Source organism: Piliocolobus tephrosceles, chromosome X, assembly GCF_002776525.5.
Source record: "Piliocolobus tephrosceles isolate RC106 chromosome X, ASM277652v3, whole genome shotgun sequence".
In the NCBI taxonomy this organism is placed as follows: domain Eukaryota; kingdom Metazoa; phylum Chordata; class Mammalia; order Primates; family Cercopithecidae; genus Piliocolobus; species Piliocolobus tephrosceles.
In genome coordinates this window covers 71591105-71646721 of record NC_045455.1, presented here as the reverse complement: position 1 = coordinate 71646721, position 55617 = coordinate 71591105, and the positions used below count along the sequence as shown (strand labels likewise).

The 55617-nt window shown below is 44.4% G+C and overlaps 1 protein-coding gene across 4 annotated transcripts; it reads left to right on the top strand.

Moving 5' to 3' along the window:
- Window positions 1–21105: 21105 nt before the first annotated feature.
- On the top strand, window positions 21106–49548 carry SLC25A30 (solute carrier family 25 member 30). 4 transcript variants are annotated; one of them, XR_002725421.1, is made up of 12 exons: window positions 21106–21224; window positions 28305–28423; window positions 30549–30696; window positions 33786–33880; window positions 35327–35412; window positions 37695–37790; window positions 38843–38967; window positions 40968–41106; window positions 42719–42799; window positions 44048–44505; window positions 46764–46871; window positions 49202–49548. XR_002725421.1 is itself a non-coding variant. In XM_023187336.3 (11 exons), exons 2-10 carry the CDS (start codon window positions 28360–28362, stop codon window positions 44087–44089), a joined length of 876 nt encoding a protein of 291 aa, XP_023043104.1. In that variant the 5' UTR covers window positions 21106–21224; window positions 28305–28359; the 3' UTR covers window positions 44090–44125; window positions 46764–47377. The 4 variants fall into 4 exon arrangements, 2 of the variants coding, with proteins under 2 accessions (XP_023043104.1, XP_023043105.1); XR_002725420.3 differs by lacking the exon at window positions 49202–49548 and having other exon boundaries at window positions 46764–47377; XM_023187336.3 differs by lacking the exon at window positions 49202–49548 and having other exon boundaries at window positions 44048–44125; window positions 46764–47377.
- The last annotated feature ends 6069 nt before the right edge of the window (window positions 49549–55617 follow it).

Sequence of the window (55617 nt, the reverse complement as noted above, 5' to 3'; positions counted from 1 at the left end):
TTTTGAGACGGAGTCTTGCTCTGTCGCCCAGGCTAGAGTACAGTGGCCGGATCTCAGCTCACCGCAACCTCTGCCTCCTGGGTTCACGCCATTCTCCTGCCTCAGCCTCCCGAGTGGCTGGGACCACAGGCGCCCACCACCTCGCCCGGCTAATTTTTTGTATTTTTAGTAGAGACGGGGTTTCACCGTGTTAGCCAGGAGGGTCTCGATCTCCTGACCTCGTGATCCGCCCGTCTCGGCCTCCCAAAGTGCTGGGATTACAGGCTTGAGCCACCGCGCCCGGCTGCAAAAATTGTAACTGAGGGAATTATGACAGTGAAAGAGACCTGAGCGAACCGACTCCATCTTGCTTCTAACCTCCAAGCTATCCTTGCTCATTACTGGTCAAACTAACTTTGGGAGGAAGTTAGTTTATACTTTAACTTTGAAGCAAAGATGATAACAGCCCTTTTCCAAAACAGACTCCCTTCTTGCCTGGGGAATAGTCTACTTTTGTAGGACTAACAAATTAGCTACAAGATTAGAAATTATGGTTTAGGGCCAGGTGCGGTGGCTCACGTCTGTAATCCCAGCACTTTGGGAGGCCAAGGCGGGTGGATCACCTGAGTCAAGAGTTCGAGACCAGCCTGGCCAACATGGTGAAACCCTGTCTCTACTAAAAATACAAAAATTAGTCAGGTGTGGTGGCAGGTGCCAGTAATCCCAGCTACTCGGGAGGTTGAGGCAGGAGAATCGCTTGAACCCAAGAGGTGAAGTTTTCAGCGAGCTGAGATCGCGCCACTGAACTCCAGCCTGGGCGACAAGCGAGACTCTGTCTCAAAAAACAAACAAACAAAAAACAATTATGGTTTAACAGTCATGCATCCTGAGGCTCCAAGATTCTCAACCTCCCCAAATTGCTTCTAGGAATAACATCACTGTTGTAAAACATAAGATCAGGGCTTGAGCTCTTTTGCAGACCCTTCATTCCCATGTATCAGCTGACACCACCCAGACCCATAATCCGGCTCATTTGGTCTTGTGGCCCCCACCCAGGAACTGAGTCAGTGCAAAAGGACAGCTTCGACTCCCTCCCTGTGATTTCATCTCCCACCCGACCAATCAGGACTCCCCACTCCCTTGTCCCCTACCTGCCAAGTTATCCTTAAAAACCCCAACCCCAGAGTTTTCGGGGAGAATGATATGAGTAATAATAAAACTCAGGTCTCCCATACAGCCAGCTCTGCGTGAATTAAGCTCTTTCTCCATTGTAATTCCCCTGTCTCAATAAATCAGCGTTATCTAAGCAGCGGGTAAGGAGAACCTACTGGGCAGTTACACCAGCCACCACTGCACCTGATAGGATTCGGTTCCCTGGGGCTCAGTAGGACTTACCTTGGCTTTGAGAAGGGTGGTGGAGAGAGGGCCAGTGAAATCACCTTTGCAAAAATTGTAACAGTGAGAGAATTATAGCAGTGGGGGAGATCTGATCTAACCAACTCCCTCTTGCCTATATAGCCTTCAAGCTGCCTTAGTTTTAATGGGCCAAGCTAACTGTGGGAGATACTCAGTAATAGACCTTCCCTAAAACTCAACTGCCTGTGTAAAGACCTGAGAGACCACCAGGCTAGGCAGAGGAGCCTGAATTCTGCTAAGGTGTAGACATAAACCACTGGTACCCATCATTCTGGAAGTCATAAGATATGCAACTTCCCCAATGCCTCCTGCAGATAACATCACTACTGTAAAACCTAAGAATGCTTTTTGAGATGCCTTTTCAGGTTTTTTGCATGTCTAATGCTGAGGATGGTTCCACTTGGACCCACCAACCACTCCTGTGGCCCCACCCAAAGCAAATCGGCACACAGGAGGACCATTTCCTACACCCCTGCGATGGCACCCCCAACCAATCAGCAGCAAGCACCCGCTTCCTCCCCCAAACTACCTTTGAAAAACTCCTAACCTCCAGGCCTTGGACAAGATTGATTTGCGTGATAATGTGTCTCCCACGTGGTGCGGCTGGCCTCAGGTAAATTAAATGCTTTCTTTACTGCAGTGCTGTGGTCTCCGTGAGTTGATTTTGTTTGTACGGCAGGCAGGAAGAACCTATCAGGTATTCAGCACAAGTGGGAAGGGAGTCCCCCGTCTTAAAGGAAGAAGGAAACGTAGAGGTCACCCAGGCTCACCAGGATCGCCTGGCTTGTTGGTGACAGAGCTAACCCTCATCTCTACCATGCTTTCTTGTCTTTTGCGGAAATATGTTATCGCTCAACTCCTGACCAACTGTGTGCCAGGAACGATCCTCAGTAGTCTCCTCTTCAATGTGTCTCTGATGCTATCATTTGCCTTTTTCTTCCTCTGCAAATCAACTCTTTATCCCCCTTTCCCCTTCACTTCGTTCTCAGAAGAAAAGGCAGTATCCTTCATTTCACAGTTTATCCTGTTTGTCCTGTCTTAGTTCAGGTTACTGTGGCAAATTACCACAGACTGGGTGGCTTAAACAGCAAACATTTGTTTCTCCCAGTTCTGGAGGCTGGAAGTTTGAGATCAGAGTGCTAGCGCCGCCGGGTTCTTTCTTTCTTTTGGTTTGTTTTAGATTCAGGGGGTACATGTGCATGTTTCTTACACGGACATACTGCATACTGGTGGGGATTGGGCTTTAATGTATCCATTACTCAAACAGTGAACATGGTTCCTGATAGGTAATTTTTCTTTCTTTTTTTTTTTTGAGATGGAGTCTCGCTCTGTCGCCCAGGCTGGAGTGCAGTGGCGCAATCTAGGCTCACTGCAAGCTCTGCCTCCCGGGTTCACACCATTCTCCTGCCTCAGCCTCCCGAGTAGCTGGGACTACAGGCGCCCACCACCATGCCCGGCTGATTTTTTTGTATTTTTAGTAGAGACGGGGTTTCACCATGTTAGCCAGGATGGTCTCGATCTCCTGACCTCATGATCTGCCCATCTCGGTCTCCCAAAGTGCTGAGATTACGGGCGTGAGCCACCGCGCCCGGCCTAGGTAATTTTTCAACTTCACTCCCCTCCCAACCTCCACCCTTTTGGAGTTGCCAGTGTCTATTATTTCTGCTTATGCCAAGGCTGGTTGTTGGTGAAGGCGCTTTTCCCGGTTCACAGATAGCTACTTCCTCCTTGTATTCTCATCTGGCAGAGAGTAGAGAGAGGAAGCAAGCTCTCTCCTGTCTCTTTTTTTTTTTTGGTGGAGTCTCACTCTGTTGCCCAGGCTGGAGTGCAGTGGTGTGATCTTGGCTCACTGCAACCTCCGCCTCCTGGGTTCAAGCCATTCTCCTGCCCCAGCCCCCCAAGTAGCTGGGATTACAGGTGCGTGCCACCATGCCCAGCTAATTTTTGTATTTTTAGTAGAGACGGGGTTTTACCACGTTGGCCAGGCTGGTCTCAAACTCCTAACCTCAGGTGATCTGCCCGCCTTGGCCTCCAAAGTGCTGGGATTATAAGTATGAGCCACCACACCTGGCCCTATTATTATTATTATTATTAAAGTGTCATCTCTCCCAGGAAGAGTTCTTTTTTCTTGCTTTGCCACCCAGGCTGGAGTGCAGTGGTGCAATATCTGCTCATTGTAACCTCCACCTCCTGGGTTCAAGTGATTCTCCTGCCTCAGCTTCCCGAGTAGCTGGGATTACAGGTGCCTGCCACCATGCCTGGCTAATTTTTTTGTATTTTTAGTAGAGGAGGGGTTTCACCACTTTGGCCAGGCTGGTCTTGAACTCCTGACCTAGTGATCCACCTGCCTCGGCCTCCCAAAGTGCTGGAATTACAGGCGTGAGCCACCACGCCTGGCCTTTCCCAAGAAGACTTCTACGAACCTGTCCAGGCCATTATATAATTTTGTTTTTATCTTTTTTCCTCTTCCATCAGACTGTAAATCTCTAAATGCAAAGGCATTTCCCTACCTTTTGTACACAGCCTGACAATCAATCGGTGGTTGTTAAATGCATGCATTTAAATAAAAAAAAAATTCATTTATTTTCCACAGCAACATGTAAGATTTTTGGTGAAACGTGAAATGTTTCCATTTTTACCAAGCACTCTCCACAGATTTAATCAGGTTTTTTTTTCTAGGCATATTTCCTCTTGTGGTTCTGTTTCATTTTCTACTTTACTAAACCCAAGAGAAAACAAATATTCAGGATACACATTGGTAGCTAGACATTCTGTTCTAGTTTGCTGGGCCAGATAATTAAGTGAATGCAGATCTTCAAAGGAAGTTGAATTTGTAAACCACAGTCAGACAAAATTAGCAATCAGAAATGCCATTGTCCCAGGCAAGATAATCTCTTTACAACCCCTCCTGTGGCTGGCTGTGGAAGTACAACAGCTAGACAGTTCACCTCCTGTCGTGTTCTTGCTGGATAACTTGCTGTTATGATTCATTTTAAGGTGAAGCACTAGTGCGTGAGAGCAAGTAATAAGGTGTAAAGTTGAAGACATTCATCCTGGACAAGCCCTGGTAGGGTTCCCCTGGTATCCTCACAGAAACCGAGGACAGGAAACAATTCTCAGTTGAATCTTGTAAATTTCCAGATTGGCTTTACTGATAACTTACCTAACATTTATTTAGCACTCATATCACGCTGTGTATGATAGAGTTACACTGAAAAAGCCATCTGACCATTCTATCAAGTTTCTCCTTCCTTCCTTCCTTCCTTCCTTCCTTCCTTCCTTCCTTCCTTCCTTCCTTCCTTTCTTTTTTTTAGACAGAGTTTTGCTTTTGTTGCCCAAGCAGGAGTGCGATGGCGTGATCTTGGCTCACTGCAACCTCCGCCTCCTGGGTTCAAGCGATTCTCCTGCCTCAGCCGCCAGAGTAGCTGGGACTACAGGTGCCCGCCACTACACCCAGCTAATTTCTGTATTTTTAGTAGAGACGGGGTTTCACCATGTTGGCCAGGCTGGTCTCAAACTTCTGACCTCTGGTGATCTACCTGCCTCAGCTCCCCAAAGTGCTGGGATTACAAGCGTGAGCCACTGCACGCAGCCTTCTTTGCTTTTTAGTATAAATGGAAAGAGGACAATGAACACCACATACAAACTACTTTGTTAAATCATCCCTAGTTTTTGTTTTCCAGTGAACTTTGATTAAAGGAAACATATTTGGGGAAAGAGTCATTCTGTTTATTTATGTGGACATTGCATTACATCTGCGAAATAGACAGAGTGTCAAAGTACAGAGGGCACTCTGTTGCCTAGATCAATAAGCCCCAGCCAAGGTCTAGTTATCCCTTTTTAGGTAAGTAGGTGAAAGGGTGATGGTGGTAATGTCAGTACTTGTATCTCTGGATGTAGAACTTTTCCTAGACTATTGGAAAGTCAAAATTAAGGCTAGGAGTTCTGGGTCATATAGAGACGTCTAGCCATTGAAAACCCTTGTGTGGTGTTCACAGAGCAAGTTTGGCATCTGTCCACTCTGAGAGGAATGCATGTCCTTGTGACTCGAATCATCAACTGAGATCTGGCCTTGACCTGTGGGGAAGGACATGATGAGGAGAGAAACCCAGCAGGACATTGCTATCAGCTCCAACACAAGCACGAGGGTGAAATGCATCTGCTTCTAGAGCTGCCCTTCTGCAGAGGAATTTGTTAGTGAACCGGCATTGGTTGAGTGTCTATTCTATTTAGAGCTCCTGTTATGTGGGCTAGCTAAGTATCAGCTCTTTAGGTCATAAACACATTGAGCATTTTAGGAAGATAGTTAATATGTGTGTGGCTATGTATTTCTCTAACAACTATCCCCTAATTTTTTTTTTACATGATGCATTATGTCCATATTAGATTCTGTACAGGGTTCCTTCCCTTCCCTTCCCTTTCCTTTCTTCCTCCTTTCTTTCTCTCTTTCTCCCTTCCTTCCTTCCTTCCTTCCTTCCTTCCTTCCTTCCTTCCTTCCTTCCTTCCTTCCTTTCTCCCTCTCTCTCTCTCTCTCTTTCTTTCTTTCTTTCTTTCTCTTTTATTTTATTTTTTTTGAGACGGGGGAGTACAGTGGTGTGATCTCAGCTCACTGTAGCCTCAACCTCCTGGGCTCAAGTGATCTGCCTACCTCAGTCTCCTGAGTAGCTGAGACCACAGGTGTGTGCCACCATGCCCAGCTAATTGTTGTATTTTTTTTTTTTTTAAGAGACATGGTTTCACCATGTTGCCCAGGCTGGTCTCCAACTCCTGGACTCAAGCCATCCACCTGCCTTGGCCCCTCAAAGTGCTAGGCTTACAGGTTTACAGGTGTGAGCCACCATGCCCAACCTTTTCTTTTCTTTTCTTTTTTTCTTTTTCTTTAACTTACAATGCTTTAATTTTTTGACAACTTAATTGAAGTACAAATGATATACAAAAAAATTGTGCATATTTAAGTGTATACAATTTGATGACTTTGGTTATAATGCATACATACCTGCGATACCATTGCCACAATCAAGGTAACAAATATGTTCATCATCTCCAAAAGTTTCGTTGTGCCCCTTTTTCTGCCTTTTTATGTGTGTGTATGTGAGGAAGAACACTTAACATGAAATCTACCCTCTTAACACATTTTTAAGTGCATGACATGGTCTACTGTTAACCATAGGCACTATGTTATACAGCAGATGTCTAGATCTTTTTTTTTTTTTTTTGAGACGGAGTCTTGCTCTCTCGCCCAGGCTGGAGTGCAGTGGCCGGATCTCAGCTCACTGCGAACTCCTCCTCCCGGGTTTACGCTTTTCTCCTGCCTCAGCCTCCCGAGTAGCTGGGACTACAGGCGCCCGCCACCTCGCACGGCTAGTTTTTTGTATTTTTAGTAGAGACGGGGTTTCACCGGGTTAGCCAGGATGGTCTTGATCTCCCGACCTTGTGATCCGCCAGTCTCGGCCTCCCAAAGTGCTGGGATTACAGGCTTGAGCCACCGTGCCCGGCCCGCAGATGTCTAGATCTTAATCATCTTGTGTAACTGTAGCTTCACACCCACTGAAAACTCCCGATTTCCTCCATCCTCTGGCAGCCTCCATTATATTTCCTGCTTCTCTCAGTTTGATTATTTTAAAGGCCTCATGTAAGCGACATCATGCAGTATTTGTCCTTCTGTGACTGACTCATTTCACCTAGCATAATGTCCTTTAGGGCCAGCCGTATTGTCGCAAATCAACCCCTAACAATTTCATGCCTTGATTCTGCAGTAGCTCCCTTTCACATGAGCAGTGATAAAGTGTGCTTAATTGTGTGTTTGAGTCAGGTCTTTATACTCTTACTGCATGAAGCCATCCACAACAATGCACACGAGTAGTGTCTGTGTAAGAGCAGGCACAGTCAAACAAAAAGCACTCTGTTTCTGGCATGTCTGCAGAGCTTGGACACTGGTGTATGCAGAGACCCTCACAAGACTCTCCTTAAAACCCAAAGTGATTTTAAAACTTGTAGTCGGGCTTGGTGGCTCATGCCTATAATCCCAGCACTTTGTGAGGCCGAGGTGGGTGGATCACCTGAGGTCAGGGGTTCGATAACATTCTGGCCAAAATGGCAAATCCCCGTCTCTACTAAAAATACAAAAATTAGCCGGGCGTAGTTGTGCATGCCTGTAATCCCAGTTATTCAGGAGGCTGAGGCAGGAGAATCGCTTGAACCCGGGAGGCAGAGGTTGCAGTGAGCTGAGATCATATCACTGTACTCCAGCCTGGGCAACAGAGTGAGACTCTGTCTCAGAAAACAAAAAAACACCAAATAAAACCACTTGAGGTTGTACAAGAAATAGTCGGAGTGACTGAATCCTGCTGTGGAATCAATAACATGTGATTTGCTTAAAGGTTTACTTAAATAAGTTATAAATCTAGGATACTTTTTTTTTTTTCTATAGCCCAGGCTGGAGTGCAGAGGCTTCCATCTCAGGAAGTGTCTCCTGTAGGTTTTGTTTGTTTTGTTTTGTTTTGTTTTGTTTTGAGACAGAGTCTCACTCTGTTGCCCAGGCTGGGGTGCAGTGGCACAATCTCAGCTCACTGCAACCTCTGCCTCCCGGGTTCAAGCGATTCTTCTGCCTCAGCCTCCTGAGTAGCTGGGATTACAAGCGCCCACCACCACACCCAGCTAATTTTTGTATTTTTAGCAGAGACGGAGTTTCACCATGTTGGTCAGGCTGGTCTCAAACTCTTGACCTCATGATCCACCCGCCTCGGACCCAAAGTGCTGGAATTATAGGCATGAGCCACCATACCCGGCCAGATGCCTTCCATGTCTTTGAACGCCTCCCGGGTTCAAGCAATTTTCCTGTCTCAGCTTCCCGAGTAGCTGGGATTACAGGCACCCACCACCATGCCCGGCTAAGTTTTGTATTTTTAGTAGAGACGGGGTTTCACCATGATAATCAGGCTGGTCTTGAACTTCTTGCCTGAAGTGATCCGCCTGCCTCGGCCTCCCAAAGTGCTGGGTGAGCCACCACGCCCGGCCTATGATGCACATTTTGTTATTACTTTTACATATACAGTGTTATCAGTGAGGAAAACCATAGGCAATAATACCCAGTTAAAGTGGTCTTTTTCTCAAGAAACAAGAAGCCTGGAGGTAGAAAGTTGCTGGCATTGGTTTAGCTGCCCGATAATGTCGATAAGACGCTGACCCTTTCTCTCTTTCAGTCTTGCCTTTCTTAGCACGTGGGCCTTTTGTTAACATGCTTGTTACTTTGTGAGAGTGAGATTGTGGCCACAGCTGCAGGTACCACGTTTGTATTCAAGGCATGAGAATGGGGAAGGGGCAGTGCCAGTGACCACTGCTCCTGGGCCTGTCCTCTTTGTGCAGAAGTAAAGGCTTTCTCAAACACTCCCCCTTACGCTGCCCAAGAGTTTCATGTTTGTCTCGTTGGACAGAACTTGTCACTTGGCCATATTTAGCTGCAAGAAAGGCTGGGAAAGAAATTTTTTTTTTTTTTTGAGATGGAGTCTCGCTCTGTCACAAGGCTGGAGTGCAGTGGTGTGATCTTGGCTTACCGCAACCTCTGACTCCCTGGTTCAAGTGATTCTCCTGCCTCAGCCTCCCGAGTAGCTGGGATTACAGGCATGGGCCACCACGCCCAGCTAATTTTTGTATTTTCAGTAGAGATGGGGTTTCACCATGTTGTACGGTCTTGATCTCCTGACCTCATGATCCACCTGCCTCGGCCTTCCAAAGTGCTGGGATTACAGGTGTGAGCCACCGCGCCCAGCCGGGAAAGAAGTATTTAACATTTTCAGCTTCCATAGTGGAGGCTGGCACAGCAGAGGAGGATTAGAAATAAGTTGCCCTACTAATGGCTTCTAGAGAGTCCCCACCAATCTTTCATTAGGGAAGGAAGATGTGACCAGAATCTTTTCAGTGGCTTCTTTTGTGGCATTTAGATGTAAATTAGATTTTTCAGGGTTTCAAGGAGCAGGCATATCCTCAGATTATTTCCATGAATGAAGGCCAATTATAAGGCTACATGGGGAAATAAAGGACACAGGAAGTTGTCTCAGGCCACGTGATTAGGCCATACAGGAAGTGGTCGGGGATGTACTTGTAGCCCCGTGGCTCTGATAGCAACTCTGGTGGAACTATCACAATACCTGGCAAGTGACTCTTCAGAACTGGGCAACTGTGGGGATCCCTGGTCTGGGGCTCCACCATGACAGGGATGGAGCTGTTTGGCCTCTGACTCTACTGCTCTTGTCTGTATCAGCAGATTCTCACTCGTGCCTTATGTCAAATGTCCCAAGAGTTCTTGTGGGACAGCCTTCACCATCCAGCAGAGGGGCCACTATAGGGCAGAGCTCTCAAGGCCACCTTGGGCCTCTATCCATGTCTCCCTTGGCCTATCTGTGTGGCCGGGTGATGGGTCATGTGTAACTACTGTTGATCACACTCAGAGGGGATTGTGGATGAGATGGGCTCCCCGGGGCTTTGGAGGAGGTAATGAAACAATGGCTAGTTTGGGCCCTGGCTCTAAGCCATCTGCTAAGCTGTATCAAACTAGCCATTTTTTTTTTTTTTTTTTTTTTGGTTGTTAGTTTCTATTTCATAATCATCAACTTAACTCTGCAATCCAGCTAGGCATGGAAGGGAACAAGGAAAACATGGAGCCCAAAGGGAACTGAGCGAGAGCACAAAGATTCCAGGATACTGTGAGCAAACCGGGTGGAGGGGCGCTCTCCTGAGCTATAGAAAGAATGGTCTGGTGGTTAAGATAAAACACAGTCAGCAATGGTGATCTTCTTGCTGGTCTTGCCATTCTTGGATCCAAAGCACTCCATGGCCTTCACAATATTCATGCCTTCTTTCTTCTTGCCAAAGACCACATGCGTGCCATCCAACCACTCAATCTTGGCAGCGCAGATGAAAAACTGGGAACCATTTGTGTTGGGTCCAGCATTTGCCATGGACAAGATGCCAGGACCTGTATGCTTCAGAATGAAGTTGTTGTCATCAAATTTCTCGTTGTAAATGGACTTCCACCAGTGCGATTACGGCATGAGAAGTCACCACCCTGACACATAAACCCTGGAATAATTCTGTGACAGCAGGGACCTTATAACTAAATCCTTTCTCCCTAGTGCTCAGAGCGTGAAAGTTTTCTGCTGTCTTTGGAAACTTGTCTGCAAACAACTTGAAGGAGACGCAGCCCAAGGGCTTGCCGTCGATGGCGATGTCAAAGAACACCGTGGGGTTGACCATGGCTGATAGTACAAGGCTCCTGGTGGCGGCAGCATCTGCAAAGCCCATTTAAAAAAAAAGATGCAGGCCGGGCATGGTGGCTCAAGCCTGTAATCCCAGCACTTTGGGAGGCCGAGACGGGCGGATCACGAGGTCAGGAGATCGAGACCATCCTGGCTAACACGGTGAAACCCTGTCTCTACTAAAAAATACAAAAAACTAGCCGGGCGAGGTGGTGGGTGCCTGTAGTCCCAGCTACTCGGGAGACTGAGGCAGGAGAATGGTGTAAACCCAGGAGGCGGAGCTTGTAGTGAGCTGAGATCCGGCCACTGCACTCCAGCCTGGGCGACAGAGCGAGACTCCGTCTCAAAAAAAAAAAAAAAAAAATGCAGCTATTACACTATTTATACAATCATTCATCTTTCTGTCTTCATTTTCTTGAAATTAAATCCCTAAAACCTTTCTGCCTCGACTATGCAGGGTGCCAGAAAACCAGAACAAATAATAACCAAAAAGGTCACATTTGTATTGCTTTGGTGGTGTATGTTTATATATATATATATATATTTTTTTTTTTTTTTTTAATTAAAAATATTGATAGGCTCGGCGTGGTGGCTCATGCCTGTAATCTCAGCACTTTTGGAGGCCGAGGCCGGCAGATTGCTCGAGGACAGAAGTTTGAGACCGGTCTGGCCAACATGGTAAAACCCGTCTCTACTAAAAATACAAAAAATTAGCGTGGTGTGGTGGTGCATGCCTATAATGCCAGCTACTCTCGGGGCTGAGGTAGGAGAATCACTTGAACCTGGGAGGTGGAGGTTGCAGTGAGCTGAGATCGCGCCATTGCACTCCAGCCTGGGCGACACAGTGAGACTCTGTCTCCAAAAAATATATATATATGTGTATGTATATGTATATATATGTGTGTGCATATATATATAGAGAGAGAGATAGAGAGAGAGAGGGAGACAGAGAGAGAGAGGCGAAATTTGCATAGCATTTAACTGTTTTCTTTTGTTGAGATAGGCTCTTCTTCTGTCACTCAGGCTGGAGTGCAGTGGCGCCATCACAGCTCACTGCAGTATTGACCTCCTGGACTCAAGCGATCCTCCCACCTCAGCCTCCAGAGTAGCTGGGACTACAGGCACATGCCACCATGCCCGGCTAATTTTTGTATTTTTTGTCGAGATGCGGTTTTGCTGTGTTGCCCAGGTTGGTCTCCAATTCCTGAGCCGAAGCGATCCGCTCACCATGGCCGCCCAAAGTGTTAGAATTATAGTCGTGAGTCACTGTGCCCAGCCCATTTATGGGTTTTAAAGTGTACAACTAGGGGACATTTAGTGTGTTTACAGTGTTGTGCAACCATCACCTTTACCTGGTTCCAAAAGATATGTTTTTGAACAAGCGTGCATGAGTGTTGGGGATGATATTGTCTCCTGTATTGAAAAGACTCTGTCAACGTTGCCTGCCAGACTGGCCCCAGGTGCTATAGGTTTATGGACCTAAACGCCTTTCTTGACTTTGCATAAGGAAAAGGTATCTTCCTGACCACATGTCTTGGGCAACTCTTCCAATTCTCGGAAACTCCTTGCTCTTCCATGGTCTGCCATCCCTCAGCTGCAGAATTTGCAGTGAGACGCTATGCGTTCACCGAGGATTTATTGCTTAACCATTTTATGGCTATTTAGATAGCAGTTAAATTGACACAAAAACAAACAAATGATGACCAAACCAAGTCACTATCAAGGTCACAGGTGGCTGTGTCTAACATAAAAACAGAAGCTCTCCTTTGATTCACCCACTGGGAGAGGAATTTTCCAGCAGCATAAGGCCTCAAGATGAGTTGTCAGAGGGTCAGTTGCTGCTCAACCTGAACAACTATTTATTTATTTATTTATTTTTGAAACAAAGTCTTGTTCTGTCACTCAGACTGGAGTGCCATGGCACGATCTTGGCTCACTGGAACCTCCGCCTTCCAGGTTCAAGCCATTTTCCTGCCTCAGCCTCCCAAGTAGCTGGGATTACAGACACGCACCATCACCCCCAGCTAATTTTTGTAATTTTGGTAGAGACAGGGTTTCCCCATGTTGCCTAGGCTGGTCTCAAACTCCTAGCCTCAAGCGATCTGCCTGCCTTGGCTTCCCAAAGTGCTGGGATTCCACTCAAAACAAAACAAAACAAAAACACAAATAAACAAAAAAACAAAGAGTATGGTTTGATTGGACTTTTTTATTTTTTTTGAGATGGAGTTTCACTCTTGTTGCCCATGTTGGAGTGCAATGGCATGATCTTGGCTTACCGCAACGTCTGCTTCCCGGGTTCAAGCAATTCTCCTGCCTCGACCTCCTGAGTAGCTGGGATTACAGGCATGCGCCACCATGCCCGGCTAGTTTTTTGTGTTTTTAGTAGAGATGGGGTTTCACCATGTTGGCCAGGCTGGTCTCAAACTCCTGACCTCAGGTGATCCGCCCGCCTCGGCCTCCCAAAGTGCTGGGATTACAGGCATGAGCCACTGTGCCCAGCCTGATTGGAATTTTATAATCAGTATTTTTTTCAAACTGGATTTTCATTTTAGTGGGTTATGAACAGTATGAACAAAAATAAAATAGAATAATAAAGAATATGGTGAATTACAGATACAGTAAGTATTCCTTCTAGAAATGTTCGTCTCAGTAGTGTGTTTGTGTATATATGTGTTTACTGGGTTATGACATAAAATGCATTTCTTTTTTTTTGTTTGTTTTTTTGAGACGGAGTCTCACTCTGTCGCCCAGACTGGAGTGCGGTGGTGCCATCCCGGCTCACTGCAAGCTCCGCCTCCTGGGTTCACGCCATTCTCCTGCCTCAGCCTCCCGAGTAGCTGGGACTACAGGCGCCCACCACCACGTCCGGCTAATTTTTTTGTATTTTAGTAGAGACGGGGTTTCACCGTGTTAGCCAGGATGGTTTCAATCTCCTGACCTCGTGATCCGCCCGTCTCGGCCTCCCAAAGTGCTGGGATTACAGGCGTGAGTCACCGCGCCCGGCCAAAATGCATTTCTTAATGTGGGTTACAGTTTAACAAGTTTGAAAGCCACGGACATAAATGGCTTTGGGACCTGTCAGAACAGCTCAGACTTTTTTCACCAGCCTCGGGCCTCAGCCAGCTTCCCTGACCCTTCCACTATTACCAGATGGAAATGTCATGGTTATGTTCAGAGTCCTTGTGCTAAACTCATGTATGCTCTTTATCAGAGGCAAAAACGGAGCATGACAGTCTGTTCTTACGGCAAGTTCCAAGAACTGAGAACACAGTCCTCACAGGGTCATACAACTTTCAATTTTCCAATTCCTAAACCGGTGTCAGTTCTGACTTTGCTCTCCTTGGCTATTCTGTGAATGTACTTGAATGATCGAGGGCGTTTCTGCAGTGACAGGCTGGGGCACTGTCCTCCCTGATGCTCCGAAAAGCCACACTGCAGAATACTCTGGCTAAAATTACCCCTGGGAGCCACCTGTTTACTACCCTTTATACTTGAAGCTCTCAGCATCAAGTGCCCCAGATCACTTACAGTTCCCCAACTTCTTTTTCATGAAAAGAGCCATTCATTTCATCTCTTGGAGGTTGCAATTTGCCCTTTAAATTTTGCCTGTGATAAACTTAAATCTGATAGCTTGCTTTGGCAGTACCTATGTGAAAGCAACTCGGAAAGTTAGAGTGAAATATTTAGCCAAATGATGGGGTAAAAAAGATAATACAAGCAATTCCAGTTAAGGTTCAGATTGAATTTTTTTGGGGGGGGGGACCAGGGTCTCATTCTGTTGCCCAGGGGTGCAGTGGCACGATACGGCTCCCTGCAGCCTCAACCTTCCTGGGCTCAGGTGATCCTCCCAATTCAGCCTCCTGACTAGCTGAGGACTATGGTGTGTGCCATCGTGCCCAGCTAATTTTTGTTTTTTGGGTTTTGTTTGTTTGTTTTGGTAGAAACTGTGTTTCGCCATCTTCCCAAGTCTTCTGTGCCCAGCTGTTCTGAAATTTCTTTTCAGTGTTATCTTGAGAATTCCTTTCCCCATCCTCCTTTGCTGGTCTCTTATTTCCTGAACTGCATTTCTCAGTTTCTTCCTTAGTTCTGGGGAAGAATATCCTTCATTAGCTTTCTTGGGGACACACACATGAAAGAGGTCAATTCTTTAAGAGCTTGCACCTGTCGGGTGTGGTGGCTCATGCCTGTAATCCTAGCACTTTGGGAGGCTGAAGTGGGCAGATAACCTGAGGTCAGGAGTTTGAGACCAGCCTGGCCAACATGGTGAAACCCCATCTCTACTAAAAATTCAAAAATTAGCTGGGTGTGGTGACACACACCTGTAGTTGCAGCTCATCAGGAGGCTGAGGCCTGAGAATCACTGGAACCCAGGAGGTGGAGGTTGCAGCGAACTGAGATTGCACCATTGCACTCCAGACTGGGTGACAGAGCAAGACTCCATCTCAAAAAAAAAAAAAAGAGCTTGCACATATGTAACTTTTGAATTTTCCCATTGCTGGTTTGGTTAGGTGGATATTATAGTTTGGCAATGATTTCCCCTCAAATTTAAGTCATTGCTCCATCATTTTCTAGTTTCCAGAATTGCTATTGAGAAGTTTTAAGTTATCATTATTCTTAATCCTTTAACTGTTATTTGTTTCTCTTTTTTTGTCTCTCTCTCTCTCCACCCAAATTAGGCTTTAAAAGTTAAAAAGAGGCCGAGTGCGGTGGCTCATGCCTATAATCCCTGCACTTTGGGAGGCCGAGGCGGGCAGATCACGAGGTCAGGAGTTCAAGACCAGCCTGACCAACATGGTGAAACCCCGTCTCTACTAAAAATACAAAAATTAGCCGGGCATGGTGGTGTGCACCTGTAATCTCAGCTACTCAGGAGGCTGAGGCAGGAGAATTGCTTGAACCTGGGAGGCGGAAGTTGCAGTGAGCAGAGATCACACCACTGCACTCCAGCCTGGGTGACAGAGCTAGACTCCGTCTCAAAAAAAAAAAAAGTTTAAAAGAAGGCTGGGCTTGGTGGCTCATGCCTGTAATCCCAGCACTTTGGGAGTCCAAGGGGGGCAGATCATGAGGTCAAGAGAGTGAGATCAGCCTGGCCAGTATAGTGAAACTCCATCTCTACTAAAAAGACAAAAATTAGCTGGGTGTGGTGGCATGGGCCTGCAGTCCCAGCTGCTCGGGAGGCTGAGGCAGGAGAATCACTTGAACCTAGGAGGCGGAGGTTGCAGTGAGCCGAGATTGCCCCACTGCACTCCAGTCTGGATGACAGAGCAAGACTCCATCTCAAAAAAAAAAAAAAAAGAACATGAACAAACTGGAGAAGGGTATAACTGGCAGAAAAATGCCCAGGGATGAAGGTAGCAAAATTCAATGACAACGGAAAGGCTCACCTTCCTCACGGTCCCTGCTGATGGATCAGACACAACTTCTCTATAAAAATGGAACATATAATAATTGTAGGGAGCTGGGCATGGTGGCTCACACCTGTAATCCCAGCACTTTGGGAGGCCGAGGCGGGTGGATCATCTGAGGTCAGGAGTTCAAGACCAGCCTGGCCAACATGATGACATCCTGTCTCTACTAAAAGTACAAAAATTAGCCAAGAGTGGTGACGCATGCCTGTAGTTGCAGCTCCTCAGGAGGCTAAGGTAGGAGAATCGCTTGAACCTGTGAGGCGGCGGTTGCAGTGAGCCGAGATGGCACCACTGCACTCTAGCCTGGGTGACAGAATGAGATCTGTTTCAAAAAAAAAAAAACCTTGTAGGGGGCCAAGGGAAAACTTCCCTTTTGCTGTCTGAAGCCTTGCTGAAAATAAATTCACAAAAGGCAAATTAATAGGAGAAATGCCGGACAAAATTTATTAATGTGCATGGGGGAAAATCACAGAGCGATTTCCTCACCACACAGTGGGGTACAGAATCTTGTTACAAGAGTATCCGGTAAGACTGTCAGGAGGTCTTCCTGAAGGTCTCATATCCTCTTCTTGCGTGAAAGGCAGATGGGGAAACGTGGATGATTTAGGAAGGTAGTAAATGATTTTCAGGGAAAGTCAATGGAATTGAAATATACAACGGCCTGGGACAAACTCTGTTGGACCCAATGAGCAAACAGTGGTTTGTGAAGAAAGTCTATCCAGGTGTGTGGACCAAGCTGTCTTTCTTCTTGCAATGAGTTCAGTTAATGAAAACTTGAGGAAGGGACCAGAGGTAATTGTTTTCTTTTTTGTTGGATCCAGACTTCAGGCAGACAAAGGACCTTCAGAGAACAACTTCATCCTGTGCTTCGGGAGAGACAGAGGATTGAGAGACAGGAAGATGGGAGGAAAGTTAGAGAGATGTGGCCTCTTGTTCAGTTCAGTATGTCAAAGCACCGTGTTTTGGGGTAGCAGTTTCAGGACCCAGCCCAGTATAGCTCTCTAGTCCTGGGTCCCAGTCTCAGATCTCTTCAAGATAAACCATCTCATTAATGTCCTGATTTTTTTTTCATCATCCAATTACCCAGCTCATCTAGGCTGGTGAATGTTGTTATATGATCATGTAACTCTGGAAGGTTTAGAGTTAAATATAGAAATGACGACCTAATCAAACCCATAGTACTAATATTTTTAGTACTAACCATTAAGTGTAAGACAATCTGCATGTGTCTGCTACTCATGCGAAGTGTAGTAGTAAAGAAAGAAATTATCCTCATAGGGAATCTCACAGATTACCTTGCAATTTCAATTTAAAATGTGCAATTGATTTTATACTTGTGACTTTAAAATGAAGGTGTGAGATAATTTGGTAAAGTGTATACATTGTACTGATTGTATTAAGAGAATCTTGTCACAAGAGTGTCCGGTAAGGCTGTCAGGAGGTCTTCTTCAAGGTCTCATGACAGTTGCTTCTGCTACGAATGGCTGTTACAGGCTGTGCCATTTCCCCTTTTACCAAATGAAACTCAATGGCTCATTGCTACTCCATTTTGCCAAGGAGAGGAGGTGACCAGATGTCTCAGTCAGATACAACCTCCTCCTTCCACCAACCACCAAATGCTACCCCTGAAAGGTCTGACTAAGGCCTTTCATTCTGCAAGCACCGAGGGAACCCCATCCAGAAAAACCTGCTAGACTCATTCTTGGCAAGAGGCAGGTCCATATTATCTGCACCATTCCTGTAGTTTAACATGGTTACACAAACATTTACCAAATTGTAGTTGATTCCAAAGCATTTTTTTTTTTATTGCCACTATATAGTGCACATACATTTGCCAAGATGATGAAAACCAGGATGTGGGTAAAAAATGGTTCCTGCTGCCCAGCTCCTTATAGAGATTGGCATCATCCACCTAAGGGAGTGTAGTGAGGGCTTTTGGCTGTGTGGATCTTACTGTTTTAACAGTTTGCTAAGAAAAGTCCTAAGTGGCAATAAAAGTCCAGCTACTTGAGAAGTGCCTCTATGGCCGGACTTTAGAATGCAGGATTGAGAGGCAAGTACATGGGTGACGTGGATAGGGAGCTGGACTCCTACGGCTGCAGGGCTCTAAGGACCACTGGTCAGGGGCCTTGTGTGCCAGCCTGAGGGCTTACTTTTAATCTTGAGGACACTGGGGAGCCAATGAAGAATTTTAAACTGGTGAGTGCCATGGCCAGATGAATTAAAATTTCTACAGCACTTACATTTTACGAAGTACGTTTCTGCACACGTTGCCTCATTTAACATTCTGTAGGGAGGGTATTGTTTCCATTTTGCAACTGAGGACTTTAATTAACTCAAGGCCAGAGAGCTAATAAAGTTGTGACCAGGATTAAGTAGAACCTAGGTCTTCATTTCCATATTGCTACCTGGGTGTGTTAACTGTAGTCAGATAAAAAACATGCACAAAGAGCCAAATAGGGGGAAAGTTGAAGGCAAAGAATAGACGAAAAAGAAGCTGCTTCCAACAGGGACTAGCACTGAATAGTTCATAGATGTATTTCTGGCCTTACTACTTTGTTATTCTATTTTCTTTTTTTGGAGATGGAGTCTCGCTCTGTTGCCAAGGCTGGAGTGCAGTGGCACAATCTCAGCTCACTGCAACCTCTGCTTCCCAGGTTCCAGCAATTCGCCTGCCTCAGCCTCCCAAGTAGCTGGGACTATAGATAGGCAGCACCATGACCGGCTAATTTTTGCATTTTTAGTGGAGACGGGGTTCTGCCATGTCTTGTACTCCTGACCTCAGGTGATCCACCTGCTTCGGCCTCCCAAAGTGTTGGAATTATAGGTGTGAGTCACTGCACCCGGCCTTTTTTTTTGTTATTCTTATTTCTAAACTGGTTATGCTGCTGCAACCAAGTTACTATTCCCTAGAGAAATAGTTTCCAATTCATGGGCCAAGACCCTTGGGGGAACCCAAGGTTACTGCAGGGGGCCCACAAATTCAATATGCATTTTCATAATGGACACTGAGAATACTACCATCTATTTTACAGGGACTCCAAAGTTTTAAAAACTTCAGTTTTCTTTCAAAAAGATCTTTGGCCAGGCATGGTGGTTCATGCCTGTACTCCCAGCACTTTGGGAGGCCGAGGCAAGAGGATTGCTTGAGTATAGGAGTTTGAGGCTGCAGTGAGCTGTGACTGGGCCACTGCACTCCAGCCTGGGTGACAGAGAGAGACCCTGTCTTGAAAAGCAAAACAAAACAAAAGCACAAAAAAACCCACAAAGGGATCTTCATACTTGAAGTTTGGCGATTCCTGTGTATTTCTAAGTATTATGTGAGTATTAGCACAGGCTGGTGGGGCTTAGGGCATTCGTACAGTTTGGGTGTCCAAAAGCTCTACAGGAAAGGGAAGAATCCAGTACTTAGTATGCAGTGCCACACAGTTATGAGTCTGGAAAGGACTTGGTGAGGTGAGAGAGAGGTAGAAAGGGTCATGTTCTCATTTCCCTGCCCTAGAAAGGCAAGCATTCCAACGACTTTCCCCCACAGGCTGGGGATTGTATTTGTTTTTATGGCCAGAATTCAGGGGATCCTTCAAACGGGTCCATATTTTATTGATTTCAAAACAGTGCGTGGTGAAAATCCAGGTACTCACCTAGAGTCCAATTTGGAGGACAGAAAAGGGATTGTTTCAGCTCAGCCTGGGGCCTGAGCTAGAGACACAGAAGAAGGAAATGAGAGAGATGGCCCTGGGCCCTGGTTCTGTAACAGGCCAGTTATCTCATGAAAACTCTGTTTCATCATCTGTAAAATGGAAATAACATTTCTTTGGCTTGAATGAACCAAGGAATGTAAAGATTCCTGGAGTAGCACTTTGCATCAATAGATGCAAGTTTTATACACATGCATCTATTCTTTTTTCTTTTTTTTTTTTTGAGATGGAGCCTTGCTCTGTCGCCCAGGCCGGAGTGCAGTGGTGTGATCTTGGCTCACCACAACCTCCACCTCCCAGGTTCAAGTGATTCTCCTGCCTCAGCCTCTCGAGTAGCTGTGATTACAGGTGCCATCACCACATCCGGCTAATTTTTGTATTTTTAGTAGAGATGGGGTTTCTCCATATTGGTCAGGCTAGCCTTGAACTCCTGACCTCAGGTGATCTGCCCGCCTTGACCTCCCAAAGTGCTGGGATTACAGGCGTGAGCTACGGCACCCGCCTCCAGCTACTCGGGAGGCTGAGGCAGGAGAATCACTTGAACCTGGGAGGCGGAGGTTGCGGTGAGCCGAGATGGCGCCACTGCACTCCAGCCTGGGCAACAAGAGCGAGGCTCCGTCTCAAAACAAAACAAAACAAAAATATACAGGGGTGTACTTGAACACAAGCAGTGCAATACCATTAAAAAAGTTATATATTAATATATAACTATTTACATATATGCATATTATATATATTATATATGTAAAAGTTTCTACTCATATAGTATGGTTCTTTTAATTTTTTGGTCTGTTTGGACATTTTCTTTTCTTTTTTTTTTTTGAGAGGGAGTATCACTCTGTCGCCCAGGCTGGAGTGCAGTGGCGCGATCTTGGCTCCTGCAACCTCCGCCTCGCGGGTTCCAGCGATTCTCCTGTTTCAGCCTCCTGAGTAGCTGGGATTACAGGCGCCCGCCACCACGTCCGGCTAGGCTAATCTGTACATTTTCAAGCTAAAAGCTGGGATATAAAAAAAATAAGGGCAAATTTACTTCCATCCAACTGTGAAGGTTCACGCGGGCACAGAAAACCACCCCCTGAGAAGGTTGCTTTTCCAGGGTTCTCGATGCGTTCCCCAAATTTCTCTTCCACCTCCCAGTCGATATCAGAGGCCACATGAGGCGTCACCGAGTCCCGGGCAGCTTCCTCCTCAGGCATCGGCAGTGGAAGATCCCGAAAGGGACTTGGGGCTGGCCCCGCCCCTCCGTGTCCCTATCTGGGGGGGGGGGTCAGGGGCGTGTCATGGGCGTGGCTACTGCTGGCAGAAACCAATGGGAACTGAGGAGGTCGGCGAGTTTGCGCGGGCGGGGCGGGGCGGGGCTGTGCGCAGGTTCCTGGGCCCGCGCGGCATTTTCTCCTTTCCTGGAGCGGCCTCCGGTTCTTCTAGCAACTGAATCTGGGCTGGAGGAGGTTCGGGGCCGCCGCCTCCAGGTAAGTCCTGGCCCGCGCCTCCTCCCGCTGGCCCCTCCTTCTCTCTGCGGCTCCCGGAACCCGGGCCTGGGGTAGGGTTGGGCTGCGGTTTCCTGGGAGCCTCCTTTGCAATCGGGCGTGCTCTGGGCTGCGTTTGCTCTCCAGTTCGCAGGCCGAGCGGCGCTCGGCTGGGCGCGAGGTTCGGGGGACTAGGACAGGGCTCCGCTTCTCGGGCTGCTCCCTCCTTGGGTCGGGCTGGTGCATCGCTGTTGGCGTGGGTTGATTCCTGTTCCAGGGTCATTGAGATCCGAGTGCGAATCCCGTCCTGGCATCTCTGCGTCTGCACGCGTGTCCCGGGCTTGCAACCCTGCCTGTGCGTCCCTCTCACTCGTGGGTTCATTCAAACGGCAGCCTGAGCGCCCGCAAGCTTCGCATTCTGGGAGAGGGCACACCACATTCGGAATCGCTCGTGGCACATGCCAGGCTGGGAGTAAATTGCCTGGAAAGTTAATGTACCTCTGGGTTTTAAAGTCTTTCTGGGTGCAATTTCATGTAAAGCGGTTGCAATGATTAGCATTTTTGTTCTGCGCAAGAGTAGCAAAAACAGTGTTGGCACTGCCCTGCGGTCGGCTTGCGGTCCTACTTGGGTAGTGAGAAAGTTGAAAGGCATGAATTTTGCTTTTGGCTTTGTCGTTGCGAAGCTTTGTGACCGCGGACTCAGTTAATTAACGTGAAACGAGATGGTAATTTAGAAGATTTCTTTTAAATCCCGCTTTTTGGAAGTCTGTGATGAGCTTAGTTTTCCTTCTGCACCTTTAAAAAGACTAGGAAATAGGAAAAGTTCATGAAAGGCATTATTGAAAGGGCAGTCGGTCCAGCAAGGAACAAAAATGTATGAGAGCCCAGAAGCTTTAAAGGCTGTGCGATTACAGTTTAAGACTTCAGACTGAAAAGGAAACAGCAAGTAAAACTGAAAGAATTTACCAGGAATTAAATAAGAGAAACAGCTGGGCGCAGTGGCTCACGCCTGTAATCCCAGCACTTTGGGAGGCCGAGGCGGGCGGATCACCTGAGGTCAGGAGTTTGAGACCAGCCTGGCTAACATGGAGAAACCCTGTCTCTACTAAAAATACAAAAATAGCCGGGCGTGGTGACGGATTTCTGTAATTCTGGCTACTCGGGAGGCTGAGACAGGAGAATCGCTTGAACCCAGAAGGCGGAGGTTGCGGTGAGCCGAGATCATGCTATTGCACTCCAGCCTGGGCAATAAGAGCGAAATTCTGCCTTTAAATAAATAAATATTAGAAACTTGGAAAGCGTTCAGAAGTACCAGTAGCTAGTATTATATTTAATTACCTCCCTTTACAACTGTGCACATGAGGTCAGGTGGGTGAAAATAAACACTAAGCAACCATATAAGAGAAAATGTAGACAGAATGTGTAACTTAGTATGTATCCTAAGTGTAGGGAGAATCCTTTGAAATTCTTAATTTGTATAGACATTTTCATTCAGAAAACTTGTTTTTAACCTTTATTGACAGGGTCTTGCTCTGGCACCCAGGCTGCCAGAGTGCAGTGTCCTGATCATAGCTCACTGCAGCCTTGAAGTCCTGGGCTTATGTGCCCCTTCCACCTCAGCCTGCGGAGTAGCTGGGACTAGAGTAGCCTACCACCATGCCTGGATAATTTTTTGGATTTTTTTAGTAGAGATAGTCATCTCATTCTGTTGCCTAGGCTGGTCTTGAACCCCTGGCCTCAAGCTATTCTCTAGCCTCAGCCTCCCAAGTAGCTGGGATTACAGATATGTGTGACTAGCCCAGCTAACAATTTTGTTGTTTTCTTTTAATTTTTATTTTTCACTTTTTTTTTGTATTTATTTGTATATTTATTTATTTATTTGAGATGGAATTTTGCTTTTGTTGCCCAGGCCAGAATGCAGTGGCGCGGTCTCGGCTTACTGCAACCTCTGCTTCCTAGGTTCAAGCAGTTCTCCTGCCTCAGCCTCCCGAGTAACTAGAATTACAGGCGCCCACCACTATGCCTGGCTAATTTTTGTATTTTTAATAGAGATGGAGGTTTCACGGTGCTGGCCAGGCTGGTCTTGAACTCCTGACCTCAGGTGATCCACCTGCCTTGGCCTCCCAAACTGCTAGGATTATAGGCATGAGCACCTGGCATGTTTGTTTGTTTGTTTTTTTTTTTTTTTTTTTGAGACGGAGTTTCGCTCTGTTCCCCAGGCTGGAGTGCAGTGGCCGGATCTCAGCTCACTGCAAGCTCCGCCTCCCAGGTTTACGCCATTCTCCTGCCTCAGCCTCCCGAGTAGCTGGGACTACAGGCGCCCACCACCTCGCCCGGCTAGTTTTTTGTATTTTTTAGTAGAGACGGGGTTTCACAGTGTTAGCCAGGATGGTCTCGATCTCCTGACCTCGTGATCCGCCCGTCTCGGCCTCCCAAAGTGCTGGGATTACAGGCTTGAGCCACCGCGCCCGGCCGGCATGTTTGTTTTTAAGTTAAAAAAAAAAATTTTGGGCCGGGTGCCGTGGCTCATGCCTGTAATCCCAGCACTTTGGGAGACGGAGGCAGGCAGATCACAAGGTCAGGAGTTTGAGACCAGCCTAACCAACATGGTGAAACCCCATCTCTACCAAAAATACAAAAATTAGCTGGACATGGTGGTGTGTGCCTATAATCCCAGCTACTCAGGAGGCTGAATTGCTTGAACCTGGGAGGTGGAGGTTGCAGTGAGTGGAGATAGTGCCACTACACTCCATCCTGGGTGACAGAGCAAGACTGCATCTCAAAAAAAAAAAAAAAAAGAAAGAAAAGAAAAAATTATTCAGCCAGTCACCAACAGCTAACAATTTTTTTTTTTTTGGCGGGGGGATAGAGTCTCACTCTGTCGTCCAGGCTGGAGTGCAGTGGCGCCATCTTGGCTCACTGCAACCTCCGCCTTCTGGGTTCAAAGCGATTCTCCTGCCTTAGCCTCCTGAGTAGCTGGGATTACAGGCATCTCCACCTCGCCGAGCTAATTTTTGTATTTTTAGTAGAGACGGGGTTTCACCATGTTGGCCAGGCTGGTCTTGAACTCCTGACCTCAAGTGATCCACCCTCCTCCACCTCCCAAAGTGTTGGGATTACAGGCATGAGCCACCACACCCAGCCAACAGCTAACATTTTTAAAAATAAAATTTTTTGTTTCCTCTGCTGGAAAATTCTATATTTATTCTGCATGTATGGAATTCCCTGCCCTGCCACCCACCAATATTTTTTTAACAGCCTTTGGAAGATAGTGTTTGGCTGCAAAGTAGTACCTAGAGGAATGGTCATGTGATCCTTCAGAGAGACCTTAGTTTGAATATTTGGTAACTTTGACTAGGGAAAGTTACTTTTCTTCTCTGAGGCTGTTTGCTCAGTTGTGAGAGGTGGATAATGATACCTCTTTCATAGGATTGTGAGGAAAATGTATAGCAATGCCTGACAGCAGGTATTCAGGGATGACTGCTAGTGTTAGTAGTATGTTCATAATGCAGAAAGGAGAAGGAAGGAATTACTGGGTTTTAGCGTGGCTTAGAGAACATGGCTGTAAGAGGAGTGTAAAATCAGTATACAGCCACTGCCCGACACTGGAATTTCTGCAAAGTTGTAATTCCTTCCCCGAGTTGCTGCCCAGACACTATTGACTGCTAAGGACACATTAATCTCTCTGACTGTCTTGGCTTGTCAGCCTTGGGACTTCTGTAGATCGACTTGGGATTTTTCCAACCAACTGTGTTTGGAATTTAAGGAAGTGTTTCAGGAGACTCCCCTTCAGAAAGAGCTCCAAAACAAAGAAATGGGTTAGTTTACTGAACAGAGATTTCAACCTAAGATAACTATAGCCCTGTCACAGCTTGCTGTGGCCGGTACAACTTGGTGGACATCTACTTACTTATTCCAGTCCTAACTAGAACCGTTTTCTTATTTGTGTGTGTGTGTGTTTTGAGACAAAGTTTCGCTTTTGTTGCCCAGGCTGGAATGCAGTGTTGAGATCTTGGCTCACTGCAACTTCCGCCTCCCAGTTTCAAGTGATTCTTCTGCCTCCGCCTCCTGAGTAGCTAGAATTACAGGCACCTGCCACCACGCCTGCCTGAGTTTTGTATTTTTAGCAGACTGAGTTTGCTATGTTGGCCAGGTGGTCTTGAACTCCTGATCTCAGGTGATCGCCCGCCTCGGCCTCCCAAAGTGCTGGGATTACTGACATGAACCACCGCTCCCGCCCCCTTTTCCTTATTTGGATGTTTGCCCATCTGCTGCGGCTCTCTGGTTCATATTTAAGCCAAATTATTTTTTTACTCAGCAACCATTAACTTGATAAGTTCCAGTAATATTAACTGCTTAGAGATCTAGTCCTAGCTTTTGGAAAGGAAAACAGAAAGGCCAAAAAGTTGTTTTGCCTCCTGACTAGCTAAATTTAAAAAATCGTAATTGAATAGAAGTACTTGCTTATAGGATGCTGATCCAGGAGTGGACACTAATTTGTAGAAAAGTTTTATTGGTGGTACTTCTGAATGAATGGGCACGTGATTCATCCCATTTGTTTCAAAACTATGAAGAAGCAATTCCATCACATTTTTTAGCTCTAGTTGAGTATTTGCATATTGGTATTAACCGAGAGCCTCTGGATTTTAACCTAACCAACTGAAAACTTAATATCAAAACCGACAGAGGAAAAAGTAGCCAGATCTCATTAAAACTTAACAAGTTGGCCAGGCACGGTGGTTCACGCCTATAATCCTAGCATTTTGGGAGGCCAAGGCAGGTGGACTACCTGAGGTCAGGAGTTCGAGACCAGTCTGGCCAACATGGCAAAATCCTGTCTCTATTAAAATACAAAATTAGCTGGGTGTGGTGGCGCATGTCTGTGATCCCAGCTACTTGGGTGACTGAGGCAGGGGAATCACTTGAACCTGGTGGAGGTTGCAGTGAGCTGAGATTGCGCCATTGCATTCCAGCCTGGGGGACGAGAGTGAGACTTTGGCTCAAAAAAAAAAAAAAAAAAGATGGAGTCTGACTCTGTTGCCCAGGCTAGTCTTGAACTCCTACATTCAAGACTACAGATTTCAGGGACTACGGATGTGTGCCACTACACCTGCCTTCGTTTTGCTTTTTAATCTGCAATCAGCTAAGTCTAAGAATTAGTTGAGGAAGTTCGTACTGGATGGTAAATGAATTATTGGATTTATTATTAATAGGTTCTTACAATGTCTAACTTACAGTCTTAATTATTATATGAGTTACCAATTTAATAAGGCTAGGAATTAATTAAGTGCAGTTATTAAATATTTTCAAGGATAATAGGGAGCTGATAGGAATCTTTTGGAAAAGGGCTTGCTCTTTGGTACTGAAATACCTAAAAACATAGTGGTTTTCATGTTTCATTCTTACAGAACCTTCTGTTGTACTCATTTGTAACTGCTATGAATTTGGTTAGTATCCATCAACAAGGAATAATGATTAATAGGTTTATTCAAGGTGCTCTATGGGGGGTCCTAGCGTTGGAAACTGATATTCTGCGCAGTGGTGACTTGTGGTAGCCCTCTCCTGGGAAAAGGAGACTTGGGAAATTCCTAAACACAGGCAAAGTAAACATGTTGGGCATATCGCCTGCCAATAATGACTGAAAAGTTAGAAATTTTTGTTTTAAACCAACAGTAGCTATAGTTGATCGTATATATATACAAAAGTGTATTAGTCGTATGAGTCTCCTGTTAACGGGCATGAGGCCACATTTACCAGCTCTAATTGCATACAACTGCAGAACGTGACATGAAATGTGAAGGACCTGAGCTGTGGCACGAGAGTACACATCATAGGGAGCAAGGTCTTATTACGGAAAAGAAAGATGGAGGGCAACATTTGTGAGTGTCTTTAAAATATATATGGCTTAATCCCCACCATAGGCCTACAGCCTGACATTTATTTAACTTAGTGAACAAAAGTATGGCTGTACCCCTAATTGGTTGTGTTGTCTGCTGTGGTGACGATGGTGTTGGTGAAGCAAAAACCGAGACTCAGGTTAGCAGGAACTTCTCGGGGAAGGGTGTGGGGTGGCTCTGACCACAGGGTCAACCTCTTTCCTCAGGCCAAGCTGCCTCACAGCTGGTAACGTAATAAGGCTAAGAGAAGTGAGCCGATATTTATAGAATATAGATTACAAGTAGCCTGTGGTGGTTGGGCGTGGTGGCTCTCACCTCTATTCCCAGCACTTTGGGAGGCCAGGGCTGCAAAATTACTTGAGTCCAGCAGTTCAAGACCAGTCTACAAAAAATAAAAGAATTAGGCGGGCATGGTGGTGTGTGCCTGTGGCCCCAGCTACTTGGGAAGCGGAGGTGGGAGGATCACGTGAGCCCAGGAGGTTGAGACTGCGGTGAGCCATGTTTGTGCCACTACACTCAAGTCTTCATGACAGGGTGAGACTCTGTCTTAAAAAAAAAAGAGGTAGCTTGTAATTTTAAGTAATTGACATTTTACCTTATGACACAAGTTTGCAACATTTTTCTGCTGCAGTGCACCCGAGGGATGTGATGTCCCCCAATAAGGACTCACTAAGATAGCGGTGAATGAATAGCAAATACTTTTTTTTTTTTTTTTTTTTTACGCAGGGTCTCACTGTGTTGCCCAGGCTGGTCTTGACCTCCTGGGCTGAAACAGTTCTCCTACCTTGGCCTCCCAAAATGCTGGGATTGCAGGCGTGAGCCATCATGCCCGCTGCAAATACTTATTGTATGAAGAATAGATTTAAGATAAAATAGACTTCCCAGAAAACAGCTTCCACTGCACTACACTGAATACATAGCATGCATACCAAGTTATCAAAGTAGCTGAGTACTTCTTGAGGTCACAGTAAAAATTAAGACCACTGATAAAGTGAGATTGGAAATTGCTGATTTTAGGTTTAGGAAATAGGGGTGCTTTGCTTTATTAAGGGGAGGCTCCCCTTGGGAATTGCTACAGGGGGTTTTGGTGATAGCACTCTCCAAATAAAACCTAGGGGAAGAGTTTGGAGAAGAAACTGCCTGTGTGAGAAGTTACAGCTTTATAATATCTTACCATTGTGTCCAGGAAACACTGCGTTGGAGGCGATGTTTCTGTAAATCAAAGAAGAGACAGTGTGAGAATGTCAGCCCTCAACTGGAAGCCGTTTGTGTATGGGGGGCTGGCCTCCATCACAGCTGAGTGCGGTAAGGACCTGAGGGTGGTGGGTCACATAGCCTGCTGTGTGTGATGGTGTTTGATGTGAATGTAGTTCAAGTGTAGAGTGTGAGATGATGAAATGTTTGTCTCAGAATTCAAAATGTCTTTTAGCTGGGTGTGGTGGCTCACGCCTATAATCTCAGCACTTTAGGAGGCTGAGGCAGGGGAATCCCTTGAGTCCAGGAGTTCTAGACCAGCCTGGGCAACAGAGTGAAACCCCATCTCTATTAAAAAAAAAAAAAACAATTAGCCAGATGTGGTGGCACAGGCCTGTGGTCCCCGCTATTCGGGAGGCAGAGGTGGGAGGATTGCTTAAGTTCAGGAGGTCGAGGCTGCGGTGAGCCATGTGTGTACCACTGCACTCCAGCCTGGGTGACAGAATGAAACCTAGTCTCGGAAAAAAAAAAAAGTTTTCTTTTGGTAATGCTTTTTAAGGCAAAATAGTCATTTTGGCTGCTATTAGCAGTTTAGGGTTCAAAGTTTAGTGGAGAGAAAGTTGATCCTGTTGACCAAACACAAGTTTTTAAAAATTTTTTGTTTTGAAACAGGGTCTGGTGCTGTTGCTGAGGCTGGAGTGCAGTCATCTGATCTCGGCTCACTCCAGCCTCTGCCTCCCGTGTTCAAGCGGTCCTCCCGCTTGAGTCTCCCGAGCAGGGGAGACTACAGATGTGCACCACCACGCCTGGCTAATTATTGTATTTTTATTAGGCATGGAGTTTTGCCATGTTGCCCAGGCTGGTCTTGACTCCCAAGCTCAAGAGATCCACCTGCCTCGGCCTTCCAAAGTGCTGGGATAATAGGCGTGAGCCACCGTGCCCAGCCCCAAACAGGAGTTTTATGAATCATTTTTGGATTGTGTCTGTCTGTTTTCCTTGTCCTTTGCCCAGCTTTGCCACTGTTAACCTGTTTGGCTGTAAAGAGGTTTGAGAAGCTCAAGGGTGTTCCCTGAGCCAGATAAGATGGACTGTAGTTATCTAGTCACTTTCTGATGATGCACATTATCTAGTTCCCATTTGTGACTTCCTCATCGGTTGGGTTCCACATCAGACCCTGTTTGTTTATTCTCAGGAATCATTCATTCAACAAACACTGATTGAGCAGCTGTTGAATGCCCTGTGCTGGGTTGGACACATCATTGCTTCCAGGGCTCAGTCACTGCTGTCCAAGGACAGAATACTACTCCTGTGGGGCTGGGGGGAATTGAGGCCAAGGGGTAAGCTGGATGAGCTGTGGTAACCACCCACTCACCAGCTTAGGCTGTCTGTGCTGGTGGGCTTTCCTGTTGACACCGTGAATCAAGGTTACTGTGTGAGGATGGGTTTTATATATTTGGGTGGACTATTTGTTAGGTAAAGTATTTAACATGTTTATCTGCATGATCAGATTTATTTTGTTTTATTTTGGAGACAGAGTCTCACTCTGTCACCCAGTCTGGAGTACAGTGGCGTGATCTTGGCTCACTGCAACCTCTGCCTCCTGGGTTTAAGCGATTCTCCTGCCTCAGCCTCCTGAGTAGCTGGGGTTACAGGTGCCTGCCACCATGGCCAGCTAATTTTTGTATTTTTAGTAGAGACTGGGTTTCACCATGTTGGCCAGGTTGGTCTCGAACTCCTGACCTCAGGTGATCCGCCCACCTCAGCCTCCCAAAGTGCTGGGATTACAGGCGTGAGCCACTGCGCCTGGCCCAGATTAATTTTAGGGAAAAACCCCTTTAGAAAATGAAATTTTTTACCTCTTTGTTCACATTCAACCTAACTTTAACCTTCAATTATATACAGAATAGTAACTTATGTTTTTCAATGGATTTCCTGTTTAGGTAAATCATACCGTGTGTCTGCTTTCTACAACAATGCCGCCTACCCAAATCCTATGTAGAATAAGATGAGGTATAAATAGAAAGATAAAGGAAAATATATCTATGCATTTTTTGGGTTTTATTAATCTTTTGATTCCTCAGTTTTTAAAAATATAAACAAGATTGCAAAGTGCCATTTCTTAATCACTTTCTTAGTTCACATTATAGTCTGAATGTTTCCTCAGTAATATATCACGACGTATCCTTTATTTAGTGGAATTTCTTTTTATTAAGTGAATTTCTTTTTAAATTTTAAGGTACATTTCCGATTGATTTAACCAAGACACGGCTCCAGATTCAAGGCCAGACGAATGATGCAAAATTTAAAGAAATTAGATATCGAGGAATGTTGCACGCATTAGTGAGGATAGGCAGAGAAGAAGGACTGAAAGCACTCTACTCGGGGTGAGTAGGCCTTCATGCATTTCTGTGTCCCCGTTCACTGTTTCACATGGGTAGACTTCAGACCGAGACTGCACAGATCACAAGTAAACAGTTTGAGGTATGTCTGAAAAGAGCATGATAGATTTTTCACTTTTAATTTCAACTCTAATTTCTAAGTATATATATTATGTAGCAAATGTTTTGGTGCAACTTTTACTATATTCAAGTACAGACAGACAACAATAAAAAATTGTTTGCTTAAAAACATTCTGTTCAGTTTTTTACTCTTTGAAAATAGCACTTTTTCTTAGATATTCTGAATTAAGGAGGTTTTTGCCATAATGAAAATTATATGATGTTGATAAGAGTTGCAATGAACTACTTTCCAGTCTTTCAGTATTTAATGAACAGTATTCTGTAGGCACTGGATAGGAAAGTGAGTGAGACCTATATCAGAATACCCGCAGGAACAGAACATGAACAGCCTCATGCCATGCTAAGCACCTTGGTTTTCTCCAGTATAACACGCCACAAACTGGTGACCCATAGCCCTGCCATGGATCCACCAATCCCCAGAGGTTTTTGTTTTTTAACTGAGCCAATATTAAAAAATGAGAAATTTCACGTAAAAATCTGGGACTCCATCTTCTCGAGAGAAATCAACATTAGGCCCACATTTGTTCAGTTATGACAGTGGTAGCTGGGGTGAAGGATAGTCTCTGGTTTACAAAACCTCTGTCAACCACAAAGTATATGTGTGTGCAGTTCGACCCAGCCTGGATCATTCACTCTTGGCATCTGCTTTCTTGGTACCTGTCAGCATTTGAGTTTGCTACATCTATGGTAGACAGAAGTAACTGAAAGGGTTTAAGAAGGAGGATGGACCTGATCAGCTTACATTGTAAACATCACCTGCCTGCCATGGAGAGAAAGAATTAAGAGACAGCACTAGAAGCAGGGCTGTCATGTAGGAAGACTAGATGAGGATCTGAATTGGTTTTGGGGATGAGGAGAAAGAAAACAGGCTAGAAAACTATTTAGGGTGTAGGATTAATAGCACTACGTGACCTAATATGAGGTTTCCATACATAAAGTGGGTAGAAGAGAAGGAGGAGCCGAGGCTAATGTCTCAATTGGTGTGTTTTGCCAGTGTGTAGCTGGAGGTTCCACGCCCTGGTCTAGGAAACACAAGAGGAAAGACGATTGTTTGGAGAAGGAAGAGAAGTAGTTCAGTGTGGCACCCTATCTGAAGGTATACACAGGACATCTAAATTGAGACTCTAGGAAGATTGGAAATATGTCTTTGGATCTGTTTTGGAAGCTTGGATTTGGAGTCATCGGTCTTTAATTTTATTTTTCATTTATTTATTTTGAGGCAAGATCTTGCTTTGTTGCCCCAGGCTGGAGTGCAGTGGCACAAAATGGCTTACAGCAGCCTCTACCTCCCAGGCTCAAGCGATCCTCTCATTGCAGCCCCCTACATAGCTGGAACTATAGGCACGACAAGCCACTGCACCTAGCTGTGCGCGCGCGCGCACACACACACACACACACACACACCCCCCACACAATTTTTTTTTTAGACAGAGTTTCACTTGGTTGCCCAGGCTCACTGCAACCTCTGCCTCCCAGGTTCAAGCAATTCTCCTGCCTCAGCCTCCTGAGTAGCTGGGATTACAGGCACCAGCTACGACAACCGGCCAATTTTTTGTATTTTTAGTAGATTTTTACCATGTTGGCTAGGCTGGTCTTAAACTCCTGACCTTAAGTAATCTGCCGGTCTCGACCTCCCAAAATGCTGGGATTACAGGTGTGAGCTACCGTGTCTGGTGCTACTTTTATATTTTTTATAGAGATGGGATTTTGCCATGTTGCCCAGGCTGGTCTCAAACTCCTGAGCTGAAGTGAACTGTCTGCCTTGGCTTCCCAAAGTGCTGGGATTACAGGCATGAGCCACCATGCCCGGCCAGTCTTTAGATGGTAGTTGAAGCCTTGGGAGTCGATGAGCTCACACAGGGAGCATGCACAGTAAGGAGAGAAGAAGCATAGGGTAGAATTCTGGGGAACCCGAGCAGACACAGGTAGGATGCTGTAGAGAAAAGAAAAGAAGTGGGAGGGGATAATGTTACAGCAGAACAGGGAGGAGACAGCTACAAGTAGGACAAAGGGTAAACCGTGGCACACACTGCAAAGAGCCTATACAAGATCCTACTTGAAAAGCCCCATTTTAACTTAGCAACAAAAGTGTCAGTTGGTCACCTTGATGAGGGGAGTTTTGAGGGTGAGGGCAGCAGAAACCCTGATTGCAATTCAAGAAGGAATTGGGGAATTGCAGAAAGAGAGCTGGGGACTGTCGATGCCACACTGTGGTTGTGGTTTGGAGAGGATAATAGGACAGGCATATTGGATGGAAGAAAGTTGGCTTGTTTTTCCTGATTCTGTCTTGAACTTCTTCACTTACATTTTCATTGAGAATAAATACGAGGGGCCAGACTTTCACTTAGTGAGCTAATAATTTGCACAGATTTATCTGGACCCACCTGTGTGTTTTGTTTGTTTGTTTGTTTGTTTTCTGAGACGGAGTCTTGCTCTGTCACCCAGGCTGGAGTGCAGTGGTGCGATCTCAGCTCACTGCAAGCTCCGCCTCCCGGGTTCCCATCATTCTCCTGCCTCAGCCTCCCAAGTAGCTGGGACTACAGGTGCCCGCCACCATGCCTGGCTAATTTTTTGTATTTTTAGTAGAGACGGGGTTTCATAGTGTTAGCCAAGATGGTCTCAATCTCTTGGCCTCGTGTTCCACCTGCCTTGGCCTCCCAAAGTGCTGGGATTACAGGCGTGAGCCACCGTGCCCGGCCCCACCTGTGTTTTTGTTGGATTCTGAATTTTAAGAAATCGTTTTAGAGGCTGTGTGCGGTGGCTCACGCCTATAATCCCAGCACTTTGGGAGGCCAACGCCTGAGGTCAGGAGTTCGAGACCAGCCTGACCAAATAAAAAAAAATTGTTTTAGAGAACGTAGTTTGATTATGGATGGCACTCTGCATGTGGGTTGCCTAGCCCATGTTAAGTTATTTTTAGATTGCTTTTGTCCCTTTGTCCATTGATTTAACAGGATTGCCCCCGCGATGTTACGCCAGGCATCCTATGGCACCATCAAGATAGGCACTTACCAGAGCTTGAAGCGACTGTTCGTTGAACGCCCAGAAGGTGAGTGGGGAACAGGAGGTGGGTTGTTTGTCTTTCTATTCAAGTGGTTCTGGAGCAGGTTTTCTTCAGCTTATTTGTGGCTTTCCTACTGCTACAAGAACTTTGGGTGTGAAGTCTTAGTTAATTGTGCTGAAAGCAAGTTGGTTATCAGCACAATCGAGGGGAGAAATAATGAAAAGGAACCATCTCTGCAGCCATTTTAATTAGTTGTCCCCATCTCCAAAATGCCTAGACCAGGGGATGTGTTGTGACCATTCCATCCAACTTAAAATTTGCTAAAATCATATGAATTATCATCTATTTTTCAGGAAAGCAGTGAATACATTTCTTAATATTAACAACACTGAATGCTAATACTCTGTGGCTTTTTGGTTCTGTGGCTTTGTTTTAATCCATAGAACTGCCTATCTTCATCTCTTTTCACAATGGGTTGAGTACCAGACACTATTATGTGAGAGTGGCGAACAAGAGCTAAGATGCTTTGGAAATACTTCAGGATATTTCAAACTAAATACATATGATGTGCTTTAAAAACTTTTTGTGCCAAATAAGTCGTCATGTTATCTCATAGGAATTATTGTCCTAACAGACATAGCTCGTCTGAATTACGATGGTCTGAATTTATACATAAATGTGAATTGGGGCCGGGTGCGGTGGCTCATGCCTGTAATCCCAGTGCTTTGGGGAGGCTGAGGCGGGTGGATCACTTGAGCCCAGGAGCTCCAAACCAGCCTGGGAAACATGGTGAAACACCATCTCTATGAAAAATACAAAATATTAGCCAGGTGTGGAAGTGCACGCCTATAGTCCCAGCTATTGGGAAGGCTGAGATGGGAGGATCACCTGAGTTCAGGAGGTCGAGGCTGCAGTGAGCTGTGATTGTGCCACTGCACTCCAGCCTAGATAACAGAGTGAGACCCTATCTCAAAAGAAAAAAAATAAAATCACATTTAGATATCAAGAAAGTTTGCAAAGCAAAATTCCTTCATTAGTGAAATTTCTAATCCTTTTAAAATTACTGGATTCATGAAGCATACTTTTTTTTTTTTTTGAGATGGCGTCTTGGTCTGTTGCCCAGGCTGCGGTACAGTGGTGTGGTCTTGGTTCACTGCAACCTGCACCTCCCGTGTTCAAGTGATTCTCCTACCTCAGCCTCCAAGTAGCTGGGATTACAGGCAGCTGCCACCACATCCAGCTAATGTTTGTATTTTTAGTAGAGACGGGGTTTCACCATGTTGGACAGGCTGGTCTCAAACTCCTGACCTCAAGTGATCCACCCGCCTTGGTATCCCAAAGTGCTGGGATTACAGATGTGAGCCACCGTACCCAGCCTGAAGCATACGTTTGTAAATCTTAAGGTGAACAAGTAATGTGTAAATAAGTTGAGTTTCTCACAGGAAGAACTCTGTAAATATGTAGAGTCAAATAACGTGTCATTGTTTACAGATGAAACTCTACTGATAAATGTGATATGTGGAATTCTCTCTGGAGTCATATCTTCAACCATTGCTAATCCAACTGATGTTTTGAAAGTAAGCTGTGCTATCTATATCTTATAGGCACATTCCACATTTTCTTATTGAGAACAACATTCAGGTAATGGAATCTGTGAATGTAGCATCTGTGTATATGTGAATCTGTTTATAATTTAAGTGCCACGAAGACTCTAACTTTTAAATGTCCACGAGGTGGGTTTCCCACTGATACAGATGAATTCAAAAGTAGAGCTCATTTTGGAGACAGATTTTGGTGATTGAGGAGAAAAAAAATTTAGGCTTGGCCTGCATTTCATTTTCGTTTTTCATGGAAAATCTTCTTTGTTTTATTGGTTCATTAAATATAGATGGACTGCAAGTTTTGTACAAATCTAGGCTGCTCATTAATGATTATTTTTGAATCCATCTTTTTTTTTTCTTTTTTTTTTTTTTTTTAAGATGGAGTCTCACTCTGTTGCCCAGGCTGGAGTGCAATGGCACGATGTCAGCTCACTGCGACCTCCGCCCCCCTGGGTTCAAACGATTCTCCTGCCTCAGCCTCCTGAGTAGCTGGCATTACAGGCGCCTGCCACCATCCCCAGCTAATTTTTGTATTTTTAGTAGAGATGGGATTTCACCATCTTGGTCAGGCTGGTCTTGAACTCCTGACCTCGTGATCCGCCCGCCTTAGCCTCCCAAAGTGCTGGGATTACAGGCGTGAGCCACCATGCCTCGCCTGCATCTTCTTTGTTAAATTTAATTCAGGAAATACAGATGAAAAAATTTAATTACTACAATTAGATTACGTAACACATTAGGTGACCTTATTGAAAATACTAGGGATATTATAACTTCTTAATTCCTTTTTAGAATAAAGCAAGGAAGTAACTAATTAAATAAAATAAAAATTCAGTATGACTTATTTTTGAACTCCTACTGAGTATTCCTTTCCTACCTCCCCTCTTTTCTTTTTCTGCCCCACTATTTAACTAGTATTCTATGCTTCTATCTTGTACCAGTTGGTATACGCCATGGTTAGAATCCAAAAATGAGTAAGACAAGGACCCTGCCCTCAGAGAGCCTTCAATCTCATAGGGGATTCTGACAAGCATTACAGCCATCTGCAGTGTTCTGGGTACACTACAGTTATACATGCATTGTAGCAAAGGGACCGCATGGGTAAGGAAGAAATGCAAGATAACTTTGCCATAAGTTTACCAGTGTTGGGGTAAGAGAGCTAGAGAAAAATATTCACCCTCTTATTAATTTCTTAATTATATCTTAGGCCTTGTGGGAAGGTAGTTCCTGTATCTTGGTTTATTTTCCCATGTTAGTGTGGCATTAACAGTTCCTTTAGAAGTTAGTGGTAATGTATTTGCTCTCTAAACAAGAATAAGGTACACATTTTTTTTTTTTTTTTTTTTGAGACGGAGTCTCGCTCTGTCGCCCAGGCTGGAGTGCAGTGGCCGGATCTCAGCTCACTGCAAGCTCCGCCTCCCGGGTTTACGCCATTCTCCTGCCTCAGCCTCCTGAGTAGCTGGGACTACAGGCGCCCGCCACCTCGCCCGGCTAGTTTTTTGTGTATTTTTTAGTAGAGACGAGGTTTCACCGGGTTAGCCAGGATGGTCTCGATCTCCTGACCTTGTGATCCGCCCATCTCGGCCTCCCAAAGTGCTGGGATTACAGGCTTGAGCCACCGCGCCCGGCCAAAGGTACACATTTTTTAGTAAAAAATCTGTTTTCATTCCTAAAAATGCGAAGAGCTACATCAAACATTATGTTTATGTTGGAATCTTGGTCATGTGGATTCCACTAATTAAAGTGTGACAGAGTGTGACAGGTATCATGTGGCTCTCGCTCGGCCAGCTTGCCTGCATACCTTTGGTTCAGCTGGTTGGAGACTGTAGTGGCTTGGAGCAGCTAATTTAAGAACTATGCTTGTCTATGCGTAGTGCTGCCAAGTACACTGGATAACTCATTAATTTTATTAAACCTTTGTAATTAACTTTTCTCTCACCTATATAGTAGTAGGAAAGTATGCTGTTTTCTCTCCTTCTAGAAAGATGTTTTTCACAAAATCAATTTCTTTTTTGAAACTAATGAACTGCTGTACGTAGGACTCGGGACTCTCCTAGATGCTTTTTGGAGATCTCAGAGTTCCTAAGAATAAATTTTTAGTCATTTTAAGATAGCATCATAGCAGTATTTATACGACAGTTTTTTCTCTGCTAATGGTTATTTAGCAACTGACTGACTGACTGACTGTCAGAGATATCCATTGGTTGGGGCTGGGATTGTGGTAGTTTCTTTCTGATGTTGGTCTTTAAAATAATCTCTAGATTCGGATGCAAGCGCAAAGCAGCACCATTCAAGGAGGAATGATAGGCAACTTCATAAACATTTACCAGCAAGAGGGGACAAGAGGGCTGTGGAAGGTAAGCTGGAGGGATGGATCCAACTGATTTATTTAGTTCTTTTTTCCTTTTTTGAATTTATTTGTTCTATCACTTAATTTTAATCCAAGTGTCATAATGGAATAAGGAAAGAAGAGTGGCATCTTCTGCCCATGAAAATATCTTTATTTCCCTATCTATAAAATGGGAATATAAGGAATATGTCTTTTTTTTTTTTTTTTTGAGATGGAGTCTCGCCCTGTTGCCCAGACTGGAGTGCAGTGGCGTGATCTTGGCTCACTGCAACCTCCGCCTCCTGGGTTCAAGCAATTCTCCTGCCTCAGCCTCCTGAGTAACTGGGATTACAGGCGTGTGCCACCACACCCGGCTAATTTTTGTATTTGTAGTAGAGACAGGGTTTCCCCATGTTGGTCAGGCTGTTCTCAAACTCCCGACCTCAGGTGATCTGCCTGCCTTGGCCTCCCAAAGTGCTGGGATTACAGTTGTGAGCCACCGCACCTGGCCTATGTCAGGATTTTTAAAGTTCCCTTTGAATAATTTATGAATAAGTTGTTGTGTGAAGGATAAGCACTTTTTTTGTTGTTGTTTGGTCGTTTGCTCTTTTTTTTTTTTTTAATTCTTTTGGAGAAGTAGTTTAGGTCACAGTTCCGTTGGGTGTTTTGAGCCATACGATTTCGTGGCTTGTAACTGAAGTCTGTTATTAGGCATGCATGCGGTGTAGAGTGTTATTTCCTAGTATTCTAATGACTTGTCAGTTCATAGAATAGCCCCTAAACATCATCCAGTGCGATCTCTCTTTTCATACAAGGAAACCGGAGGCTCTGAGAGGTGACTTGTCCTGGCCAAAGTCTGGCCCAAGGTCATACAGTTAATGCCAGCATCAGAATTAGACTTCAGAGTTTTTGAGTTCTTGCCCTGTGATCTTTTCCACTCTGTCACTCTACATTTCTACCTCCCCAGAGGAAAAGATAAATTGATCATAGTTTATGGATTAGAAGAACCTTTGCACATTTGCAAGGCTTGTTCTACAGAGGCAAATCAGAATCATTTTTATTGTTAACGTTTTTACCCAGGGTGTGTCCCTTACTGCGCAGAGGGCGGCTATTGTTGTTGGTGTGGAGCTGCCGGTCTATGACATCACCAAGAAGCATCTTATTCTCTCGGGCCTGATGGGAGACACTGTGTATACCCACTTCCTGTATGTTTATGGATTTTTAAAAAATTAATCTTTTAGGTATGCATGAGTTTAGGGTGGAAATTCGGCACAAATTTATAGAAATTCTAAAGCAAGTTTATTATAAAAGTATTATATTCTCATATTTGAAAAGTGGCAGTGCAGAAATGAAGCGGGACCAAGTAAAAGTCCTTATTCCTCTACATAGGCAGCTATTGTTAACAGTTTGATAAGTATCTTCCAGGCATTTTCTATGTGTATGCAAATATTGTCTACAAAAGTGTATTATATGAACTTTATTACACAGATAAGATCATGTTTTACATTCTTTTATTTGCTTTTTAAAATGTAACAACAGGTTGAGCACAGTAGTTCACGCCTGTAATCCCAGGACTTTGGGAGTCCAAGGCAGGAGGATCAGTTGAGCCTAGGAATTCAAGACCAGCTTGGGCGACAAAATGAGGCCCCATTTCTACAAAAAATTAAAAACTTAGCTGGGCATAGTGGTGCATGGCTATGGTCCCAGCAACGTGGGAGACTGAGGCAGGAGGATTGCTTGAGCTCAGGAAGTTGAGGCTGCAGTGAGCCTTGATTGGGCCACTGAGCTCTAGCCTGGGCAACAGAGAAAGACCCTGTCTCTAAAATAAAATATGATTTGACAACATATTCCAGATATCTTCGAGTGCTTGCAGACTTCATGTCAGTACTTACAGACTTTATGTATTTATTTGAGACAGGGTGTCACTGTGTTACCTGGGCTGGAGTGCAGTGGTGCGATCTCGGCTCACTGCAGCCTCTACCTCCTGGACTCAAGTGATCCTCCTGCCTCAGCCTTCCACGTAGCTGGGACTGCAGGCGCAAGCCACCACACCTGGCTAATTTTTGTATTTTTTGTAGAGCTGTGGTTTTGCCATGCCAGACCAGGCTGGTCTCGAGCTCCTAGACTTAAGTGACCCACCCGCCTCAGCCTCCCAAAGTGCTGGGATTACAGGTGTCAGCCATTGCAGGCCTGGTCTTCGTTTATTTTTAATAGCTGCAGATTATCACATTGTATGGCTATATCATACATATATATTATCATACATACATATATATATATATAAAATCATGCATAATCCATTGGTGGGCAATGTGTGGAGACTGTTCTGATTGTCACAACCAGGGGGAATACTACTGACATCTAGTGGGGAGAGGCCAGGGATATAGCTAGTGCTGAGGCTGAGAAACCTTGCTCTGAATTAATTGATATAAACTATGGTCCATGGTAGTCTTGTGGGACTGAAAATATAGCAGAACCTAAGACCTTTGAGGGGCATTATAGTAGGGAGATCTTTTTCTTTGATTTCTAGGAAATGATATAATTATGATATGGCTAGAATTACTCTGATGTCCACTTACAGGGAAATAGATGGAAAAGATCATGCTTGGAGGATTTCCTTTATGTTTTATGATCCTTTGACATTCTAGAATGTCAGGTATTCTTAGCTGTGGCTGGGATTTATCAGCTAGTGTAATCGGTGCTAATATTTAAGCAGTTTATCAAGCTCTGTAGATACGGCCCTTCTTGATATGTTTCATGTTGATATATGTTAGTTTAACGTAGTTTTGGGGCTGGGCATGGTGGCTCATGCCTGTAATCCGAGCACTTTGGGAGACTGAGGTGGGCAGATCACTTGAGGTCAGGAGTCCGAAATCAGCCTGGCCAACATGACGAAACCCCATCTCTACTAAAAATACGAAAAAAATTAGCTGGGTGTGGTAGAGTGTGCCTGAAATCCAGCTACTCGGGAGGCTGAGGCAGGAGAATTGCCTGAACTTGGGAGGCAGAGGTTGCAGTGAGCCAAGGTCACACCATTGCACTCCAGCCTGGGCAACAGAGCATGACTTTGTCTCAAAAACAAACAAAACACAAAAACCACAAACAAGAAAACCCTATCGTTTGGGCAGAAGCTGTTTTCTGCCTTTGATGGTGGTTGTAGCTCAGTGGTGGTTAACTTTTTTTTTTTCCAATGGTGTCTTTATAGCTCAAGCTTCACCTGTGGTCTGGCAGGGGCCCTGGCCTCAAACCCTGTTGATGTTGTGAGGACACGTATGATGAATCAGAGAGTCCTTCGAGATGGCAGAAGCTCTGGCTACACAGGAACCCTGGATTGCTTGTTACAGGTAAGAGCAAATGTCTGTCTCTGCAGGGTTGTAAATTATATATATTTTTTGATCTAAGAAGTAACTGAATTATGAGAGCTACTAAAACTAAGATGAATGATGCTTTAAAGCCCTGAGATGTACATATGGGAGACCATTTTTGCCATACTGTGCTTAACTTTTATAAATACCATGTTGTTTTCTTTATACCTCCATTCTCCTGTGAAAGGTGAGAAAATAATAATATTTCCTGTGATTATAGAAGAACTGGGTCTCCTTCCAAAATATGCTTTCTTCCTTTTGGATCAAACTGGTATGAATATCCCTCATTCAGACATCTCTTCTTAAAGGAACACATCAATCTTACTTTAATTCTCAGTTTAAATAATTGGATCTACTGTTTTATGAGTGGGTGAAAGTTTTCAACTGTCTCGCCCACTAGATTGCCAGTAGTCAGATTAGGAGCCACTTTTTGTTTTGGTTAGGTGGTATTTATTTATTTATTTATTTTCAAGTTTCAATGTATTTTAGATTCAGGGGATACATGTCCATGTTTGTTACATGGGCACATGCATAGTGGTGGAGATTGGGCTTCTAATGTACCCATTACCCAAATAGTGAACATTACACCAGATATTTTTTCAACTCTAGCTTCTCCCCTTTAGGAGTCCCCAGTGTCTGTTATTTCTATCTTTATGTCCGTATGTACCTATTGTTTAGCTCCCACTTAAATGTGAGAACATGTGGTTTTTGATTTTCTTTTTCTGTGTTAGTTTGCTCAGGATAATGGCCTGCAGCTCCATCCATGTTGCTGCAAGGAAGGTGATTTCTTTTTTATGGCTACAGGGGCCACTTTTGTGGTTTCTGTTTTCCGACATGACACCAGCACATTTTACCCTTCAGGTGCTGCCTTAATGAAGCAAAGACACTTACCATATTCATCCACCCGACAATTTGGGAAATAGTGGTACTCTGAATGTTATCTCTACCACTATTGCTTCATTTCTGACCTGTTCAGGAGCCCACATGACACGGAAGCAAAAGACCCTAATTGGAATTAAATCTAATTTGTTACTCATTCAACACTGTTTATCTCTTTTGTGTGGAGTTCATTCAATCCTTTTTGGGGTTGTTGGGAGTGGAGCCTTAGTCTTCCACCCACACAGAAGCCTCTAAAGAGCAAAGATTTCAAAGGCAATCCTTCCAAACAGGATTTTATTTTTAAGAAAAATAAATCAGTCTGGCCACTAATTATTTTTTATTTTTTATTTTTTGAGACGGAGTCTTGCTGTGTCGCCTAGGCTGGAGTGCAGTGGCGTGATCTTGGCTCACTGCAAGCTCCACCTCCCGGGTTCACGCCATTCTCCTGCTTCAGCCTCCCAAGTATCTGGGACTACAGGCACCTGCCACCATGCCCGGCTAATTTTTTTTGTATTTTTAGTAGAGACAGGGTTTCACTGTGTTAGCCAGGATGGTCTCCATCTCCTGACCTCATGATCCGCCTGCCTTGGCCTCCCAAAGTGCTGGGATTACAGGCGAAAGCCACTGTGCCGTGCCTGGCCCGGCCACTAATTATTAATGCATTTGGCATAATTAGAAAGTTGGAAGTTAACTTTTTTTTTTCTTTTACCAGACGTGGAAGAATGAAGGGTTTTTTGCTCTCTATAAAGGCTTTTGGCCAAATTGGTTGAGACTTGGTCCTTGGAATATCATTGTATCCTTTTCTGTTGCAATAGATCTGGAAAAAGATATAGCTAAAGAATACTATTTGTATAAACTCTCATGTTATTAATTATAATTTAGAAGTAGGTTCTGATTATTTTGAGTTCCTCTGATGCTAAGAATTCACTACTTAGTTTCTTTTTTAGGAAGTGTAAAGTGCTAGACACTGAATCTTGCTTTGATGGTGATATTATTCAAAAGTAATGATACTACTAAAAATGGTTAGTTAGACTCTGTTCTAGAAGCTGAGGGTATTTATGATTTCAGAGAGAGAGAGAGAGAGAAGGATTGGCTTTATAGCCCTAGCCACCTTGGGAAGGATGTGGTTGGCAACGATGTCTTAGAATGCCTATCTTAGAGAGTGCCTGAAGATAAACAGGAATTAGCTCCAGAATTGTTTGGCAGGCCAGCACGCTTCCTATGTGCCACAGTGGGAGGCAGGAAAGGAAAGGCAGGTAACATTTTTTTTGTTTTTGAGACTGAGTCTTTACTCTGTCACCCAGACTGGAGTGCAGTGGCATAATCTCGGGTCACTGCCATCTCCGCCTCCTGGGTTCTAGCAATTCTCCTGCCTCAGCCTCCTGAGTAGCTGGGATTACAGGCACATACGACCATGCCTGGCTAATTTTTGTATTTTTAGTAGAGACGGGGTTTCACCATGTTGGCCAGGCTGGTCGCAAACTCCTGACCTCAAGTGACCCGCCCCTTGGCCTCCCAAAGTGCTGGGATTACAGGCATGAGCCCCCGCGCCCGTGAGGCAGTTAATTAGACACGGAAGGGCAGAATGATGAGGCAGGAATGCTGGCTTTCGCCGTCCTCTTGTTGCTCTTTATCGGCTCCTGCCTCCCAAGGAAGGCTGTGTAGTGGAAGCCTTTGAGGAGAGCTTCCCAGGACTTGCTAATTGTCTTTCTCTCTCTCTCAAAAGCTTACTGTGCTGGAAAGTTTTTCCACCATAGCAAAGCCACAAAAGCTAATCAGCGTAGATGCCATCTCAGAAGAGGCTGATGCCACGGGATTTACATATCTCAGCTGTGATCTTTCTGTTCCAAGCTGACCTTGGAAGGCTTATGGGCAGATAGTTTGATGTGGTTAAGGATGAAACCCCTTTTATTTAATCGTGTCCATAGTGCGGGTCTGCCTGTACCTATTTGTTATGAAGTGTGTCATTTGTAAGTCTGTTGTTACGCACTGGAGTTGTGAAGATGGCATTTTCTGTGTCATCCTTAACCCATAACCACAGTTCTTTGTGACATACGAGCAGTTGAAGAAATTGGATTTGTGACAAGTCAAGGCTGCATGAGACATCTTTCTGAAAATGGTAACTTCTGAAACAGCAAAGCTTCCTGTGTTTCACTCTGCTTCTCACTGCTTGGCTCATCACAGATTCTGGGATGTGAGCAACAGATGAAGATTGGGTTAGTTAAGATTGCTGTGTGTTGGCATTGGATGCTCTTCATCAAACATTTAATGGCATAAACTAACATCCAAACACTAGTCTTTACCGTTGGAGCACCCTTCAACATCAAAGATAATATATGAAATGCATGTTTCTTGCTAAAGAAAACTTGCAAGAAAATCAGGAGCTCTGTATTGTTTCATTCAGGGAGAGTAGCTCCTGATGCATCTCAGCTCATGACTGAGAACATCAGACTGCTCTAGAAAAGCTCATCGGAACCATGGAACGGAGCCTCCGAGAAGGTATTATGGTTTCTGAATTTCTGGGAACTTTTGCTCTTTGTCAGCTGAAGAAATTTCATGTATGGAGACCTGGACTGTTCAACCCCAGGTATAAACGGTGCAGGAAATGGATCCTAGGAATATCACACTGCTTTATAATTTCCTATTTTGGCAGGATCTTCCACTTATAATAAGTGATTTTAAGCTTTTGAAGACTTGACATTTGTGAGAAATTGTTACAAAGTAATAATCTCTAAATTCGTGGTGGCGTTATGTGTTGGCTTTGAAGGTTGCAAGGTCTGTATTGGTGGGGGGTGTTTTCAAGCAGCTTGGGTTCTGTCTTAGGTAATGTTAGTAATTAGCTTTATGATTTTTAGCAAAAAAAATATGTATTTCCCAATGTGTAAAATGGGGATAATAACGTCTATTGATGTAGAGGGTCAAATGAAGAACAAATAGTAGCTGCTGCTACTTGACTTGAAATGTAAGTGTGTTTACATCATGCTGTGGAAGAGCTCTAAACAGTCTATGTAGAAGAGGAGCGTGTTATCCTGGGCTTCTCATGGTAATTGTGAATGAAGCCCTTTGTTAAGGTCTTGTTAAAGAAATAACACTGTATAAGTTCAGGCTCTAGTACATTTTCCTTAGCAAAATGTTGGTAGTGAATCAAAGAGTTGATTTTTCCAGCTTTCCACTTTTTACTTTAGTTTGTGCTGTGCCTGCCTTGGACTTCCTGTTTAGTTTGGATGGAAAATACCTGCTTGAAATTTTAACAATGATTTCTTTAGTGCATCTATTTAGCTAGTTTCTGATAGGTGGCATGTAATATTTTCCTTTTTTCTTTCCTTCTATAGACACAATAAATCATTCTCCCTCTTCTTTTTTTCGTTTTCTATTTTCTTATTCTTTTCTCTAACCTGCTTCAGAGAAAGAGCCCTCTTCCTTCTTGTCTTCATCTTACTCTTTTCAAAACAAAAGATGGCTGTGAGAACCCCAAGAACTTCCAGTTCTGGAAGGCAGCCACAGGACAGGGAACATATTTATTTGGGTCCCTTTGGTTCCCCCTTTGAGAACAACGTTAAATGCATGCTATCTGGGGCTCCAGGGCATTCTCCTTCCACAGTAGTGCGGCCAAATTCCCAGTTTGGCCAGTCTCTTCGTTGAGACAGAATAGAAGGAATGCAGGGTTTTTTGGGGATCAGATAATTTTTCCTCCCAGGCATTTTCCCCTTGCCTTCCTTATGAATGAATGGTCCCTTTGAATATTATTTCCAAAAGTGAGAGCTAAGACAAAGTCATCAAAAAGAGAGGATAAAAGAAGGGAGGGGTTGGGTAGGGTGATCTGTTAATTGCTTAGACTCAGATGAAAGTCCACCTCTCCCTGGGGAACCCTAGAGGGCAGCAGAGGACCCCAGAGCTCATTCAGGCCTTGCTCCTGGTTCTAAACTACACCTTAGGATTTTTTCTTCTTTCCAAAACATTCCATTGATTTTATAAAGACTTCTATAGAGAGGCTTTCACTGTTGAGATCTTTGAGTTTAAAGATTGCTTTTCTTGAACCACTCTTTTTTTAATGTAGAAAAATTTTATTTTTTCAAATGTGCATACAATTTTTAAAACAGTAGAAGCAAATTCATTCTGAAGACCACTTAAAAGAGTGAATGTCAGACAGTATTCATTATTACCAGTTTATTCAAATTACGTACATGTTCCTACCAAGGTGGAAAGAAATTCAAACCTCATGGTGAAACTTAAGCACGATTTAAGATAAAAGCATAGTATTTCTTCAGTGTAGATTTGTTAAGTGCCTTATTGAACAGGATCTTAACCTGCTTTTTCTGTTTTTTTTTTTTTTGAAAGAGTTAATGCAATTGTTGAAGCTTCTAACCATGAAACAACTTAAGGAATTGGGAGACTTGGTCCTCTTGTTTTTAGGGGTCTGGCTATAAGTCCCTCCCCACCTTTGGGTATTCTTAAACATGCCAAAAGGAGTTCTAGTTTTTATAGCCAATGGATTTTTTTGTTTGTGTGCTTATGGATTTGTGTGATCATTGATGCTTAATGTTGTGGATTCGTAATATAAAAAGTGGCTCCTGTCCTTTATATTTATTCATGTGCTAGAAATAGTACACATTATATAGAGTATGAAGTTTTCATAAGCCTTTATATTTCAAGCTCTTTATTTAAACATTGTTGGAATATGTGACATAAGCCTTGTTTCATTTATTTAATAAACTGGAGTAATATATAATAATAAAAATGATTTCTGGTTATTTCAGATAAATGGAAACATTCAAACAAAGGCAAACTACATGGAGTCTAGAAGGCTGGAGTAGAAATACTGTTGCAGCTGCAGACATTTCTCTCTGCATGGAGAAGTTGCTGGGGTAATCTTACTCATTGCCTGGCACCTGTGTGGTTCTCCTCCCCTGCCACCCCCCCTCCCATGTATGAAATACCTGGCAACTCAGTCGAAGCCAGTGAACTTGATTTGAGGACTGGCTTCGCATTCGAAATACCAGTGGGAGGATGTCAGTGATGTGAACTGTCCGATCCCCTCAGCCCTTCATACAGTGTTGGGTGTTGCTAGAGGCAGATGCAGGGATCCTTGGTCAACTGTGAACCAGGCAGGGACACCTGGGTGGCAGAAAACAACCAGCTAACTCAATGTGAAGTGGGTTCATTAATCTTTTTAGTTGAAACTATTCTCTAGGTGCCTGTTTTAGCATGTGAATTAAACATAGTTGTTTATTTAAAAACTAACATTGGGAGCCAGGTATGGTAGATCACTTGAGTTCAGGAGTTCGAGACCAGCCTGGCCAAGATGGTGAAACCCCATCCCTACTAAAAATACAAAAATTAGCTGGGCGTGGTGTCATGCACCTGTAATCCCACCTTCTCAGGAGGCTGAAGCAGGAGAAGCTCTTGAACCCGGGAGGTGGAGGTTGCATTGAGCTGAGATCACTGCACTCCAGCCTGGGAGACAAGAGTAAGACTCCATTTCACAAAGCATAAATAAATGGTAAAACGGGGGAAAGAGGGGAGCTTTTTTTTTTTTCTTTAATTTTATTTTTTAGAGTGGTTTTAGCAAAATTGAATGGAAGGTACAGAGATTCCCATGTACCCCAGTCTCCTCCATCATCGACATTCTGCACCAGAGCAGTGCGTTTATTACAACTGATGAACCTATTTGATGCATCATTGTCACTCAGAGTCCATAGTTTACAGTAGAGTTCACTCTTGGTGTTGTACATTCTGTGGATTTGGACGAATGTATAGTGATGCATATCTACCATTATTGTATCATACAGAATAGTTTCACAGTCCTAAAAGTGGGGAGATTGGCCTCAGTTCTCCCACCTAGGAGACTGAATGACTTATCCATATATGGTTGCCTCCATATGAAGAGCAGTGAGAACTGCCGGCTGCTGGTGTATCTCGAATGCCTGTGAACAGTGAAATCCTCACTTGGATGGTGGCACCTGTGAGACACAATTGGCTTTAAATCCAGGATATTTATTTTTAAACCAGCAGCTGGGGAAATGTGACAGGATACATTTTTGGTAGATTACAAGTAGATTCATTCTGTAGCAAAGGAGGGAAATAGAAGACAGTGTATAGATCTGTTTCTCAAAAGGTTGATGTAAATAGTGGAACCATGAGTACCAAGAGCAAAACACTGGGAACAACTTATATGCCTGTAAGCATCCCCTGCTTTCCAGACTGTGGCCCCTGTGTATAATGGCTTGCCAGGTTCTTCTTGAGAAAAATGAGTTCCATCTCAGCCTGCTGAGATTTCTTTCTTTTTTTGTCTTTTGAGGCAGGGTCTTGCTTTGTCACCTAGGCTGGAGTGCAATGGTGCATGATCATGGCTTGAGCCTGGTTAATTTTTGTATTTTTACTAGAAACAGGGTTTCGTCATGTTGCCCAGGCTGATCTCAAACACCTGGATTCAAGCGATCCGCCCACCTCGACCTCCCAAAGCGTTAGGATTACAGATGTGAGCCACCGCGCTTGGCCAAGATTCCTTGATGGTCAAAGAAATCAAAACGTCTGTCAGCTAGTGTTCAGTTCAGGTTGAGATGAAAAAAATTTTTTACTTGTAAAATATACATAACATAAAACTTTACCATCCTAACCATTTTTAAGTATACAGTTCAGTGACATTAAGCACATTCACATTGCTGTGCAACTGTCACCACCATCCATCTCCAGAACTTTTTTGAAATAAATGGTTTTGAGTAGATTTTGGTTTTTAATTTATTTAGCCTTGTATGTCCTTGTAGCCCTGGTACAGCCCAAGCTGGAAGATAAGAGCCCCAACTTCCATCTGAATGCTTGGATTTTTCATACTTGTGAGAGGCTCCCATAGTTCCCTGAACTGATCTAGAAATAGCAACTATCGTGTCAAGCAAATATTTTTCATTCAACCAGCCTACTCCCTGGGCTTTGAATCCTTTCATATGAGGAACAAAGCCAAACACCAGCAGTTGCTGATTGCTGTTTAGGTCACTCTTCAGTGCTGTTCCTCTGCATTCCTGTGTCTATACACAGACATGGCCTTACCGAACACAATGCAGAGTGGTCCAGTGCACAGCTGCTTTTGGGTCCTGTAGTAATTGGTGGTGCCTGTAAAAGTCCCAGTGCTTTGGGAGGCCAAGGCAGGAAGATAGCTTGAGCCCAGGAGTTCAATTTTTTTTTTTTTTTTTGATGCAAGGTCTCTCACCTAGATTGGAGTGCAGTGGTGCGATCTCAGCTCACGGAAACCTTCACCTCCCAGTTCAGGTAATCTTCCCACCCTAGCCTGCTGAGTAGCTGGTACTACAGGTGCACATCACCACACCCTGCTAATTTTTAAATTTTTTGTAGATATGGGGTCTCCCTGTATCGCCCAGGCAGGTCTTGACCTCCTAGGTTCAAGAGACCCTCCTGCTTCGGCTTCGGAAATGCTGGGATTACAGGCAGGAGCCGCTGTTCCTGGCCTCAAAAAATGTTTAAAAATTGGCTGGGCGCGGTGGCTCACACTTGTAATCCCAGCACTTTGGGAGGCCGAGGCGGGTGGATCATGAGGTCAGGAGATCGAGACCATCCTGGCTAACATGGTGAATCCCTGTCTCTACTGAAAATACAAAAAATTAGCCAGGTGTGGTGGCAGGCGCCTGTAGTCCCAGCTGGTTGGGAGACTGAGGCAGGAGAATGGCATGAACCTGGAAAGTGGAGCTTGCAGTGAGCAGAGATCGCGCCACTGCACCCCAGCCTGAGAGACAGAGTGAGACTCTGTCTTAAAAAAAAAAAAAAAAAATTAAAAAAATTAACTGGGTGTGTTGGTATGTGCCTGTAGTCCCAGCCCCTTGGGAAGTTGAGGTGGGATGATCTGTTGATCCCAGGAGTTCGAGGCTACAGTGAGCCATGATTAGGCCGCTACACTCCAGCCTGGGGGACAGAGCAAACTCTGTGTTTAAATAAACAAGCAAACATACAAAAACAAGCAAAAAAACTGGTGTGGCCATGTAACTCAGAAGTTTGCCCACCATACCTTCACTGTGACTATGCTGAGGCATGGGGCAGCCGGAGGTTAGAGCAGATCCCACAACTGGGGCAGGAACGGTGGCATGCTGGAACTGGTCCAGCAGCGTGTGAGAGCAGATTGTCATTGTCACACTTCAAGGAATTTTGTGAGCCATTTGTTACATTATTAACAATTAAGTTATATAAACAGATTCAAGTTATATAAACAGTTAAACAGATTATATTAAAGACAAAGGCGATAAATAAACTTCATCACTTCCTAATTATTCACTAGTGTCTGTACTCTTGAGGTTATTTCTGTCTGTTGTATCTGTGTGGTAGAAATACTGTCAAATTTGCTATTGCACATCTTTGCATCTGCACACTGACATTGTTAGTAGCTTGATATTGGCCATGATGGTGAGAAGTGAAGCCCCCTGGGCTTCTAGGTCGGGTGGGGACTTGGAGAACTTTTCTGTCTAGCTAGAGGGTTGTAAATGCACCAATCAGAGCTCTGTGTCTAGCTAGAGGATTGTAAATGCACCAATCAGCATTCTGTAAAAACGAACCAATCAGCACTCTGCAAAATGGACCACTCAGCAGGACATGGGCGGGGCCAAATAAGGGAATAAAAGTTGGCCCCCCGCGCCAACAGCTATAACCTGGTGGGGTCCAGTTCAACACTGGGAGCTTTGGTCTTTTGTTGTTTGTTAGTAAATCTTGCTGCTGCTCAGTCTTTGCGTCTGCACCAACTTGAAGAGCTGTAACACTGCAAGGGTCTGCAGCTTCATTCCTGAAGTCAGTGAGACCACAAACCCACCGGGAGGAACAAACAACTCTGGATGCGCCACCTTTAAGAGCTGTAACACTCACAGCGAGGTCTGTGGCTTCATTCTTGAAGTCAGTGAGACCAAGAACCCACCAGAATGAATAAATTCCAGACACAGTGGGAGTGCTTCTACTGCAGATACTGATAGATGCTACAAATCAGGCCTTCGTTTTGTTTTGTTTTTGCTCCCGAGAGCTGATTGTTAAACATTTGCCAGCACTTTGTTCACCACTAGGTAGGAGGGCAGACAGAGTCAGGTAGAATTTTCTATGAAGTTAGCCACCTGCCCCTGGTGGGAACAAGTTGGGATCATGTTCGTGTAGCCATTGTTATTTTGCATCATATGTTTCACTCTTGTTGCCTAGGCTGGATTGCAATGGCACAATGTCGGCTTACCGCAACCTCTGCCTCCTGGGTTCAAGTGATTCTCCTGCCTCAGTCTCCTGAGTAGCTAGGATTATAGGCATGCACGTCCATGCCCAGTTTTTTTTTTTTTGTATTTTTAGTAGAGACAGGATTTCTCCATGTTGATCAGGCTGGTCTTGAACTCCCGACCTCCGGTGATCCACCCGCCTCGGCCTCCTAAAGTGCTGGAATTGCAGGTGTGAGCCACTGTTCCCGGCCTCAAATTCTGTTTTTAAAAGACCAGAGCCTTCGTTTGGGAACATAACCAGGCACTGGCTTGTGCTATAAAGCCTGACTAAAGCCTGCAGACTTCACCCAGACAACGGTCAAAATTGCTACAAAGCTGTTTCCACCTGCCTTGACCCCAGGGAGGAGCAGGAAGAGGCCTCCATAACTTGTGTTGACTCAGATAAGCTGGGTGTCTCTGGCCTATGGCAATGATTCCATATGGGGTATGAGTCCGGTAATAATAATTGCAAACATTTTATAGTATTAGGTGTTAAAACAGTTCTCTAGAACACAAGGTAGGTGCCATAAAGAGGGGCCCCAGCAGAGTGGAAAACACACCTTGTCTAATGTGCTTAAGGATGGAGAAGAAGAAAGCTCCCCTCCTGCAGGTGACTGCCTGTGCCCACTGGCCCAGAACAGACTGTAGGCCATCTGCCCTAGACTTCAGCCTGGAAGGAGAGTCGGGGCACAGGGACTATATGTGTGGGTTTGAATAGGTGTTCATAGGATATAAAATATTGCTATAAATATGTACATTTTCTACATGTTTATAGGAAATTAATTTACATAATCAGAGCTAGTTGCAGCAGAGCTAGAACTAGAATTCACTCTGATCTTCAGTTCAATATTCGTTTTTTAAAAACAACCCTTTCCTCAATAATTTTTTTTTTTTTTTTTTGAGACAGGGTCTTGCTGTGTTACCCAGGCAGGAGTGCAGTGGTGTGATCTTGGCTCACTGCAACCTCCACCTCCCGAGTTCAAGCAATTCTTTTGCCTCAGCCTCCCAAGTAGCTGAGATTTCAGGTGTGTGCCACCACACCTGGCTAGTTTTTTTCTATTTTTAGTAGAGATGGGTTTTCACCATATTGGCCAGACTGGTCTTGAACTCTCGGCCTCAAGTGATCCACCCGCCTCGGCCTCCCAAAGTGCTGGGATTACAGGAGTGAGTCACTGCGCCCAGCCTTTTTCAGTAATTTTAAAATAAGGAAGACCTTGTCCTACTGTCTTCTATCTGCTCTGCCAATCTAACCTGTAGAGGTTAACTACAAATAACAATTTGCTACGTGTTTTTTCAGACCCTTTTATTCTGTGTGTCTGTGTTTTTGAACCAGAAATGGAATTGTGGCAGGCCAATTCTCCCTGACAATCACACAGGCCTGCATGACAATCACACAGACAGGTCTACATAGCACTCCAGTTACAGACAGATAACCCACAGCACTGCCTCAACACTGAGCAAGTAGTTAACCTAGGGAAACCAGTGCCCAGACATCCTAGCCAGAAATGAAACATGTGGTCAGTAGGAGCCTTGCATAGCCTTCTCCCTAACCTGGAGCAAGTCAAAATAATAGAGACAGTTTCACATTCCTAGTGCCAGGACCTGTCTCAGGTCAACGGAATCTGAGACAAGGCAAGGTAACAGAAGCAGCTGTTTGAATAGATTCATTGGAGAGTCTAAGGCAGCTCTTCGGACCAAGCTGTCAAGGAGATAAGATAGAAATAATCAGTCCAGTACCACAGTAGACAGGCCTTGAAGGTACTGGGGCCCTTTTAATCAGACTTAGCAAGCATTTTTTGCCTCTGACTTGAGTTGAAACAAAATTAGTTACCAGTAGACTTAGGCGAATGCTATACTGCATGTAGGCACATAATTCCAATCTATATAAGCCCTAAGAAAATTGTAACACTTTGAGTTGGTCTGGTGGAATTATCTCCGACCTTCTCCCTGTATCCAGTAACAGCAATAAATTCCCTTCTTTCCTAGTTTGTCCACTTCTCATTATTGGGCCTCAAGAAAACGCAGCCGAACCTGGCTTGGTTCTGGGAACAAAATTACATTCATACTGTAATTGATGTAACTTGCTTTCTAAATTCAATAATATATGGTGAACTTTCTTCCACGTCGGTACTTACAGATATACTCAATTCTCCCCTCCCTTCCAGTTCTGTTAAGGTATAACTGAAGTACATTGCATGTGCATGTGTATACTACACATATTTAAAATGTACAATTTGATCAATTTTGGGATATGTGTATACTTGTGAGACCATCACTATACCAAAATAACATTTTAATCACTTTTGAAAATTTTCTCACGACTTTAGGTAATTCACAGATTACATAGAAGCAGAATCCACAAAATACTTCCTTTTAATGGTTGTAAAGTATCACGTTTGTGGTAGGTTAAAAATATTACAAGTTATTTGCAGCTGCTCTCATTCAGAAGTGGAGTCAATTTCCCTTCTCGAATCTGGGCGGTCCATGGTGCTGTGATGGTGTTCTCTCTCTCTCTGTTTCTCTGTCAGCACAAGTGACCTTCTATGAAGGTCAAAAAAAAGACTAGGGGAACAGCCTCTTCAAACCTTGAGCCAGGTTTGAAAGAAGTCGAAATGCCCTGAGGTCTTTGTGCTGGAGAGACTGGCTGGAGACAGTGGACACAGAGGCTGTGAGGCTATGTGAGTATGTAGAGACCCATGGTCAGTTTCCAGCTGTCCAGCCTGTTGCCATGTGAGTCATTGCAGCTGTGGCTCCAGACATTGTGAGCAGAGATAGATCTTTCCTAATGTGCCCTTTGGAAATTCCTGACCCACACAATCATGAGATAATAATAAAATGGTGATTGTTAAGCACACAGTTTTTGGATTAGTTTTTTTGTGTATGTGTGAGACGAAGTTTCGCTCTTGTTGCCCAGGCTGGAATACAATGGCGTGATCTTGGCTTATTGTCACCTCCGCCTCCTAGATTCAAGCGATTCTCCTGCCTCAGCCTCCCGAGTAGCTGGGATTACAGGTGCCTGTCACCATGCCTGGCTAATTTTTATGTTTTTAGTAGAGACAGGGTTTCACCATGTTGGCCAGGCTGGTCTCGAACTCCTGACCTCAGGCGATCTGCCCACCCTCAGGCGATCTGCCCGCCTCGGCCTCCCAAAGTGCTGGGATTACAGGCATGAGCCACTATGCCTAGCCTGGATTAGTTTTTTACATAGCAATCGGCAACAGGAACAAAACTATGCCCCATTGATGTACATTTAGGTTGTGTCCAATTTTTCTCCATTAAAAACTGTCCTGTAAATGTACTTTTTTGCATACATAAGAATTTCTCTAGAATAATTTCTCAGTGATAGAAAGATTGAACGGCTGGATCCAAGGACTATATTCTCTCTCTTTTTCTCTCTCTGTCTCACTCTCCATTTCTCTAGCCTCCGTTTTGATAGGTGTTGGCAAATTTCCCTCTAAAAAGAGCATATCAACCCCCGCCGCAAAAGTGTCCTTTTTCCTTCACCCTCTGAAAAGTCTCTGACTACTTACTTCATCTCCCTGTGTTTTATTTTCGTATCTTTAAATGGAAAATAATAACCCCTACTCTGCTTACGCACAGGGTTGTGATCAAGAGATCAAAACTGAAATCTGTTTTCACAAATTTCTTTTTGTTTTTTTCTTTTATGCATAGACGTGCTATTTTGACAAACAAAACTGACATCTGAATAAGATCTTACAAACAAGTTGTCATTTACTGTGATATGGGGACCTTAATCATTTGGGGATAAGACTCCTCTGACTTTATCTTTGTCCCTTTCCCAAGATACTTTGTGCAATCTTGTCTCTCATTCTCTTGCTTTCTCACTCTTTCTCAAACATAGTATGAATATATATTTAAACTTTTCATGTATGGATATACTCAATGTATGTGTTTATTCTATCAATTTGAATGATTTTATGGGAACAATTACCAATACTTAAATAATTTTAAGAACTGCAATTGTATTCATCACGTTGTGTAGTCCTTCTGGGAGTAAGCTAAACATCACCTAGAAACAGGAAGAAATTTGACTTGTAGCACAGAGAATAACAGTGAATTCATTATAGGAAATTTGTACTTTTGGGTGGTGGTGGAGGACTAGGCAATATTTCTTCATACAGAAAAGAAAAATAGAATGAAGCAGAAGGTTCAGCATGTCGTATAACACACTTTCCACGAGATTTTGAGCAACACTGCATTGTTTAAATGTTTATACTTCTATGCTACTGTTCTACACAATTAAAACACCCCATAAAAATTGCTGTTAGTCTGTTCTGGCCGGGCGCGGTGGCTCAAGCCTGTAATCCCAGCACTTTGGGAGGCCGAGACGGGCGGATCACGAGGTCAGGAGATCAAAACCATC

What these genes read in the sequence shown, in the direction of transcription:
- SLC25A30 (XM_023187336.3), top strand. Translation starts at nt 28,360, where the DNA reads ATGTCAGCCCTCAACTGGAAGCCGTTTGTGTATGGGGGGCTGGCCTCC. An exon ending in CTGAAAGCACTCTACTCGGG is followed by an intron (nt 30,697 to 33,785) that starts GTGAGTAGGCCT and finishes TTGATTTAACAG; the next exon opens with GATTGCCCCCGCGATGTTAC. An exon ending in ATCCAACTGATGTTTTGAAA is followed by an intron (nt 35,413 to 37,694) that starts GTAAGCTGTGCT and finishes AATAATCTCTAG; the next exon opens with ATTCGGATGCAAGCGCAAAG.